Below are 72,089 nucleotides of genomic sequence, written 5' to 3' on the forward strand. Positions count from 1 at the left end.
GAAGGGATTAAAAGTAACATTAGCAAATTTGCTGATGACACAAAGCTGGGTGGCAGTGTGAAATGTCAGGAGGATGTTATGAGAATGGAGGGTGACTTGGACAGGTTGCGTGAGTGGGAAAATGTATGGCAGATGCAGTTTAATGTGGATAAATGTGAGGTTGTTCACTTTGGTGGCAAGAACAGGAAGGCAGATTACTATCTAAATGGAGTCAAGTTAGGAAAAGGGGAAGTACAACGAGATCTAGGTGTTCTTGTACATCAGTCAGTGAAAGCAAGCATGCAGGTACAGCAGGCAGTGAAGAAAGCTAATGGAATGCTGGCTTTTATAACAACAGGAATTGAGTATAGCAGTAAAGAGGTCCTTCTGCAGCTGTACAGGGCCCTGGTGAGACCCCACCTGGAGTATTGTGTGCAGTTTTTGTCTCCAAATTTGAGGAAGGACATTCTTGATATCGAGGGAGTGCAGGGTAGGTTCACAAGTTTATTTTCCGGAATGGCGAGACTGTCATATGTTGAAAGATTGGAGCGACTGGGCTTGTATACACTGGAATTTAGAAGGATGAGAGGGGATCTGATTGAAACATATAAGATTATTAAGGGATTGGACACACTGGAGGTAGGAAGCATGTTCCCGCTGATGGGTGAGTACAGAACTACAGGCCACAGTTTAAGAATAAGGGGTAGGCCATTTAGAACAGAGATGTGGAAAAACTTTTTCACCCAGAGTGTGGTAGATATGTGGAATGCTCTGCCCCAGAAGGCAGTGGAGGCCAAGTCTCTGGATACATTCAAGAGAGAGTTAGATAGAGCTCTTATTGATAGTGGGGTCAAGGGATATGGGGAGGAGGACGGAACGGGGCACTGATTGTGTAAGATCAGCCATGATCACAGTGAATGGCGGTGCTGGCTAGAAGGGCCGAATGGCCTACTTGTGCACCTACTGTCTATTGTTTATTGGTCTCACGTGTGATATTATCGTCAATTTTATCTGTCTGCGGGGATCAGTTAGCCAGAAAGGGGCTTTGGTGGAGATGAGATCCTGGGCATCCGACCTCCCTCAGCCTGGAGCTGAGACGCTACTGTGTCAGTGTGAGGAGCTCCGACCCACTGTTGCAGTGCACAGGGTGCGGGGGGCAGCAGAAACCTCAAATAAAACTCGAGTCCGGCACCAGGACAGGAAGTTACAGCGGTTTATTGATTTCATCATGACAAATGTAAATTAAACAATGTGTGAGCTGCTGACGTGCGGGAATAAATAAGCTGCTCCCGACTCACTCACAGTCACACACAATTAACTGACCGGCGACAACGAGTGACAGGTTGAATAATCAGTCCCGTTTCTCACCGTCACTCTGCATCGGGGAACCGATTATTATAAAATCACACTTCAGGGCCGTGTCCGAGATCGCTGCAGATCCAGGGTCACTGCCGAGGGATTTGTCAATTTAACATCATTATATCGGCCAGGCTGCCGAATGCACCGTCCTCAGCAAAGGGAGCAAAAGGATTCTCTCCCGGGATAATCCCACCCCGGGATACCGGCGTCCCAGACTGAGCCCCGGCCCCCGGGCTCTTCCTGTCTGGGTAATTCTCCGGGGTGTCGCGTGCAGGTCTCGAAGAGGCACTTCCGGCGGAAGCTGCCCCGCCGGACAACAGGCGGGAACATGTCACTGAGGGACCGCTCCGAGCGACACACAGCGGCGAGACCAGAGCCGGTTCCGTTCTGCGGGGATGCTCACAGGAACACTCTCAGTCCGGGTCTGGGTTCCTGCAGAGATCTCAGTTCCTTTTCCCCGGCCTCACTGAACCGATTCCCCCACAGCCTGAAACAGATGGAAGAATAAAGATGAAATAAACAGTGTTAGTAACAGGGGACCGGGGTTAATGTTTCCACAACACTCACAAATATCACCAGAAAACCCACGGATCCACTGATATTTTCTTACACTGAACAGTAACACAAACACTCACTGGATCCGCTCCAGAGTTGGGTGGGTCAGTATGAGGTGGCGGAGAGCGGGGACAGATCGGTCTGTCAGCGAGTTTGATCTCAGGTTCAGCCCCGTCAGTGATGGGTTTGTACTGAGAGCGGAGACGAGATCCTCGGCACCAGAATCTGTGAGACCGACATAGACCAGCCTGGAGATGAGAGAGAGTGAGGGAGAAGGACACAGGGAAACAAGAGACTGTACAAATCCCCAGTGTTTATCAGTAACACAATTACTGATCACATTAATATTCGGTGTCAGACACCCAGTGACTGTAAACACAATCTCCCACAGTCTGGTACTTACTCCAGTTTCTGTATTTTACACTCTGGGTTCCTCAGAGCCTCAGACACGAGTTTCACTCCTGAATCTCCCAGTTTATTCTCATTCAGGTTAAGCCCCGTCAGTGATGGGTTTGTACTGAGAGCGAAGGCGAGATCCTTGGCACCAGAATCTGTGAGACCGACATCCCCCAGCCTGAAGATGAGAGACAGAGTGAGGGTGAAGGACACAGAGAGACAGAAGACGGTACAAATCCCCAGTGTTTATTGTTACGTACCCGTGACATGTGACAGTGGTACCCTTTTCACGTGACTGGGGTTGAAGCTATACTGGACTTGAGGTAATGGTCTTGTGATGGTGGAGTGATGTCATTTTCCCGCCAGTAGAGGTCATGTGACAGGTTTTTTTTACAGGGTATAAAAGGAAGACCCACACTGTCAGGTGGGGCAGTTCGTGGCGGGATTTGCCAAGCTGACTTCATGTCCCTGCGTGATTTAATGTGATGACGCAGTTTAGTTGAAAAATGAAGTTTTATATAATGCCTAAAGTTTAAAAGGTCATTGCCAGCGGTTTCTTTGCTGGTGGAGAGTGAAGATAAGAATTTGGAAGTTGAAAATCGAGGAGAATCGGTTTTCGACGGTGGATTGGTTTCGACCTTATTTGATCCTCATTCGGAAGGATTTCGTTGACTGTTCTCGTGTTAATCTCCGCTGGGATAGCGGGAGATTGAGAATAGTGTGGAAGAAACGTCAGTGCCTTTAAGCCGTTGTATTTCATAAAATTCTTCGTGGGAAAGTTCGACGCCGGGAGATCGAAGGACAACGACGTGGAAGAGAATTTAAATCGCTTTAAAAAGTCTCTCCTTTTAAATGGACTGTGAGCTTTTGAACTTTCGGCATACCGCTTTAAAGAACTGTTTTTTTTTCAATACCGCTTTAAGAACTGTTATGCTGCCACGCTATTAAGAACTGTGAATCTGCCGCACAGCAGCTGAATTCCGGTTAAGCTAATGTTTGTTTACTTTTGGGGGGTTTGTTTTCAGTGTTTAATAAACGTGTTATTTGTTATAAAAACCCTTGCCTAACTCATATATATTTATTGTTGCCTGAATACGTAACATTATCAGTAACACAATTACTGATCACATTAATGTTCAGCGTCAGACACCCAGTAACTGTAAACACAATCTCCCACAGTCTGGTACTTACAACAGTTTCTGTATTTTACACTCTGGGTTCCTCAGAGCCGCAGACACCAGTTTCACTCCTGAATCTCCTAGTTTATTATCACTCAGGTCCAGCTCTGTCAGTGATGTGTTTGTACTGAGAGCGGAGTCGAGATCCTCGGCACCAGAATCTGTGAGACGTACATTGCCCAGCCTGGAGATGAGAGAGAGTGAGGGTGAAGGACACAAAGTGTCAGGAGATGGTACAAATCCCCAGTGTTTATCAGTAACACAATTACTGATCACATTAATGTTCAGTGTCAGACACCCAGTGACTGTAAACACAATCTCCCACAGTCCGGTACTTACCCCAGTTTCTGTATTTTACACTCCGGGTTCCTCAGAGCCGCAGACACCAGTTTCACTCCTGAATCTCCCAGGTCATTCCGCCCAAGTCTAAACACAAACAGACAGATTGATGAACAAAGTGATTCAAACCGTGAGTCTCGGGGAATTTCTCTCACTCGGATATTTCAGGAAACATTAAACTCTTCAGTAAATCATTGATCAGAGTTCCCTTCACTGTCAATGTCCCTCACTGCCCAGCTCCAGGGTATTCGCCGAATGTCAGTAATTTCGTCTGTCGGTGTGACCCAGTAAACTCCACATATTCTGTCCCATTCCCCGATGGAGAGCAAAGTGTTCCTGACCGAAATGCAGAAATGTCAATGGGACACAGTGAAATAGACCCACCCGAGCTAAAGGGATGGGGAAGAGACATACCACAGGAGGAAGCGGGATGGGGATGAGAGATCCCACAGGAGGAATGGGGAAGGGGAAGGGAAATCCACCAGGAAGAAAGGTGGTGGGAAGATAAATCACACAGGAGGAAGGAGCACGGGGAAGAGAGATCCGATAGGAAGAGGAGGGACGGGGAAGAGAGATCATACAGGAGGATGGGGGATAAGTAGGAGAAATACCTCAAGAGGAATGGAGATGGGAAAGAGAGATCCCACAGGAAGAGGGAACATGGGAACAGAGGACCCACAGGTGGAAGGGGGATGGGGAAGACAGATCCCATAGGAGTAAGTCGGATGGACGAGAGATCCCGAAGTAGAAAGGCGGATGGGGAAGAAAGATTCCAGAGGAGGAAGGGGAATGGGGAAGAGAAATACCAAGGGAGGAAGGGAGATAAGAAAGACAGATGCCGCAGGAAGAGGGGAATGGGAACAGAGCCGCAAATGAAGGAAGGGGGATGGTGAAGAGAGATCCCACAGGGAGAAAGGGGGTTTCTAAGATAAATACCAGATGAGGAAGGGTAAAGGGAAGAGCAATTTCATAGAAGGGAGATGGGGAAGAGAGATCACACAGGGGGAAGGGGGATCGGAAAGAGAGAGCCCAGCGGAGGGAGGGGCTTGGGGAAGAGAGATCCCACAAGAGGAAAGTGTATGGGGAAGGGAATCCCACAGGAGAAAGGGGGATGAGGAAGAGAAATCCAACAGCAGGTTTTTGATGGGGAGGAGAGAGCCCACAACAGGAAGGGGGATGGGGATGGGGCATCCCACAGGAGGAAGGGAGATGGGGAAGAGAGGTCCAACAGGAGGAAGGGGTATGGGGAAGAGTGATCCCACAGGAGAAAGAGGAATGGGGAAGAGAGATCCCACAGGAGGATTTTGGATGGACGAGTGATCTCAAAGAGGAATGTGGATGGGGATGAGTTATCCCACCGGAGGTAGGGGGACGGGGAGGAGTGATCCCACGGAAGTACGGGGATGGAGGAGAGAGGTCCCACAGGAGGAAGAGAAATGAGAAAGACAGATGCCACAGGAAGAGGGGAATGGGAACAGAGGCCCAAATGCAGGAAGGGGGATGGTGAAGAGAGAGCCCACGGGAGGAAATGGGAAGGGGAAGCTAGATCCCACATAAGATGGGGAAAAGGGAAAATAGACCCCATAGGAGGAAGGTGAATGGGGAAGGGGAAAATAATCGATCCCGCTGGAGAAGTGGGGATGGGGAAGAGAGTCCCCAGCGGAGGAAGAGATTTCTCACAGAACAAGGGGGATGGGGAAGAGTGTTCCAACAGCATGAAGTTGATGGGAAAGAGATATCCCACAGGAGGAAGGGGATTGGGAAGAGAGATCCCAAAGGAGGAAGCGAGATGGGGAAGAGAGATCCCACAAGTGAAAGGGGGAAGGGGAAAAGAGATCCCACCGGAGGTTGGGGGATGGGGAAAAGGGATCCGACAGGAGGTACTGGGAAGAGTAGGGGAGATCCCACAGGAAGTGGGAGATGGGAACAGAGGCCCCAGATGAGGAAGGTGGATGGGGAAGAGAGATGCCACAGGAGGAATGGGGATGGGAAGAGAGATCCCACAGGAGAAAGGAGGATGGGGAAGAGATCCCACAGGAGGAAGGCGGAAAGGGAAGATAGATCCCACAGGAGGAATGGGAATGGGGAATAGAGATCCCATAGGATGATGGGGCATGGGGAAGAGAGATGATACAGGAGGAAGTGGGTGGGGAAGCGAGATCATACATGAGGTTGGGGGATGAGTAGGAGAGATCCCATTGGAGGAAGAGGGATGGGGAAAATAGATGCCACGGGAGGAAGGGGGATGGGGAAGAGTGATCCCACCCAATGTAGCGGATTGGGAAGAGAGATTCCTCGGGAGGAAGGGGGATGGGGAAGAGTGATTCCACAGGAGGAAGGGGGATGAGGAAAAGAGGTCCCACAGGAAGTGGGGGGATGGAAACAGAGCCGCCACAGGAGTAAGGTGGATGGGGAACAGAGATCCCACAGTAGGAAATGGGATGGGGAAGAGAGATCCTACAGGAAGGGGTGGGGAAGAGAAATCCCACATGAGGAAGGGGGATGGGGAAGAGAGATCCCACAGGAGGAAGGGGTATGGGGAAGAGAGATCCCACCGGAGGAAGGGGGATGGGGAAGAGAGATCCCACAGGAGGAAGGGGGATGGGGAAGAGAGATACCACAGGAGGAAGGGGGATGGGGAAGAAAGATCCCACAGGAGGAAGGGGGATGGGGAAGAGAGATACCACAGGAGGAAGGGGGATGGGGAAGAGAGATCGCACAGTAGGAAATGGGATGGGGAAGAGAGATCCCACAGGGTGAAAGTGATTGGGGAAGAGAGATCTCACAGGAGTATGGGGGGTGGAGAAGAGAGATTCCACTGTAGAAATGGGGATGAGGAAGAGAGATTCATCAGGAAGAAAGGAGCTGGTGATGAGAGATCCCACAGGAGGAAGGTGTATAGGGAACAGAGAGCCCACAGGAGGAAGGGGTATGGAGAAGAGAGATCCCACAGCAGGAAGGAATGGGGAAGGGAGATCCCACAGAAGGAAGGGGGATGGGGATGAGAGATCCAACAGTTAGAAGGAAGGTGGAGTGGGAACAGAGAGGCCAGAGGATGAAAGGGGAATGGGAAAGCGAGATCCCACAGGTGGATTGCTACCCATGCCACGTGCTAGTGAGGCTAGAAATAGGTAGATAATGCAGCTAAATACGTGGCTGAGGGGATGGTGCATGAGGGAGGGGTTCATGTTTCTGGACAATTGGAATTTCTTCCAGGGGAGGTGGGACCAGTTCGAATTGGACAGTTTGCACCTGAACTGGAGGGAACTAATATCCTTGCCGGTAGGTTAGCAAGTTCTGCTCCGGGGGTTATAAACTAGATTGCAGGGGGAGGGGAACCAGAGTGTTAGAGCAGATAGTGTGGTGGAGGAGGATAAGGGTCATGCGAGGACTACATGTACAGACAGAAATCAAAGGTTTGTACGTGATAGAAATGTTCTCAGGTGTATCTATTTCAATGCAAGTTATATTGTATGGTAAGCCAGATGAGTTCATGTTGTGGATTGGCACATGATTATTTCAACATTATTGCTATTAGTAAGACTTGGTTGCAGGAGGGGCAGGACTGGCAGCTTCATGTTCCGGGGTTCTGTTGTTTTAGACGTGATGGGGGGGAGGGATTAAAGGGGGAGGAGGAGTGGCATTACCAGTCAGGGAGAATATCACAGCTGTGCGTAGATGCAGGGCTTGTCTACAGAGGCCATATTGGTGCTGAGGAACGGGAAAGGTGTGAGCACACTAATAGGGTTGTATTATAGACCGCCCGACAGGCAGAGAGAATTGGAGGAACAAATCTGTAGAGAGGTAGCTGACCAATGTAAGTAACAGAAATTTGTAATCGTAGGGGATTTTAACTTTCCACATATCGACGGGGACATCCACTCTGAGAAAGGGTTAGATGGAGTGGAGTTTGTCAAATGTGTTCAGGAAAGTTTTCTAAATCTATATATTGAGGTACCAACGAGAGAGGGTGCAGTACCTGATCTCCTATTAGGGAACCAGACAGGTCAGGTGACAGAAGTATGTGTAGGTGAACATTTTGTGTCCAGTGACCATAATGTCATTAGTTTCAAGTTAATTATGGATAAGGATAGGACTGGTCCACGAGTTTAGGTTCTAAATTGGAGAAGGGCCATTTTTGTGGAAATAAGAAAGGATCTAGAAAGAGTGGATAGGGATAAGTTGTTTTCTGACAAGGATGTGTTCAGTAAGTGGAGTTACTGAACTCTGCTTACATCCAGAGTTTGCATGTTCCTGCCAGGATTAAAGGCAAAGTTAACAGGGATAGGGAACCTTGGTTTTCAAGGGATATTGCGGTCTGGTTAAGTAGGTGTTTAGCAAGTATATGCAACAAGGAACAATTGAGATACTTGAAGTGTATAGAAAATATAAGGGAATACTAAAGAAGGAAATCAGGAAGGCAAAAAGACATGAGGTTGTGTTGGCAGATAATGTGAAGGTAAACCCGAAGGGTTTCTACAAGTATATTGAGAGTAAAAGGATTGTAAAGGACAAAATTGGTCCCCGAGAAGATAAGAGTGGTCGTCTATATGTGGAGCCTCACGAGATAGGGAAGATCTTAAACAGTCTTTTTTTTTTTGCGTCAGTGTCTACTCAGGAAACTGGCATAGCGGATATGGAATTAAGGGAAACAAACAGTAGTGTCATGGAACGCGGCCAGTGAGTGAGTCGGCCAGTGAAGGCTTTGACTCGAGAGATTCTGGCAGTTTTGGCAGTTGGACTGTGCAATCAAGACAACCAAGATTTGAATAGCTCAGACTCAGCAGAAAGCAGCTGATTGGGCAATCGAGGTCAGGTGACCAAGCAGTTTGAACAACTCAAACAAATAAATAGAGGGGTAGCTCAAGCGGAGCGGCCTGTGGAAAGCGGTCAGTGAGTGAGTGGAGATTTGAAGCTTTGACAGGCCTTTACTATGCCTCCTGAGACGGTGATGTGCCTCTCCTGTGAGATGTGGCAGTCTTGGGGGAACCCCTCTCCCGCAGAATCACATCTGCCAGGTGTATGCGGCTGGGCGATCTGGAAGACCGTTTGAGGAATCTGGAGCAGCAGCTGGATGACCTTCGACCCATAAGGGAGAATGAGGCAGTCATAGATGAGAGCTACAGGAAGGTAGTCACACCTAGGCTGCCGGAAGCAGGTCGTTGGGTGACAGTCCAAGGTGGGAAAGCGAAGGAGAGTAGACAGGTAGTGCAGAGCACCCCTGTAGCTATTCCCCTGAGTAATAAGTTTACCGTCCTGGATGCTGTTGGTGAGGACAACCGACCAGGTGTGAGCCACGGTGGCAGGGCCTCTGGCACTGAGTCTGACCCTGTGGTGCAGAAGGGTGGGACGGAGAAGAGGAGAGCTGTCATCATTGGAGACGCTATAGTCAGGGGAGCAGACAGCAGATTTTGTGGACGAGAGAAGGACACCCGCATGGTTTGTTGCCTCCCAGGTGCCAGGGTCCGGGATGTCTCTGACCGGGTGCATGACATCCTGGTACGAGAGGGAAAGCAACCAGAAGTCGTGAAACATGTTGGGAACAACGACATAGGCAGGAAGAGGGATGAGGTCCTGAAGTGTGAGTTTCGAGAACTAGGCAGAAGGCTGACGAACAGGACCTCAAGGGTGGCGTTCTCAGGATTGCAGCCAGTACTACGTGATAGTGATGGGAAGAATTGGAGGAGATGGCAGTTGAATGCGTGGCTGAGGAGTTGGTGCAGGGGGCAGGGTTTTAGATTTTTGGACCATTGGGATCTCTTCTGGGGAAGGTGGGTCCTGTACAGATTGGATGGGTTGCACCTGAACTCGAGGGGGAGCAATATCCTTGCTGGTAGGTTTGCTAGCATGGTTCGGAAGTGTTTAAAATAATTTGCAAGGGGAATGGGACCCGGAGCGATAGAGCAGTGAAAGAAGTGCATGGAGTAAAGCCAGATCTGACATATAGAGAGGCTTTGAGGAAAGAGCAGCAGAATAAAGGGTATAAAGGTAGTAAGGTAGAAGGGCTAAAATGTGTGTACTTCAATGCAAGAAGCATCAGGAACAAAGGTGATGAACTGAGAGCTGGATACATACATGGAATTATGATGTAGTGGCCATTACGGAGACTTGGCTGGCACCAGCACAGGAATGGATTCCCAATATTCCTGGATTTCAGTGCTTTAAAAGGGATAGAGAGGGGGGAAAGGGAGAGGAGGGGTGGCATTACTAGTCAGGGATACTATTACAGCTGCAGAAAAGGTGGGTAATGTAGCAGGATCCTCTTTTGAGTCAGTATGGGTGGAAGACAAGAACAGGAAGGGAGCAGTTACTCTACTGAGGGTATTCTATAGGCCCCCCTGGTAGCAGCAGAGATACCGAGGAGCAGATTGGGAGGCAGATTTTGGAAAGGTGAAAACATAACAGGGCTGTTATCATGGGTGACTTTAACTTAACTAATATTGATTGGCACTTGATTAATTGCAAGGGTTTAGATGGGGCAGAGTTTGTTGCCCCAGGATAGATTCCTGTCACAGTATGATGACAGGCTGACTAGGGGGAATGCCATACTAGATCTAGTATTAGGTAACGAAACGGGTCAGGTCACAGATCTGTCAGTGGGCGAGCATCTGTTGGACAGTGATCACCGCTCCCTGGCCTTTAGCATTATCATGGAAAAGGATAGAATCAGAGAGGACAGGAATTTTTTTAATTGGGGAAGGGCAAATTATGAGGCTATAAGAATAGAACTTGTCGGTGTGAATTGGAATGATGTTTTTGCAGGGAAATGTACTATGGATATGTGGTCGATGTTTAGGGATCTCTTGCAGGATGTTAGGGATAAATCTGTCCCGGTGAGGAAGATAAGGAATGGTAGGGTTAAGGAACCATGTGTGACAAGTGAGGTGGAAAATCTAGTCAGGTGGAAGACTGCAGCATACATGAGGTTTAGGAAGCAAGGATCAGACGGGTCTATTGAGGAAAATAGGGTAGCGAGAAAGGAGCTTAAGAAGGGGCTAAGAAGAGCAAGAAGGCGGCATGAGAGGGCCTTGGCGAGTAGGGTAAAGGAAAACTCCAAGGCATACTTCAATTATGTGAAGAACAAATGGATGACAGGAGTGAAGGTAAGACCGATTAGAGATAAAAGTGGGAATATGTGCCTGGAGGCCGTGGAAGTGAGCGAGGTCCTCAATGAATACTTCTCTTCGGTATTCACCAATGAGAGGGAAGTTGATGACGGTGAGGACAATATGAGTGAGGTTAATGTTCTGGAGCATGTTGATATTACGGGAGAGGAGGTGTTGGAGTTGTTAAAATACATTAGGACGGACAAGTCCATGGGGCCTGATAGAATATTCCCTAGGCTGTTCCACGAGGCAAGGGAAGAGATTGCTGAACCTCTGGCTAGGATCTTTATGTTCTCGTTGTCTACGGGAATGGTACCGGAGGATTGGAGGGAGGCGAATGTTGTCCCCTTGTTCAAAAAAGGTAGTAGGGATAGTCCAGGTAATTGTAGATCAGTGAGCCTTACATCTGTGGTAGAAAGCTGTTGGAAAAGGTTCTTAGAGATAGGATCTATGGGCATTTAGAGAATCATGGTCTGATCAGGGACAGTAGGCTTGGCTTTGTGAAGTGCAGATCGTGCCTAACAAGCCTGATAGAGTTCTTTGAGGAGGTGACCAGGCATATAGATGAGGGTGGTGCAGTGGATGTGATCTACACGGATTTTGGTAAGGCATTTGACAAGGTTCCACACGGTAGGCTTATTCAGAAAGTCAGAAGGCATGGGATCCAGGGAAGTTTGGCCAGGTGGATTCAGAATTGGCTTGCCTGCAGAAGGCAGATGGTCGTGGTGGATGGAGTACATTCAGATTGGAGGGTTGTGACTAGTGGTGTCCCACAATGATCTGTTCTGGGACCTCTAATTTTTGTGAATTTTATTATCGACCTGAACGTGGGGGTAGAAGGGTGGATTGGCAAGTTTGCAGGTGACACAAAGGATGGTGGTGTTGTAGATAGTGTAGAGGACTGTCGAAGATTGCCGAGAGACATTGATAGGATGCAGAAGTGGGCTGAGAAGTGGCAGATTGAGTTCAACCCGGAGAAGTGTGAGATGGTACACTTTGGGAGGACAAACTCCAAGGCAGAGTACAAAGTAAATGGCAGGATATTTTGTAGTGTGGTGGAGCAAAGGGATCTGGGGGTACATGTCCACAGATCCCTGAAAGTTGCCTCACTGGTAGATAGGGTAGTTAAGAAAGCTTATGGGGTGTTAGCTTTCATAAGTCGAGGGATAAAGTTTAAGAGACGTGATGTAATGATGCAGCTCTATAAAACTCTAGTTAGGCCACACTTGGAGCAGTGTGTCCAGTTCTGTTCGCCTCACTATAGGAAGGATGTGGAAGCATTGGAGAAGATTTACCAGGATGCTGCCTGATTTTGAGAGTATGGATTACGATCAGAGATTAAGGGAGCTAGGGCTTTACTCTTTGGAGAGAAGGAGGATGAGAGGAGACATGATAGAGGTGTACAAGATATTAAGAGGAATAGACAGAGTGGACAGCCAGCACCTCTTCTCCAGGGCACCACTGCTCAGTACAAGAGGACATGGCTTTAGGGGAGGGAAGTTCAAGCGGGATATTGGAGGAAGGTTTTTCACTCAGAGAGTGGTTGGTGCGTGGAATGCACTGCCTGAGTCAGTGGTGGAGGCAGATACACTTGTGCAGTTTAAGAGACTACTAGACAGGTATATGGAGGAATTTAAGGAGGGGTGTTATATGGGAGGCAGGATTTGAGGGTCGGCAGAACATTGTAGGCTGAAGGGCCTGCAATGTGCTGTACTATTCTATGTTCTATTGAACATTTAGAGATTAAAGAGGAGGAGGTGCTTGCTGCCTTACAGTGAATAAAGGTAAATAAATCCCCCAGGTCTAACATGATATTTTCTTGGACCTTGAGAGAGACTAGTGTAGAAATTGCAGCGGTCCTGACAGAAATATTTAAAATGTCCTTCACCGCAGGTGCGGTACCGGAGGATTGGTGGGTAGCTCATGTTGTTCCGTTGTTTGAAAAAGGCTCCATAAGTACACCAGGTAATTACAGTCCAGTGAGCCTGACATCGGTATTAGGTAAATTATTGGAAGGCATTCTGAGAGATCGGATATACAAGGATTTGGACAACCAAGGGCTGATTAAAGATAGTCAGCATGGCTTTTTTCATGGCAGATTGTGTTTAATGAATCCTGTAGTATTTTTCGAGGAGGTTACCAAGAATGCACATGAAGGAAAGGCTGTGGATGTTGTCTACATGAACTTTAGTAAGGCTTTTGACAAGGTCCCACATGGGAAGTAAGTTCAGAACGTTCAGACAGTAGGTATCCATGGAGAGGTTGTAGATTGGATTCAAAATTGGCTGTGTGGGAGAAGACAGAGAGTGGTAGTGGATGATTGCTTCTCAGACGGAGGCCTGTGACTAGTGGTATGTCTCAGGGATCTGTGCTGGGACCATTGTTGTTTGTTGTCTATATCAATGATCTAGATGATAGTGTTATGAATTGGATCAGCAAGTTTGCTGATGACACTAAGATTGGAGGCGTTGTGGACAGTGAGGAAGGCTTTCAAAGCTTGCAGAGGGATCTGGACCAACTGGAAAAATGGGTCAGAAAATGGCAGATGGAATTTAATGCAGACAAGTGTGAGGTGTTGCATTTTGGAAGGACAGATCAAGGTAGGACATACACAGTAAATGGTAGGGCACTGAGGAGTGCGGAGGAATAAAGGGATCTGGGAGTTCAGATGCATAATTCCCTGAAAGTTTCCCTGAAACCCTATTGGCCTGCATCACAGGCAGATAGGGTTGTAAAGAAGGCTTTTGGCATCCTGGCATTCATATATCAAAGTACTGAGTATAGGAGTTGGGATGTTATGGAGAGGTTGTATAAGGCATTGGTGAGGCCAGATTTGGAGTACTGTGTGCAGTTCTGGTCACTGAACTATAGGAAGGATATCAGTAAGACTGAAAGTGTGCAGAAAAGATTTGCTAGGATGTTGCCAGCTCTTCAGGAGTTGAGTTGCAAGGAAAGAATGAACAGGTTAGGAGTTTATTCCTTGGAGCGCAGAAGAATGAGGGGGAATTTGATAGGTTTACAAAATTACGAGGGGTATAGACAGGGTAAATGCGAATAGGCTCTTTCCACATAGATTAGGAGAGATAAATATGAGAAGACATGGCTTCAGCGTGAAAGGGGAAAGGTTCAGGGGGAGCATTAGGAGGAACTTCTTCACTCAGAGGGTGGTCAGAGTGTGGAAAGAGCTGCCATCTGATGTGGAAAATGTGGACTCATTCTTAAGTTTTAAGAGTAAATCTGATAGATGCATGGATGGGAGAGGTCTGGAGGGTTATGGACTGGGTGCAAGTCAATGGGACTAGCGGAATAAAGTTTTCGCACACAGCAGAAGGGCCGAATGGCTTGTTTTCTGTGCTGTAGTGTTCTATGATTTTACGATTCTATGAAGGAATATGGGAAGGACAGTTCCCACAGGCGGAAGGGGGATGGGGCAGAGAGATCCCACAGCACAAAAGGGGATGAGGAGGAGATTTCCCACAGGATGAAGGGGGATGGCAAAGAGAAATCCCATAGGCGGATGGGGGATGGGGAAAAGAGAACCCACAGGAGAAAGGGGAATGGGGAAGAGAGATCACACGGAAAGAAGGGGGATGGGCAAGAAAGATCCCACCGGAAGGGGGGTGGGAAAAAGACATGTCACTGGAGGATGAGGAAAGGGTAATAGAGAGCTCACAGGAGGAATGGGGATTGGGATGAGATCCCTAAGAATCGAAGGGGGATTGGGATGAAACGACCCACAGGAGGATTCTAAGGCTAAACAACAATCCTACAAGACGAGAGGATGCAGAAAATTTTTTGTACGTGTATGTTGGGTCTGAACAGAGACCCAGAGGAGATGCGCCCTGGCTCTCTGCATAACTGTTTGTGAGCAAAGTCACACACGGGAAGGACAGTGGGAGGACAATCTCACAATGGTATTTCTTTCCTTCTCACTGGGACAGTCTGCTGACGGTCTCTTGTCCCTCACCGGGAAGGGGGTGTGAATCTCTGACCCACCTGCTGCAGTCAGTGTCGGTCTGGGTGTCAGTAACAGTGAGAAGGAACATTGACAATGGACGGGTCAGAGGCAGCGAGATACACGGCCATTCCTGTGATTTACTACCATTAAACCAATGGTCGTTGTTCACTGATCTGATGAAGTCTCCAACATCCCTTCACAAGGAACCACAGAACCCTCCCGTCCTTGGGGAATTACTGACCGATCCCCTGGTCATTGGTCACAGTTCATCACAATCTGATTTATCACAGTTTAACCCAAATACCTTTACATTGAAGCAACACAATGAGACAGTTTCACAGTTCAGAGTGAGAGATAAATCAAGTTACCTCAACTCCTGGCACTTGTGCAGCCCGGGTCCCAGCCGCTGGATTCCTTCACACTGAATGTGGCACTTCTGTAGGTCGAGGTGTGTTATTGTATCACAGAGTCCGATTACATAAGACAGGATCGCGCAGTCAATCGGGGTCAGTGTCATTCCACGGAATGAAAGTGTTTCCACAGAACCCAGTGCGGCCTGAGCCAGTCCACGATTCTGAGACTCAAACAGGTAGTGCAATGTGTCCAGGAGGCTCCTTTTACCAGCTTCACTCTCAGTGTTTCTACTCTGGCGTTTAACCTCCTCCTTCACCCAGTCAATCACCCGGCAGGTTGTTTCATGAGGAAATGGACCCAGAAACTCCTCCAGGCCCCGAGCTGTCATTGGGGAGGAGAGACCAGCAACAAAACGGAGAAATACCTCAAATCGCCCATCTGTCGTGTTCTGGGCTTCAGTGAGGAATTTCAGGATATCCACAGGATGTGGATTCAGGAATTGTGCGACCGCAGCTACAAACTCTTGGATGGTGAGGTGTGGGAATGTGTACACCACACTCCTGGCAGAATCCTCTATCTCCAAAAGCTCCATCAGGAACCCGGACAGGAACTGGGAAGGCTGCAAATTGTAGTTGATCAAATCTCCATCTGTAAACACAAGCTTCTTCCCAGACACTCCTCTGAAGACCATCTGACCAACCCTGAGTAACACATCACGGGGTTTCTCAATATCACGGCCGTGGTTTTTCAGGATGTTGTAAATATAGTAGGAGTACAGTTGGGTGATGGTCTTGGGAACTCGCTGCGGGTCCTTGACTCTTTGTGTGAAGAAGGGGCCCAATGCCAGAGCGAGGATCCAGCAGTAGGAGGGGTTGTAGCTCATGGTGTAAAGGATCTCATTTTCCTTCACGTGTTTGAAAACAGCTGCTGCCACCGTCTGATCTTCAAAATGTCTGATGAAATATTCCTTCCGTTCCTCATCAACAAATCCCAGGATTTCAGCCCGGATACCGATCTCAGCCTTTTCCAATAAATGTAACTCAGTGGGGCGGGTCGTCACCAGCACTGAACACCCTGGGAGAAGCTTGCCCTGGACTAAACTGTACACAACGTCAGACACTTCACACCACCACTCGGGATCTGGGCACTGGTGCTTGGGTTCTGTATCTCTCCGACAGTCCGCAAAATCGATTTTGTGTTTGAATTCATCTAAACCATCGAATATAAACAGTAATCCCTCTGGGTTCTTCCAGACCTCTCTCAGAATATTCCCAAAGTAAGGATATTGATCCAGAATCAGTTCCTTCAGGTTTATTCTACAGTTAATGGTATTTAAATCCCGGAATTTGAAACTGAAGACAAACTGGAATTGTTGGTATATTTTCCCGGTGGCCCAGTCATAAACAATCTTTTGTACCATCGTTGTTTTCCCGATCCCCGGGACTCCGGCCACTGCTGCCGAAGTCCCAGATTTGGATTTACTCCGGGAAAAGCTGCTTTGGAGTAACTGATCAGTCCGGATTTTTTCCAACTCTCGGCGGAGATGTTTCTGTCTCCACTCCTCGTGGTCTCTGCCTCTTGCCAGCAGCTCATGTTCCACCAGTGTCCGATCTCGAACAGTAGAAATGACCGTGAGCTCAGCGTATCGATCAGCCAGCTGGAAAACCTTCACCTTCTCCCTCATCAGGATCGTTTTCACTCTCAGTGTTTCAGTTTGTGCCCGCAGAGTCTCCTTGTGTTTCTGTTGAACATCTTCCATGGAAACAGAGAACATAGTCAAAATGTTAAATGGCCCTACTGACAAAGAATTTTATAAGTGCATTTCAGCATTCAGTGTTTGAGATTACATGAATTAATTCAATGCTGCCATGGACATTAGGACAGAAAGTAAAATTCTGTTCACAGACACTGGAATTGACAGTGATGAAAGTCCCAGAAAATGTCCAATCCTCATGTTCTGGTACTAATGACTTGTGAATGTGAACATTCCCCTGATATCCTATTCCAACCCTGTCTGCACTCCCATTACAACAACATTTCACTGTATTCAAAGCATTGTTTGCAGCACTAGCAGAGGATGTTCAAGTTTGGAAATATGGAGAGCAGGAGGACACTGTGCATTTCGGCAAAGCTGCACACTGGGGAGTCACAGGTGTCCACTGCTCTTGCATCAAAACAGGAGCAGAATATGCGGGAAATACTCAAGTCGGGCAGCATCTGGGGGAGAAACACAATGGAATTGCGGATCGATAACCCATCGGAATAATAAGAAAGAAAATGGGTAGTTTTTAATCGCAGTGATGGAGGATTGGTGGTAAGATGGAATCTCTGTTAATGGAAGAAACCACAAGCGTCTGCCCCAGTGATGTACATCGTATTTGTGGGAGAGGGTGGTGAAGTCTTGGCAACTGCTACTCATCAGTCTTGCTGTGGTAGTGTGGGACGCTGTCTAATGAGGCCTCCGTCTGTCAGAGTTGACCGTGGATGTCCTGCCCCTGCAAGCCGGGACACTACGATATGGAGAGGAAGCTTTTGCCGATGTAGCATCTGATGAACACAAAGGAATGGCAGAGACTGATGCAGCTTGGCACCAGAGGTGTCACAGGATATGCCAGTCAGCTCATTCCCACTGCCACCCCTGGTTATAACAATCTTAAGCAACCAAGGGGCGGAGTATTATTGACAACAATAAATCGATCAATTTGTTTATTATTGTCACATGCACCACGGTAAAATGGAAAACTTTTCTGCATGCGATCCAAATAGATCATTACATCACATCGGTGCAATGAGGTCGTACAAGGAAAAACGGAGCAGAATAGTTCAGGGAAACAGTGTTTCAGTTGCCGAGAAAATGCAGTGCAGGCAGACAGTAAGGTAGAAGGCCAAAGGATCATTGGGAGGTCAGGGTTTTGTTTTGGAACTATGCTCACAATCTGTAGAATTCAACACCTAAAACTACAGCACTGTGCAGAAGTTTGAGGTGTATATTAAGACGGACAACATTTTGTCTTTTATTTTCTAGTTTGCACTTTATCCCGTTGTGATGTGGTTCAAAGTCATCGTCTGGATGAAAGGTGATTTATAAATAAGTTGTTGTTATTATTATTATTATTATTATTATTATTATTATTATTATTATTATTATTATTATTATTATTATTATTTATTTTTATTTTATTATTATTATTTTTTTTTTCTTAGCATAAACTGGTAAAACTTGAGGTACGGGCAGAGCCAAGCACACTCATGTCTGAATTGATAGAAAATGTCAGACTATTCTCGTGGTGTATAGTATTGTGGGTTTTCGAAGATTTACACAAGTATTGCCGTAGGGGCCTAATTGGCTAACACTGTTGTGTAAAGCCCTTGGGATGATACTGGTTATCGATGATACAATTGGGATAATGAATAACCTGTTTTTGTTCCATAGATCTTTCATTTTCCCCTTTTAATTCAGCATATTTCTGGTGTTTTTTTACTAATTCATTTCTGTATGTGTGTTTGGAATGGCTATACATATTTAAAAAGTTGTTCTTGCTTGTTTATCCTGTGAAATTATATCCGAACTGTTATCATGGATTATCCTATCTGAAATAATGATCGTTCACAGTATGATATGAAGGACTCTAATTCTTAACCAGGTGGCGTGAGGCCAACTGGTTAAAGCATAGGTCTAATGATCTGATGGTCACCAGTTCGAGCCTCAGCTGAGGCACTGTAGTGTCTTTGAGCAAGGCACTTAACCACACATTGCTCTGCCCTTGGACATCGGTGGCGTGGAGGGGGTGCAAATCCATGATCTCACGAGACAAACAGAGGCCTCAAAAACCACTAAAAGTGGCTTGTACATAGTAATTTATTGTGTTTTTCCTCAGTAGTAGTTTAAGCAAGACTTTTGTGAATGTTGTCCACCGCTTGATTGTGCTTGTGCAAGTCATGAGATTCAGTTAAATTACTGCAGGATTCTTGATGTAAATTCAGATTTTCTTCAGCCATGAAGTAAATTTTGTTGGAAGGTTTTCCTTTATCACACAATGATCTATTTTCTTTGCTAATTGATATCCTAAATATATGTTTCATATTCTGTTGCATTGTACCCTGATGCTCTGTTTGATATTCCACTGGCTTTACTGCACCTTTCTTTGTGTTTCATGTTCTGTAGTTTTCTAGTCTGAAGTTCATGCTTATATCTTTGGAAATATTTGAATTATTTCCTTTAGGTTTACTGATGCAAGAGCAAATAATTTCAATTTGTCAATGTATAGCTGTGTCAAGGTATAATTCGTATTTGTTTCTAATTTGATACCTGATTTTTGTCTATTTCAGTAAATTATGAGTGGATTTAAAGCTAGACAGAACTATATTAGGCTAACTGAGTCGCTCTGGAAAATCCCTCAATTTATTTTGATAATGGTGGTTGTTCCTTTGTGGTTGTTAATAGAACGATTATTTTACGCCAATGCTTCATCAGATGTTGTAGAAATTTCACAAGTATTGGATGAATTTTATATATATTTGGAACTTCTCTTAAACACGCAAGGGACAGAATCAAAACACAAAAATACAACTGCAGATGCTGTGAATCAAAGAATGCGTACACAACGCTGGAAGAACTCAGCAGGTCAGACAGCAGCCGTGCGAAAAGAGTAACTAACGTTTCGGGCCGAGATAAATGTTTTGACAGACAATATATCACTGAAAGATTTCTGCTCTCCACAGGTTTTGAAATAGAATTACATAATCTGTTATCTGTTGTTCACACCCAAACGGTATTCTTTCTGCTCTCCTGTGAGTATATTGTGGTTATCTAAGTGAGCTGTTATTGGTTACGAGATGCATGATGCAACTTTATATATATATATAATTGTCGTATTATTATTGAGAGCCAATAATAACATAGTAGGTGACCATTCAGTAGTCTTATAAATGCAGAATTAAAGCTGTCCTTGAGGCTGGTGGTACATATCTTCAGCCATTTATATCTTCTGCTCCATGGGAGTATGAAAGAAAGAATGCTTGAGGTGGTTTGGGGTTCAGCAGCGAGGCTTTGGGCGGGGTTAGCGTCTTGCCAACTTGATTAAGTTCCTCCAGGAGGTGAGAAAGATGATGGATGAGGTTACACATGGATGGTTCTATTTGGATATTGGTAGTGTTACGAATGTGCCACAACTCTGAGGGGCCGAAGGGTACAAAGTAGCCCCCTCCTTCTTGAGAATCGCAAGATCGCTATTAATTCGGGTCTGGGACCCAGGAAATGAGAGAGAGAGACACGCAGAATCCACAAGGGTTTAGAATGTGTCCTGGCCTCAGCAAGACGGAGCCATTGATAACGGCTATTGTCTCTTGGAGATGGAATTGTGTATTGAGTACTGTACTATTCATTTGAAGCCCTCAGGGGATGACCAGAGTGGGCTGGTTGAGGGATTTTCATCATCCCAACCTGATTGACATCTGAGACCCCATGAGTAAGGATAAAAGAGGGTCTGGGGAACAACCCCTTCAGACGCACCAGGAGAAACGCTAGAAATCCCGTGACAGCGTTTAATAGCGGCAGCCGGTGGGGCTCGCATGCGTCCTTTTCCCTTGCCTGGGAATTGGCGGGCTTGCCACGGAAGAACGGCTTTGGCTAAAGGAGAGGCCACACCAACGGAACTCTCGAAGGTTCGAAATCATTAAAAGGAAAAGCTGGCAAGTCTCTAAAAATCTCTCTCTTGTGACTTTTATATTTCCATCGGACAATACATAATCCCCTAGACAACGATAGAGCTATTTCTTATTGATTATTATTATACCCGTACTTTTAGATTTAGTATTGACGACGTACATTATCTGTATGTTTGCATTCATATTATTTTTGTGTATTTTTACTAATACTGTTAAAAATAGTACCATCAGACTTCAATAGACAATAGACAATAGGTGCAGAAGTAGACCATTCGACCCTTCAAGCCTGCACCGCCATTTTGAGATCATGGCTGATCAATTACTATCAATACCCGGTTTCTGCCTTGTCCCCATATCCCTTGATTCCCCTATCCATAAGATACCTATCTAGCTCCTTCTTGAAAGCATCCAGAGAATTGGCCTCCACTACCTTCCGAGGCAGTGCATTCCAGACCCCCACAACTCTCTGGGAGAAGAAGTTTTTCCTTAACTCTGTCCTAAATGACCTACCCCTTATTCTCAAACCATGCCCTCTGGTACTGGACTCTCCCAGCACCTGGAACATATTTCCTGCCTCTATCTTGTCCAATCCCTTAATAATCTTATATGTTTCAATCAGATCCCCTCTCAATCTCTTTAATTCCAGCGTGTACAAGCCCAGTTTCTCTAACCTCTCTGCGTAAGACAGTCCAGACATCCCAGGAATTAACCTCGTGAATCTACGCTGCACTTCCTCTACAGCCAGGATGTCCTTCCTTAACCCTGGAGACCAAAACTGTACACAATACTCCAGGTGTGGTCTCACCAGGGCTCTGCACAAATGCAAGAGGATTTCCTTGCTCTTGTACTCAATTCCCTTTGTAATTAAGGCCAACATTCCATTAGCCTTCTTCACTGCCTGCTGCACTTGCTCATTCACCTTCAGTGACTGATGAACAAGGACTCCGAGATCTCTTTGTATTTCTCCCTTACCCAACTCCACACCATTCAGATAATAATCTGCCTTCCTGTTCTGACTTCCAAAGTGGATAACCTCACACTTATTCACATTAAACGCCATCTGCCAAGTATCTGCCCACTCACCCAGCCTATCCAAGTCACCCTGAATTCTCCTAACATCCTCATCACATGTCACAGTGCCACCCCAGCTGAGTATCATCAGCAAATTTGCTGATATTATTTTCTATGCCTTCATCCAAATCGTTAACGTAAATGGTAAACAGCTGTGGTCCCAATACCGAGCCCTGTGGCACCCCACTAGACACCCATTCACCGCTACCCTTTGCTTTCTATCTGATCGTCCCAATAGTCCCAATCTTCTATGTGGGACTTTATCAAATGCCTTCTGAAAATCGAGTTACACTACATCCACTGGATCTCCCCCGTCCAACTTCCTGGTTACATCCTCGAAAAACTCCAACAGATTAGTCAAGCATGATTTACCCTTGGTAAATCCATGCTGGCTCGGCCCAATCCTATCACTGCTATCTAGATATGCCACTATTTCATCCTTAATAATAGACTCTAGCATCTTTCCCACCACCAATGTCAGGCTGACAGGACGATAGTTCTCTGTTCTCTTCCTCCCTCCTTTCTTAAAAAGTGGTATAACATTAGCCATTCTCCAATCCACAGGAACTGATCCTGAATCTAAGGAACATTGGAAAATGATTACCAATGCATCCGCTATTTCCAGGGCCACCTCCTTTAGTACCCTAGGGTGCAGACCATCTGGACCTGGGGATTTGTCAGCCTTCAGTCCCATCAGTCTTCTCATCACCGTTTCCTTCCGAATGTCAATCTGTTTAATTTCCTCTGTTACCCTATGTCCTTGACCCAGCAATACATCTGGGAGATTGCTTGTGTCTTCCTTAGTGAAAACAGATCTAAAGTACTCATTAAATTCTTCTGCCATTTCTCTGTTTCCCATAACAATTTCACCCAATTCATTCTTCAAGGGCCCAACATTGTTATTAACTATCTTCTTTCTCTTCACATACCTAAAAATCTTTTGCTATCTTCCTTTATATTCCTGGCTAGCTTCAACGGAACTCTCTATCTTTGATGGTAAGTGACCCAGTTACGGGGTTTGTAACAACTTGGGGATCTCGTCTCGGGATTTGATACCAAATTGGAGGGCCAGTGAATCGGGCTTGTAAATCCAAACTTGGATCTGGTTGCGCGGGTAGCCAGGCGGGAAACCAGCAAAGATGGACGTGGATGGATTTATAGAAAACCCGACTCTGGAGGCGCTAGAGGCGGCCACAAAGTCAGAATTGATAAATATTGTGAAAGGACTAAACCTCACAGAGTTGAAGTTGTCAATGATAAAGCGGGAGGTGCGGAGGGCCATAACTCAATAGTATATTGTGAAGAATGTGTTTTCGGCTGAGGTATTGGAAATATCCCTGAAAAAGTACCCGCTAGTGGGACGGCTCAGTTAGAGTTGGAGAAATTAAGGTTGGAACATGAAATTAAGTTAAAACAGCTGGAAGCAGCTGAAAAGGAAAAGGAAAGAGCCGAGAAAGAGAAAGAAAGAACCGAAAAGGAAAAAGAGCAGCAAAGAGCCGAAAAGCAACGGGAGCATGCGCTCCAGCTAAAGGAGTTAGAGGTGAAGAGGGAGCAGGAAAGAGCTGAGAAACAAAGAGAGCATGAAATTCAGTTAAAACAGCTGGAAGTAGCCAAGAAAGAAAAGGGCTGAGAAAGAGAAGGAAAGGGCCGAGAAAGAGAAGGAAAGGGCTGAAAAAGGGAAGGAGAGAGCCGAAAAAGAGAAGGAGGCGGAGAAACAGAGGCAACATGTCTTGGATATGGAGAAGTTAAGGCAAGAGCGAAGAGTTCAAGGGTCAGTCCCTATAGGATGTGCTGTGGTGATCAGTAATTCGACGAGAGAGCCCCAGGTAGACAGAGCACGAGAAGGGTCTGAGAAATGTATTTCAAAAGGAACCGTGTCTGTGAGAGAGGGAGACACACCAGTTCCAGTGCGGATCTGGAGAGACACGGGAGCTGAACTGTCATTGATTAGCAGTAAGGTACTGGATTTTGGTCGCAAGACGGGAATGGTAGCTTTGAGAGGAATAGGAAAGGGAACAGAAGCAGTGCCCTTGCATAGGATCATTATAAATTGTGATCTGGTATCTGGACCAGTTGAAATAGGGGTGCAATCAGAATTCCCGAGAACTGACGTGGACGTCCTTCTTTGTAACGATTTAGCCGTTGGTAAGGTTTGGTCAGCAATGAAGCTGACGAGCCTACCTGTGAGTGTTGAGGTCCTGCCCCTAGATTTCAAGATCTATCCCGCATGCGCGATCACTCGCAGCATGTTGAGAAAGGCAGCTGAGAAAGAGACCAGTTTAAATCCGGCCAGTATCAATTTGGCCGAGATGATTTTACCAACCCTGTACCAAGAGGGTTTAGAGGGTGGTAAAATGGAGAATCGGAAAGTGAAAGAGAGTAAGGGAGAAGATGTAGACCTGCCCTTAACTTGGAGAAAATTTATAGAGGCACGAAGTAAAGATGAGAAACAGATAAGGCTGATAAAAGGTCCAGGGTTGGACACGGATGATCTGTCTGGTTTGGCAGAACTGTTTGAAGAAGTTGAAAATTCCAAAGATGTTCCCAATAATGAAATGAGGGTAGTCCTAGATGAAAAGGATGCCATTACCTTGAAGAAGTCTGCTGGGTTGGCAGATGAGGTTGTTTCACCTCGCAGGGTTGAGTTTACTCCAGAAGGGAGTTGCCCAGAGAGTAGCTGGGAGGATCAGGGGAATTTAGAATTTGAAAAGGGTACAGGTATTGAAAGCCTGAAAGAGGAAAATTTCCCGATTGAGTGTGTTCAAGATGTGGATGCACGTGGTACTGAACCTAGTAATGGAGCTCAGAAAAAGCCTGAGGTATTTGATTCAGTTGAAAAGGAATGCAGTCCTTGTGGGTCCGATGGACTTGGTTCAGTGAAGAAAGGGTTAACCTTGGTAATAGTGGGAAGTGAGTATTCCCAGTTGTTTGTGCTCGAGGTTGTGTTAAAAGTTAGTGAGGAGATAAAAGGTGGTGAGGTGAATATTATTATTGAAGGAAAAGGGAAAAGTGTAGTTCCTAAGTTGAATGAAGAAATTTTAAAGTCTGGGTTGATGTCAGAAGCAGCAACCAGGCTACAGAGACAATGGCTTGGTAATGCGGTGCCTGCAAATCAATTACAGGTTGAGTTGGAATGTAAAGGTGCCCCACACGCTATTGTTATTCAAGAGTGTGGTGTGAAAAAGCAGAATTCGAAATGCTGTTTGAACAAAGAGGGATCGCTTGCAGATCTTAAATTGAGAACTAATAGCATGAAGGGTCCTGAAGAGAAAACTAGCAACTTGCTTAAACTTAAAGAATTGTGTGGAAATTCGGAAAATGGTCTAAGTTTGGGACACATCGTTGATAAAATAACTCCTATCAAAGAAGCTCACCACGTGGGAGTTAACTGGGAAAGGGGCGAGGCTTGATGGGATGCCAATTTAACTAACAGGATCCGGCTTTAAGGGATTTCGGCAAAGCATGTGAATAATAAAGACAACCCCCATGGAAGATTGACTGCTAAGTTTGAAAGTAACATAAAGATTAGTATTTGCATGAACTTTTGTAGTATACACATAAGCTAAGATCACAACTCTTTAGTTTTTGTTTGCTGATGGAAAGAAATAAAAATAGGTGGTTATTAAATTAGAGTCTGATGCTGCAAGACTTTAAGGTACAAGATGTTAAGATATTAAAGGAAGTGACAATGTAATCGTTAACTGTTTAGATGCTGAAATGAATGTATAACTGTATTACTCTGTAGTGAAATAAAAACCCTTTTGTATTGTGTTGGATTCTGAAATCCTGTAAGACTCTATTAATTCATTTTTACCGATGGTAAAAAGGCTTTGAAGGAAGGGGGTGTTACGAATGTGCCACAACTCTGAGGGGCCGAAGGGTACAAAGTAGCCCCCTCCTTCTTGAGAATCGCAAGATCGCTATTAATTCGGGTCTGGGACCCAGGAAATGAGAGAGAGAGACACGCAGAATCCACAAGGGTTTGGAATGTGTCCTGGCCTCAGCAAGACGGAACCATTGATAACGGCTATTGTCTCTTGGAGATGGAATTGTGTATTGAGTACTGTACTATTCATTTGAAGCCCTCAGGGGATGACCAGAGTGGGCTGGTTGAGGGATCTTCATCATCCCAACCTGATTGACATCTGATTACCCATGAGTAAGGCTAAAAGAGGGTCTGGGGAACAACCCCTTCAGATGCACCAGGAGAAACGCTAGAAATCCCGTGACAGCGTTTAATAGCGACAGCCGGTGGGGCTCGCATGCGTCCTTTTCCCTTGCCTGGGAATTGGCGGGCTCGCCACGGAAGAACGGCTTTGGCTAAAGGAGAGGCCACACCAACGTAACTCTCGAAGGTTCGAAATCATTAAAATGAAAAGCTGTCAAGTTTCTAAAAATCTCTCTCTTGACTCCAACCAAAGGCTGTAGCCTGAATGAACAGAGTGACTTTTATATTTCCATCGGACAATACATTATCCCCTAGACAACGATAGAGCTATTTCTTATTGATTATTATTATACCCGCACTTTTAGATTTAGTATTGACGACGTATATTATCTGTATGTTTGCATTGATATTATTTTTGTGTATTTTTACTAATAAATACTGTTAAAAATAGTACCATCAGACTTCATCCGAACTCTCCATCTTTGCTGGTATGTGACCCAGTGACGGAATTCGTAACAGTAGAATCTTTGACAAGATTCCAGACGGGAGGCTCATACAGAAAATTAACATGCTTGGGAACCGTGTGAATTGTCCTGGTTGGCGAAGACCCACAATGGGAGAAATTTCTTGGCTGGCGGGTGGTGAATCTGTGAAATTATTGTCTTAGAAGGCTGAGGAAGACACATCATTGGATATATTTAAAATATAGATCGATATGTCCCTGATTCGGAAGAGCGTCAATGTTTCCACAAGGCAGGATAATGAGGTTCAGAGGAATTGTGGAGGAAATTCACTGAGCCAAATGGCTCCCAAGTCTTATGATTTTAGGGAGCATCTGGAGATTTGTATTCATTTGTGATGATCTAGCCCTTGGAAGGATTGGAGAGGGTACAAAATAGGTTCATCAGGATGTTGCCTGGATTCGGTGACATGTGCTACAAGGAGGGGTTTGATAAACTTGCTTTGTTTACTCTGGTGGTATAATCTGACTGAGGTTTACAAGTTTGCGAGATAAGAGTTTGGTCGACAGCCTGTATTTTGTTTGTTATTCTTTTACTAGACTGGTGTCTAATGTCAGAGGGCATTTGGTTAAGGTGAGATGGGGTAAATTTACAGCAATTGTGGGTAGTTTTTTCACAGAGCTGTGGGTGCTGGAATTTACTGTCTGGGTCATGTCGGTGGCAACTATATTACAGATGCTCCTAGATATACAAGAAAGTACAGGAAATGCAAGGATATGGTCAATAATGTAAGAAAGGATACCAAAGTTTATTTTTTTCTCTTTCCCAGACATATAAAGAGTAAAGGAAAAACAGGGAGATGGTCGATATCGGACCGCTGGAAAATGATGTTGTAGTTGCAGTAACAGGTGAAAAGGAAATGCCAGACAAACTCTGTGGAAGTAACTAGCGGAATTACAAAAGGTAAAGTACATCAGCGAACTGAATTGCGTGTAGTGCTATTACAAAGGAAAAGGGGCTTGGAAACTGAAAGTCTGAAGGTAGAAAAGTCACCTGGACTGGGTCATACAGTGTATCAAGAGTCTGCTTAGGGTGTGTGGGGATTCCTAAAGCGTTAGGACCTGGAGTGAAGGCTTCAGCAGAACCAACAGCTGGATTAATAGAAAAATACATTGTAGAATATTCCGGCTGCACAGAGATTCTTTGAATTGTTACTTGAATCCAGATATCAGCGAATGGCTAATGGCGAATTTTGATTCCCAGGTTTTGCCAAGTCACAATCTAACATTTGAGATGTGGTTTGAACTGTGCATTTCATCACTCACCGATCAGTTGAGTGGGTAATTCAGATAAACCTTGGGCAATGTTCATGTATTCCTGTGGATCAGGACCTGTTTAAATATATAAAAAAACATCCATGGAAACAGAGCTAAAATAATCAATATAACTAAATTGTTTATTTCAATGTGTCTTTGTGTTCAGTGCGTGGTTTTACCGTACCGTGTTCCTGTATTTCCCTCAGTATTCTGTCCAATTTCGGTAACTCAGTCCTCCACATCGCAAAGGATTCCCACATCGCCCTCCGGGCCCGGGAGCCTTTGCCCATCACCAAACTGAGGAAGAGTCTGGAACTCTCTGTCCGGTTTCCCTTCTCTGTCAGTTCAGTGACTTTCTATAAAAGGAAAACAGTGACATTATTGTGGAGCAGACAGACAGACATGGAGAATGTGGAGGAAAATATCTGTTCATGGCCCCGGTAGCTTCAGAACAGATGCAGTCACTGGGCTGCTGCCTCGTTCTCCCAGGGTTCAGTCATTAACAGAGAAACAGTAATTGAAGGAACTTCTAAATCAATATTGTGCAAGAATAAGTAGATGTAATGTGATTAATTTCCTTGATTTGTCAATGTGCAGCATTACATCAACAAGATGTGACAACAAGAACGGAAGAGAGGAGTGAGCGAGAGAGCAAAATAAAATGGATTGTGGGCATCACTGAATCGTAGCTGAATGAAGTTTATAGTTGGATCAAAAGGATAAGCAGTTAGGTTAAAGGGATGGGTTGACTCTGTTGTCATTTAAAATGAAAAGTCCTGAGAACGAGGTGATATCGGATTGGACCATATAGATGTTAAGAAACTGTATAGGTAAATTGACCCTGATGGAAATTATATACAGGCCTGTTAACAGTAACCAGGATGTGAGCTACAAATTACAACAGGAGAGAGAAGAGACATGCGAAAAGGTGAATGTGAAAATAGTCATTGGGAATTTCAATACGCAGGTAGCTTTGGAAAATCAGATCGTTGCCGAATACTAAGTGAGGGAATGTATAGAATACCTATGGGATGGCTTTTGAGAGAAGCTTATGGTTGTGCTCACTATAGCAATGGCGCATGTGGAGGCTGTGTTGTGTACTGCACCAGATTTTATTGGGGAGCTTCAGGTGGCATGCTGTCCAAGTTGCATGCCATCTTGGACAATGTCTCGCATCCACTCCATAATGTACTGGTTAGGCACAGCAGTACATTCAGCCAGAGACTCATTCCACCGAGATGCAACACTGAGCGTCATAGGAAGTCATTCCTGCCTGTGGCCATCAAACTTTACAACTCCTCCCTCGGAGTGTCTGACACCCTGAGCCAATAGGCTGTTCCTGGACTTATTTTCACTTGGTATAATTTACTTATTATTTAATTATTTCTGGTTTTATTTACTATATTTCTGCTGTAGTCTTGGTTTGTGCAACTGTAACGAAACCAAATTTCCCTCAGCATCAATAAAGTAAGTCTGTCTGTCTGTAAATAAACCGTTAAGAGGTTAGTGATCAGAAAATAACAGAATTCACACTGCAGTTTGAGAGTGAAAAGCTAAAGTTAGATGTATCAGTGTTACAGCGGAATAAAGGAATTACAGAGGCAAGGGAGAGTTGCTGAGCAAATATAAATTCGGAAATGACATTAACAGGGACAATGGCAGAGCAGGATTGGCTGAAGTTTCTCGGAGCAATTCAGAAGGCGCAGGACAAATGATCACAAAGGTGAATAATTATTCTGAAGGGAGGATGATCAGCCGTTGCTGACGAGGTAGTCAATACAGCACAAAGGCAAAGGAGAGGGCACAGAATATTACAAAATATAGTAGAAAGTTCGAACACTGGGATGTTTTTACAAACCAACAGAAGGCAAATAAAAAGCCGTAAGTAGAGAAAATATAAACTATGAAGGTAGGCTAGCGAATAACATAAAATAGCTTAGCAAAAGATTCGCCTGATATATGAAGAGTGAAAGAGAGGAAAGTGGATATTGGGCTGCTCTAAAATGACAATGGAGAGGTACTGTCAGAGAACAAGGACAGGCGGAAGGTATTAGTAAGTATTTTGCGTCAGTCTTCACTGTATAAAAAACACTAGAACGTGCCAGTTATTTGAGAATGTCAGGTGGCAGAAGTGAGTGTATTTGCAATTATTGAGGAGAAGGCGCTCAGGAAGCTGACAGTTCTGAAGATAGATGAGTCCAGATCAACTGCACCTGATTGCTTCTGAAAGAGGAGGCTGAAGAGATTGTGCAGACATTAGTAATGATCGCTCAAGAATCACTAGCTGTCGGAATGGTTCTGGAGGACCGACCATCTTAAATTATAGGCCAGTTAGTGTGATCAGCGTTTGGGAAGATGTCAGCAGTCGATTATTGAGGATAAGGTTTCGGGGTATTTGGTTGCACTTGCTGAAAAAAGGCCAAAATCCATGGAAGGAATTCTCCTCTGACAGACCTGTTGGAAGTTTTTGAGAACAGCATGCTGGGTCGACAACGGAGATTCAGAGCAAGTTGTTTACTTGGACCTCCCGAGGACGTTTGACTAGGTACCACACATGACGCCATTTAACAAGACAAGGGCCAACAGTAGGACAAGAAAGATACTAGCATGGATGGAGGATCCATGATTATCTCCAGACATATTTTGTCTGACTGTCAGAAAGCACAATAACAAAACAAATAGGGCTTTTTCTCGTTGGATGTTGGTGACCAGTGGTGTTCTGCAGTGGCTGGTTTTGGACAATTTCTTTTTCTGTTATGCCAATGATTTGACGGCTTTATGGACAAGATTGCGCACATTACGAAGATATGGTGAAGGACAGGAAACGTTGAGTAATCAGGGATTTCGCAGGTGGACATAGACTGATGGGAAATGGACAAATCAGTGGCAATTGGAAGGTAGTAAAGAGTCTCAGGAGACTTAGTGCAGGATTCCTTCCAGGTTGAGTCGGTGTTAGTAAAGGCAAAAGCAAATGTTAGCGTTCATCTTGAGAGGATTAGAATACAAGAACAAGCACTGGCCAGACCGCACTTGCATATTGTGAACGGTTTTAGTCCCCTGATCAGTGAAAATACGTGATGACATTGTGGAAAGTACAGAGAGGAATCAAAACTGACAGAACCAGTGATATTAAACCTGATTTTGATGAGAATGATTCCTGGATGCGCCTGGGCCGGCTGGAGTGTGGAAGGATGAGGGGGAATCTAATTGTAACCTGTGGAATATTTAAAGGCGTTGAGCGGATGTGGAGATGATGTTTCCAAGTGGGGGAGTTTAGAACCAGACGGAACAGCCTCGGAATAGAGGGATGTCTATTTGGAACAGAGATGAAGAGATTCTTTAGCCGAGGAGTAGTGAATCTGTAGAATTCATTGGCACTGACAGCTGCGGAGACCAGGTTATTGGGTATATTTAAAACAGAGATTGGTACCTTCTTGACTAGTGAGGTAAACAAATTTCACTGGGAGAAGGCAGGAGAATGGAGTTGAGAGGGATTGTAAATCACCCATGATGTAATGGCGGAGTAGAATCGACGGGCCTAATGGCCTATTTGTGTTCCGATGCCTTATGGTCTTACGATGTGTAAAGACAACAGAACATTAAGGAATGTCAGCGCGGCCGTCTTATAATGGAGATGGTTACTGCCTGGCACTCGTGCTGTAAAATGGTGATCGCTTCCTGAAAGCAGGCATGGGCTTCCTCATTTACTGAGGAATTATGAATTAAACATTCAACCGTCTTCAAGCAACATATTTCTCTCTCTCTATCTCTGGCTATCCATCCCATAGGAGGATGATGGTTCCTTTCAATCAGTTAGTGGGGTGGTACCCCACTCCTCAGAAAGGAACCGTGTGCGTGAGTGGATGTTAGGTGAGTAGGGCATTGCACCGGTCCAGATCCACCCTCTCAACATCCCCTCCTGGATCCAGCAGCCAGGTTGGGTCCAAGACGGCTGGGGGAAGTTCTGTTGCAGTGAATGGCCAGACCAAGCTTCGATGCGAGGGATGCCCTTTCCGTGCTTGTTTGCTAGATGACCGTTGACCCTAACAGAGGGGTCATCCGCCCTTTGACAGGTCTTGTTTTTCGTTCTGCAGGGTGTCTAGCCACCCTCCTCACCAGGTCAGCCTGGTGGTTGAGCTGGTTTAGTCGCCGACCATCCAACCATGCGACAGGTACTACTGGGTTACATGGTACCGGTATCACTCAGACGAGTGACCTGACCAGAACATACAGCGATGGTGGAATTAAGGTAATCGAGGATGCAACTGAACATGGATGGGCTTAGGACATTGCTCTGAGAAACAAGAGGAATGATGTCCCGGGTTTGAATGATTGATCTCTCAGAACAGTTACCAGTAGGGAATTGGAAAGGTTTTCCATAACACGAATAATGGACAATAATTATGGAACAAATCAGCATAATTCCCTGATGGTCCACTGCACTGTAAAATAATCCCTCAGTTTCACTGCTACCAGTTCTGAGGAGTTACAGTTGTGAAAGAGATTTAAAGGTTTACCAGTAAAGCAGGCGTCTCCAGATGATGAATTTTAGATGATATTTACAGATGACTCCTCTTGTCTTTGGATAATGCCTGTCTGATTCATTACATACAGTGCCAATGAATCCCAACCAGAACAGGGTCACTCACGGGTGTAACACACTTGATTTTCTAATACCACTCATGGCTGAGTAGGTCAGATCTAGTATAGGACAATCACTGTTTGTGAACTCCAAGGAGAGTGACCTGAAATGGTATGTCCCTGTTTCTCATAAGTTAGATATTCAGCAAGTTATCAGATTTCTTTTTTCATTTTTTCCCTTCCCTTTCAGGTGAACCTATTGATCTGTTCTTAGGACAACCTGTTGATTTCTGAGATCATGAGATATCAGCTAGTCAGCAGATTTATGTTTTGTGCTTTCTTCTTCCCTTTTAGGTCAAACTACTGACTTTTGTGGTCATGAGATATCAGCTTTGTGCGTGATCTTTCACGCCTAAACTATCTTATAGATTTTCTAAGAAGTTGTCAGGAAATTTGCTGTAGGCCAAGGTTGTGGATATTGTCTACATGGACTTCAGCACGGTATTTGACAAGTTCCGCCATAGCAGGTCGGTCAAGAAGTTTCAGTTGCTCAGCATCAGAGATGAGGTAGTAAACTGGATCAGACACTGGCTTTTTAGAGGAATTCAGAGCGTGACTATAGACTGTTGCATTTCTGATTGGCGCCTGTAACTCGTGTAGTGTCACGGGTATCGGTACTGTGTCTGTTGTTGTTTGTCATCTATATCAATGATCTGAAGGAAATTATGGTTAACAGAATCAGCAGCTTTGCGGATGACACCAACATTGGGAAGGTGCAGTGGACAAAGAGGAATACTACAAGAGCTTGCAGTGAGATCTAGACCAACTGGAGAATGGGCTTAGAAAGGGGCCGATGCAACATAATACATACAAATTGCACTTTGGAAGGACCAAGCAGGGTAGATCTTACACAGCGACCGGTAGGGCACTGTAAGGTGTGGTAGAACAGAGTGATCTGGGAATATAGGACCATGTCATTGAAAGTGATGGCAAATGTGCTCAAGTTGTGGATCTGAAAGAAAGTTTCTTAGCGCATTAACCTTCATAAATTAAAATATCGTGTACAGTAGATGGGATATGATGTTGCATAAGACGTTGGTGAGGCCTAATTTGGATATTATGTGCAGTTCTGCTCACCTACCTACAGGGCAGCTGGAAATAAGTTTGAAAGAGTACACACACACAAAAAAAACAAGGATGTTGTCAGGACTAGAAGACCTAACTTATCAGAAAAGAGTGATCGGGATAGGACTTTATTCATTGGAACGTGGAAGATTGAGGGGAGATTTGAGAGTTTACACAATTACATGGGGTATAGATAGGATAAATGCAGCAACATTTTGTACTGAGGTAAACAGGTATTACAACAAGAGGTTATCAGTAAAGGGTGAAAGGTGAAAAGTTCAGGGGGTACAAAGGTGAAACTTGTTGACTCAGAGGGTGCTAAGAGAGTGAAACTAGCTAGCAGCGCAAGCAGTACAAGCGATTCAGAGAAGTCTGGATAGATCCATGAATGATGAGGGTATAAAGCGCCATGGCCTGGTGAAGGTCAATGGGAATACAGAGTTAAGTAGTCCAGCATGGAACTAGATGGGCCAACAGGCCTGATTCTGTGTTGTACTTTTCTATGACTATGACAAGTCAGCCACACATTGTTTGGGAACTCACGGAGCCAAGACCGCACGTGATTAGCAAGTTACCCTCTGTCAAGTACGGCAGTGAAGCCGTTGTCTCAGTTTACAATCTGACAGATTAATACTCATCCTGGATTAATAAGATGAGGTGAATCTGCCCGACGGTTCAGACAGGAATTGAAATCAGTTTCAGTCTGAATGCCTGTTCGAAGTCCCGATATATATAACCATATAACAATTACAGCTCGGAAACAGGCCATCTCGGCCCTTCTCGTCCGTGCCGAACGCTTACACCCACCTAGTCCCACTGGCCCGCACTCAGCCCATAACCCTCCATTCCTTTCCTGTCCATATACCTACCCAATTTTACTTTAAATGACAATACCGAACCTGCCTCTACCACTTCTACTGGAAGCTCATTCCACACAGCTACCACTCTCTGAGTAAAGAAATTCCCCCTCGTGTTACCCTTAAACATTTGCCCCCTAATTCTCAAATTATGTCCTCTTGTATCAAACTCCCCTACTCTCAATGGAAAAAGCCGATCCACGTCAACTCGATCTATCCCCCTCATAATTTTAAATACCTCTATCACGTCCCCCCCCCCAACCTTCTACGCTCCAAAGAATAAAAACCTAACTTGTTCAGCCTTTCCCTGTAAGTTAGGTGCTGAAACTCAGGTAACATTCTAGTAAATCTTCTCTGTACTCTCTCTATTTTGTTGATACCTTTCCTGACATTCGGTGACCAGAGCTGTACACAATACTCCAAATTCGGCCTTACCAATGCCTTGTACAATTTTAACATTACATCCCAACTCCTATACTCAATGTTCTGATTTATAAAGGCCAGCAAGCCAAAAGCTTTCTTCACCACCCTATCCACATGAGATTCCACCTTCTGGGAACTATGCACCATTATTCCTAGATTACTCTGTTCTACTGCATTCTTCAATTCTGCCCTACCATTTACAACGTATGTCCTATTTGGATTATTCCTACCAAAATGTAGCACCTCACACTTACCAGCATTAAACTCCATCTGCCATCTTTCAGCCCACTCTTCTAACTGGCCTAAATCTCTCTGCAAGCTTTGAAAACGTACTTCATTATCCACAACGCCTGCTGCCTTAGTATCATCTGCATACTTACTAATCCAATTTACCACCCCATCATCCAGATCATTTATGTATATTACAAACAACATTGGGCCCAAAACAGATCCCTAAGGCACACCACTAGTCACCGGTCTCCAACCTGACGAACAGTTATTCACCACTACTCTCTGACATCTCCCATCTAGCCACTGTTGAATCCATTTTACCACTTCAATATTAATACCCAACGATTGAACCTTCCTAACTAACCTTCCATGCGGAACCTTGTAAAAGGCCTTACTGAAGTCCATATAGACAACATCCACTGCTTTCCCCTCGTAAACTTTCCTCATAACCTTTTCAGAAAATTCAATAAGATTTGTCAAACATGACATTCCACATACAAATCCATGCTGACTATTCCTAATCAGACCGTGTCTATCCAGATAATTATATATATATATACCATCTCTAAGAATACTTTCCATTAATTTACCTACCACTGACGTCAAACTGACAGGCCTATAATTGCTAGGTTTACTCTCAGAACCCTTTTTAAACAATGGAACCACATGAGCAATGCGCCAATCCTCCGGCACCATCCCCGTTTCTAATGACATTTGAAATATTTCTGTCAGAGCCCCTGCTATTTCTACAGTAAATTCCTTCAAGGTCCTAGGGAATATCCTGTCAGGATCCGGAGATTTATCCACTTTTATATTCCTTAAAAGTGCCAGTACTTCCTCCTCTTTTATTGTCATAGTTTCCATTACTTGCCGCTACTGCTCTCATATCATATTCAGACAAGATTTGAAATTAGTTTCAGACTGAATGCCTGTTCGAAGTCCAGAATAAGAGCCACTGCTATCACAACTTCTATCACACTGATAAATACAGCAGGTGGGAGATAAAAAGCTGAGGCCGACCCTGTAGTTCCCAGTGCTCCCCACCTTAACAGCTGAAACCAGATCTGCGAGAGACAGGTCAGAAATAAAAGTCTCCATTGCCAGGTAGAACGCCAAGAACGTGAAGATTAATTTTGGTCACTATTCCCAGCAGTTCTGTGACAATACACAAACTACACTCACCTCATTTTCTTCTCTACTGAAATGTCCCTCCTTTGTCAACATCCCACCGAGTCTTTCAACCTTTTCTTCAATTGCTTGTTTGAGTCTGTTTCTATAGAACTTTGTCAGTTGGTACAGTCGATATTCCTCCCCCTCTGCTAAGAGGTCAGGGATTGTCAACTCTGGCTCTGTGAATATAAAAAGGAAAATGTAGGCTTGAACTCAAATTATTTTTCGTTTCCACCGCTCTCACCAAACTCAACAAAAAAAACATGACTTGAACCTACCTACAGACACTAAAACCGATATATTCCCAATCTCCAACTGGCCTTAAAACCTACCAAACAATGTTATAGGCATTACGTTAATAGAAGGACCAGATTTGATGCACACCAGTCCATCCCTCAACCGACCCACTCACCTATTTCAATTTTGGATCGGCAATAAATGCTGGGCCTGTCGGTAATATTCGCTTCCCAGAGATACACTCTCCATCCTGGCAAATACATTTCCCTTAATTCACATCCTGGAAATATTCTCTTATCTGGACAACTGCCTTTCCTCCAATGTACATCCCGTAAATCCTCAGAGCAGGTAGTACACTTCCTGTAGTGGGGTAATGGGTACACCACTACACCACATGTACCACACCCACACATTCCCCCTCTCTCTGACCAACCTTCCAACAAGGAATCGCATTTACCCTTCTCCCTGCCACATTCTGCAAACACATCACCCTCATATTTCACTCACCGGCTCCGTGCTGGGGACTTGACAATTCCGTGTTCAATGAGCTTCCGGGCTGACAGGCAGTCGCCTCACTTGTGCTGGTTCCAGGGTCCTGATTGGTGTCTCTGGGCTGCATTTGCTCCACTTCCGCTGCGGCCGTACTGCATTCTGGGACATCGCTCTCAATCTGACCCTGCTTCGGTACCTTGCTTCCTGTGTCCCGATCAGCTTTCCCCGATGATCCGCCTTGTAAACACCTCTTCAGTACTTTCCCTACTCGTTTCAATGTCTTACCTGAAATAAGTGATGAATTGCAGTTTATAAGAGTATGATTTAGATCTGAGCAAAACTGATTCAGACTGCAATGGAGCCGTGACTCTGGCTGACCAGATTTGGAGTGGGACTGTGCTGGTTACTGTGAACCGTACATCCTGCTTGGTGACCATACCGATAAGCCGGTGACTGAAGACATTCACTCCCAGTAAAATAACAGGATAGACACAGTAATGCCAATCACTTAATTCACAGCAGTTCAATGATGACCACGGGATCTTAATGCAACGGTGTCCGGTGATACTGGGAAATTAAATAAAGATATGACGTCAAACGTACCGACCTGTAATTTCTCGGATTTCTTTTAGATCCTTTTTTAAACAATGGAACAACGTGAGCTATCCTTCAATCCTCCAGCACCTCACCCGTAGTTACCGACATTTTAAATTTATCTGCCAGGGCCCCTGCAATATCAACACTAGTCTCGTTCAAGATCCGATGGAACACCCTATCAGGTCGTGGGGATTTATCTTCTCTGATTTCCCTCAAGATAGCAAGCACCTCCTCCTCTTCAATCTGTATAGGTTCCATGACCTAACTACATGTTTGCCTTATTTCCGTTCACTCAATGCCAGTTTCCTTAGTAAATAGAGATGCAAAAACCATGTTTAAGATCTCCCCTATTTCTTTTGGTTCCATGCATAGCCGACCACTCCGATCTATAAGAGGACCTGTTTTATTCCTTACTATGCTTATGTTCTTTATATACCTGTAGAAGCTCTTTGGATTATCCTTCACCTTGACTGCCAACGCAACATCTTGTCTTCTTTTAGCCCTGCTGATATCTTTCTTAAGTATTTTTGTGCACTTTTTATACTCCTCAAGCACCTTATTTTCTCCTTGTTGCCTATACCTGTCATACATCTCTCTCTTCTTCTTTTTCACAGTTCCAATACCCCTCGAGAACCAAGGTTCCTTATTCGTATTCACTTTGCCATTAATCCTGACAGGAACATACAAACTCTGCACGCTCAAAGCCCTCCCACTTAGCAGTCACATCCTTGCAGGGAACAACTTGTCCCAATCCACGCGTATTAGATCCTTTCTCATTTCTTCAAATTTGGCCTTTTTCCAGTTTAGAACCTCAACCCGAGGACCTGATCGATCTTTATTCATCATCAAGTTGAAACTAATGGTATTATGATCACTGGAACCAAAGTGTTCCCCTACACACACTTCCGTCACCTGCCCAAACTCATTTCCTAATGGGAGATCAAATATTGCGTCCTCCCTGGTTGGTACATCTATATATTGATTTAGAAAACTTTCCCGAACACATTTTACAAACTCTAACCCATCTAGACCTTTAACAGCATGGGAGTTCCAATCAATGTGTGGAAAATTAAAATCCCCTACAATCACAACTTTTTGTCTCCCTGCAGTTGTCTGTTATCTCTCCGCAGATTTGCTCCTCCTATTCTCGCTGAATGTTGGGTGGTCTATAATACAACCCCATTAATGTGGTCATTCCTTTCCTGTTTCTCACCTCCACCCATATGGCTTCGGTAGACAAGCCCTCTAATCTGTCCTGCCTGAACACTGGTGTAACATTTTCCCTGTCTAGCAATGCTACCTCGCCACCCTTCATTCCTCTGCCCCTACCACGTTTGAAATATTGGAACTCTGGAACATTAAGCTGCCAGTCTTGCCCCTCCTGTAGCCAAGTTTCACTAATGGCTATAATGTAATTCCACGTGTCAATCCAGGCCCTCAGCTCGTCGGCGTTCGCCACAATACTCCTTGCATTGAAATAGACACACCTCATAAGATCATTACCACCATCAAAGACACTTACTGACTTTGCAGAAACTTTTAACATTATTTATTTTCAACCCCGCTCCACTATCTGCTCTGGAGCTCTGGTTCTATAGAACGGACTTGATTAAGCTGGAATGAATTTAGTGGAGAATGACCAGTATGCCACTGGACTAGGATGTTGGGTTTTCTGTTATGTGGTTCGTCTGGGACTGTTTGCCCTGGATAATTGGAGCTTGAACATCTTACACACGTACATAAAAATAATCAGGGGCGTAGATAAGGTAGATGGTCATAGTCTTTTTCCCGGGGTAGAGGAGTCTAAGACTTGAGGGAAGAAATTTAAAATGGACCGAAGGGGCATTCGTTCACGTGGCGGGTGATGGGTATAAATTACATGCAGCCAGAGGAGGCAGTAAACACAAATAAATTTAAAGAGAGAGGATGTGGGCAGGGAAAAGGATAGAAGAAGTCTATAAGGGAAATTTGGGAAAAGCTGTGGGAAAATGGAGCAAGCACAAAAGACATTTGGATCAGCATTAATTAGCTGGACCGAAGGACCTGTGTCCCAGCTGTAATCTCTGTTTTATTACCCCCGGAATCAGAGTTGAGCACCATCACAATGTCTGCTGGGGACTGAGACATTTGGTCATTGGCCAATCCGGGTTTTCCATCAGAGATCCTGGGAATTTTAAATCCAGGTATCAGATCACCTTATTAGGGAAATATTGAGAACTCACATTCACCATTTGTACACAGCCCAGCCATGGATTCGGGTATTAAAACACTGAAGCAAACCGCATATTTATCCAGAATGAGATGTCATCTGATCCTCAGCCATTCACAACTCCGGCAATGTTCTCGGCTCGGCTACAGAAAACAGATTTCGGAAACTCCGCTCATCTCCTTTCCGCAGCAGCCCAGAAAACCAGGAGGGAGTTGATAGCTGCCCTTCCAAAACCAGAAATGCTCGTTTATCACACAATCTCTGAATTCATACCTCTGTCCATTCTGATTGTGACAGTATTGTTGATTGTCGTCGTCTTGTTCACACTTTGGTCCCGGTGAAGAAATGCTCCACCTGCCGGTGATACCCTGAATTACAAACAAGCAGAATGTGAGTCAGACAGAGTACGATTACAGTACTTTGCAAATAACAGTATCGCCATCCCCTGTATCAGAGCATCCGTTGGCTTAGGGACAAAACATTCCCTGTTAATATCAACAGTCAATCTCCTTAAAATAGACTCTATAAACAATAAACTCTTTTGGACATTCCTTAAAATAGTGATCTGGTGGGGGTGGAAACAAGAATATAACAGGGTTATGTTGTATAGGTGATTGTTAACTACTACTCTCTGGACAGCTCCCCAATTGGGCTGCATAAATAGAAGCACAGGCACAGAGAGAATAGAGGTAGGTACTTTGAAAAAGGCTGGTTCCTCCCACAACTATCACAAAGATAAAGGCTCTCAAGACAGGGCAGAAAGGAGACAGAAAACAATTTTGACGATGAGAAACTTGACACATCCAGACAGCTTACATTTGCTCTGCTCAGAACAGATACGATAATAAAGTAAGCTGGTTAAGATGATTTAAATCTAGAAAATAGATTGGGGAAATATTAAATGGTAGAATTGTAAAGACTTGGGGAGATTGGATGAGGTTGATTTGTAAGAGACCTGAAAATTTAAAAACAAACGAGTTTAGAGTCTGTAATATAATTCCAGATACTCCAGTGAAGGCAGATTCAGTAGTAATTTCCTGTGATGGGCCCATTTCCCTCCTGGCCTCTTCATTCAATCTACGCTTCCCAACTGCTTCTGGGATTATACAATTGTGCCTGCCTCATCCATTTCCTCTGGCAATTCCCTCCACATAATCACCAGCCTCTACATGAAACCATTGCTTCTCGAGTTGGTTTTTCAATCTATTTACTCCTCCTCTGCCCATTTAGATCCCCTATAAGCTACGATAATCTTCACCGTGAACAGCATCTACTAATTTTGTGTCATCTGTGAACTTACTGGTCAAGCCATGTACATTCACATACAAATGTTTGTAGGATAGTAACTGTTCTGGAACCTGGTGTTGCGTGTCCTGAGGCTCCTGTACCTTCTAGCTGATGGCAGCAGCGAGGGAAGTGCATTGCTGGGCGGTGAGGATCTTTGATGATGGATGCTGTTGTTCTACGGCAACTTTTCATGTAGATAAACTCAATATTTGGGAGACCTTTACCCGTGACATACTGGACCAAATCCAATACCTTTTGAAGTATTTTCTGCTCAAAAGCATTGGTGTTCCCCGACCAGTCCGTAATGCAGCCAATCAGCAGACTTTACACCACACATCTGCAGAGCTTTGCCAACGTTTTTGATGACATTCCGAATCTCTACATACTCCTGAGGAAGTAGAGGCACTGTCGTACTGTCTTCGCAATTATATTTATATGAAAGGTCCAGGACAGGACCTCTGAGAGTGAGACCCAAGAATTTAACGTTACTGACCCCCTCCAACTCTGATTCTCCAATGATTACTGGCTCAAGGACCTCGGGCTTCCCTCTCCTGAATTCTACAATCAGTTTCTTGGTCTTATTGATATTGAGGTTGTTGTTGTTACTCCACTCAGCCAGGTTTTCAGTCTCCCTCCTGTATGATTATTCACCACCCCTTTTGATAGAGCGCACAACAGAGGCGTCATCAGCAAACTTATATATGTTGGTGGAGCTGTACTTAGCCACACAGTCACAGGTGTAAAGCGAGTAGAACAGGGGGCTAAGTACACATCCCTGTGGTGTTCCTGTGCTGATGGAGATTGTGGAGTAGATGTTTTTGACAATCTGTACTGAGTGGGGTCGACAAGTGAGGAAATCCAGGATCCAATTGCACAAGGATGTATTGAGGTCAGGTCTTGGAGTTTGCTGAATAGTTTTGAGGGGATGGTGGTTTTAAAGGTACTCTGATAATTTTTATCAGAGTACTTTTGATACCTCTGATACTCTAATAATCTGATAATTTTTACTTTGAACTTCCTCAGCGTCCCGTATGAGGCAAATGACATCGAGCTGCAGCTCCATTTCCTTAACGCATTCTCTTTTCACGACGTCACTTGTCTCTTTCACTGAGGGACAGTGATCAGACAATTAAAACAAAACAAAACATGCAGCACTCCTTCCTGGGCTGTTACTGAACAGTGGCTCACCAAAGATAACCAAAAAAGCAAACAACAAAGCTCTACACCATGTACTGTGAGTTTCATTATGAGCAAGAGTAACGCGGCAACATTCTATAATAATGAAATTGAAGTTGTATTGGCTCCTTTTACCCTGCCTCACGCTGCATTTAGTTCAACCTGTGCTGGTGATGTTCCCCAAGTTCACTGCCCCAGGGGCGAGGGTCCTCTCCCAATCCCGACCCCGCAGACGATCCCAACACAGAATGGAAAGGAAACTGCCGCCCATCCAGGAACAGTGAGCATGCGCAAAGTGATTGTTGCACCATCAGTGCAGGGGGTGGCGGGGCTGAAATGAAACCTGCAGATACTGCAGATCTGCGGTAAAATGAGAGGGGGACACAGGATCCTGTGACTGGTGGAGGGTCTCCCGTGGCAATAAACCGGATCCTTATTTTAATTGTGTGGAAATATCAGATAGACTGGAAATTCGGGAGGGAGGTTTAATTGAAGTGCACACATTTTTGAGTAACTCAGAAAAATAGAAGAGACTAAATTCTCACACAAATGGGTAATATACCCAGAAACACAGGCTGCATTTCGGCAGGTTGGAAGAGTGGAATGGAGTCAGGAGAAACATATTCCCCACCTGCAACGAAAGGACGTGATAGATGTAGATCTCACTGCCTTGCCCAAACGTGCGAAAGATGGGTGTATTCCCAGCATCATCGCCTCATCCTCACCCCTCCCGAGGAGCAGAATAACAGGGGCTGAGCGTTAGCTCATCCCATGCGGTTTGGTATGAAGGTCCCACAACCCGGACTGACCCCGGCAGGTTCCGTCCAGGAAGCGGGGCGAAGGCCGCCAGTTCGATTGAGATAACGGGTCTCACTGCCCAGCATCAGACCTCCTCACTCGGGACTGGTCTCAATACTCACCGATGGGAATGATATGGCTTCACCCCGCAGTCAGTGATCCATCCCCCGGCTCCCCGCCCAGGGGACTTCTCCCGATCCTGAAACCTATTCAACAAAGAATGGAAAGGAAAACACCGCCCTTCCGGGAATGCAAGCATGCGCAATGTGATCAATGCGTCATCAGAGGGGAGGGCTCTCCAGGGTGATCTGCTTTGGGATGGAGTGGCTGCATCCAGTGCAGAGTCGTGTTGTTTAGGATTTTCATAAACAGCAGCTTTATTGATGTTAGCTGGAATTGCCAGCAGGGAAAACACAGATTGCATCAGGTAACAGAACACCTCTCGTACACAGCCTTGTCTCCTGGGAAACTAAACACTTTCACAATGTCGACCTTAGGTATCCCTTCCTCTAAAAGCGACTGAATCATTCAGATCGCTGATCACTGAGAGCAATTATGGTTTGTTGGTCATTAAAGTTCGCCCTGGGTGGTTTGGATGGAGTTGATGTGGAGTTCGGGGTGTCACAGTGAAAGAACCGGACAGCCAAACGCTCTGACCTAGTGACCTGCGGCCATGGATGGTGCCGCAGTGAACCTCCTGCAGAGCGCAGGCGCAGTGCCGACTCCAGCTGACGCCGGCGGGACTCCTGTACGAGCGGCGGTGAGGAAGGGGCTGATCTCGGCTTTGAGTAAATAGAGGGTGAGTTGCAGTGGGAAATGTCCGGTTTCGAGCTCTTCCCAACAGCCAGAGGCTCCAGGCTCTCCAGTCTTTCAGTTCCGGTTTTGCGCCTCAGCCGGGATTGTGGGATCAGTTAGATGCGGGTCCCCTTGCTGGGAGGGTGGACCTGCGTGAAGAGGTGCTGTCTATATGTGCGAATGTGGGCTGAATGCTGGGAAGGATTTGGAGCGATTGGCACAGTAGAGGGAGGGCGGGATATTGAGCGTTATCGGACGCAGTTATTGGACGTGGAGGACGGACATGGGGCAAATTAAGTGGTAAACTAGGGAGGATCTGATCCATTGGATCTGACAGGATACGTCAGGAAGCAACAATCTTCTCTTCATATTAATTAATTACTGTCTACTCTTGCTGTTAACATTGTGTTTGTTACAGAGTCCCAGAACCTACAAAGTCTCAGTCTACAAATCTCTGGTGAGACCGCACTTAGAGTATTGTGTTCAATTCTGGTCACCTCATTATAGAAAGGATGTGGAAGCTATGGAGAGGGTGCAGAGGAGATTTACCAGGATGTTGCCTGGATTGGAGAACATGTCATATGAAGCAACGTTAGCAGAGCTGGACTTTTCTCTTTGGAGCGTAGAAGAATGAGAGGGGACTTGATAGAGGTCTACAAGATTATGAGAGGCATAGATAGGACCGATGGTCAGTACTTGTTTCCCAGGGTACCAATAGCAAATACCAGAGGGCATAGATACAAAATTAAGGGAGGGAAGTTTAGCGGGGACATCAGGCGTAAGTTCTTTACACAGAGGGTTGTGAGTGCCTGGAATGACTTGCCAGGGATGGTGGTGGAGGTTAAAACATTCGGGGTAATTAAGATCCTCTTGGACAGGCACATGGATGAAAGAAAAATGGAGAGTTATGGGGTAGTGTGGGGGTTAGTACTTTTTTTTAATGATTATATGGGTCGGCACAACATAGAGGGCTGAAGTGCCTGTACTGTGCCGTACTGTTCTATGGTTCTACCCTAGACAGCCATCACCGTCATGGGCTGCGAGTACAGATTGGGAATGGAGAGAGGGTGTCAGTGACCTCTGCATAAGAGAAGGACATGGGTTCGTACAGCCTCCTGTGAGATATAAATGTTCTCACAGTGGGATCAGAACTGGTGGCATATCTGGAGTTAAGAAAATGGGATATTGCACAACACAATCATCACATGTCCTACCAGCTAACAGGAATAAAATGTTTTTAATATAAAATTGAAAGTAAAGTGCTGGAAACGGTACATCAGATTGGATCTGAGGAAAGAGAAACTGTGGAATACCCAGTGTCAGAACTGGACTGTCCAAGATGCTGCCCGATCTGCTGAATGCTCTCAGCGTTTTCTCTTTTTACTTGAAATGTTGCGCAACTATTGACTGATTACAAGATGTTTGTGACGGCCTGAACGAAGCTGCGCAACTTTAATGCCCACATTCATTAGTTTTGCCTTCATTTCAACACAGGGGTAATACAGTCGATGCATTCAGTGCTGACAACATCCTCCGCATCCCACTAGCAATCTGTTTCCTAACAAAGATTAACACAGTGGACATTTGGTAACATTGAAACTAAAATCAGAATGGCTGTCATTAACCTACCACGTGCTGTATTGAATAAATCCTCTGGTAATCCAGGTAACAAACACCGATTTCAGAAATGACTCAGTAATGCAAAATACTTCACAATGAAGACAGCGACAGAAGAGCGATTGTTGGTATAATCATTGTTGTGATACAGGCTGGACAGATATTGAACAAGACATTTGATATATACCATTGAGTTGGTGGGATACAGGCTGGACAGTGGTTGAACAAGATGGTTGATATATATCACTGAGGTGGTGGGGTACAGGCTGAACAGAGGTTGAACAAGATGGTTGATATATATCATTGAGTTGGTGGGATACGGGCTGGACAGGTTGAACAAGATGGTTGATATACATCATTGAGCTGGTGGGAAACAGGCTGGACAGAGTTTGAACAAGATGGTTGATATATATGATTGAGGTGGTGGGATACCGGCTGGACAGAGGTTGAACAAGGTGGTTGATATGTATCATTGAGGTGATAGGATACAGACTGGACAGAGGCTGAATGAGGTGATGGGGATGAGGAGATTGAACGAGGTGAGAGAAGGGATCAAGGATAATCACTGATGGTCCTCCAACAATACACAGATACTGAATTAAAAATGCATATTACTGTACAAAGATTCTAGAATGACAGAGATAGAATAGCAGGACCTTCCTCCCTACCAAATGCGCCTCAGTCCATCTCCATTTAATCACACTCAGGATTTCGGTTTGTCCTACAGAAGTGGGTGATCTCACATTTTCCACATTGGGCTCCAGCTGACCTGTTGTTTCCACTCTTTTATTTTACCTGCGTAACCCCGAAACCTTTCGGCAAGAGACACAGAACATAGAACAGTACAACAGGAACAGCCCTTCGGAAAACAATGTTGTGCTCAAACTATTTAATTAATCAAATCGCCAACTGAACTAATCCCTTCTGCCTACACAATTTCCCCTCACATTCATGTGTCTATCTAAACATCTTTTAAAAGTCCCCAATATATCTGCCGCTACCATCACACACGGCAGCACATTCGAGCAACCCACCACTCTGTGTGAAAAAAAAAACACTTGCCCCTCACATCTCCTTTCAAACTACCCCTCTCACTTTAAATGCATGCATATTGATTTAGACATTTCTTCCCCGGGTAAAGAGTTATTCTCTAACTACTGTATTTATGCATCTCGTAACCTTATGAGCCTCCATCGTCTCACCCCAGTTTGTGCAGCTCTAGATAAAACAACCGAAGTTTGTCCAGCCTCACGTTACAGCTCATGCCTTCTAATCCAGGCAATATCCTGGTGAACCTCTTCGCGTCCTGTCCAGGGCCATTGACACCCTTCCTCGAATGAGACAACCACAACTGTATGAAATACTTCAGTTGTGGCCAAACTCACGGTTCATGAACCTGCAACATAATTTCCTGAATTGTAAATGCTATATCTTGACTAATAAAGGCAAGCATGTCATTTGCCTTCTTAACCACCCTGTCAATATGTGTAGCCACTTTGAGGGAGCGATGAACTTGGGACTCCTTGATCCCTCTGCTCATCGACACAGTTAAGGGTGTTGCATTTAGGTGTACTATCTCTTTATAATTGAGCTACAAAGGTGCCAAGATAATCATCACGAATCAAATCTCACTGAGTTTTCTCACGAACTGTGGAATTTATGTCAAGTGCGCATGTATGGGAAGGTACAGGTACAGAGAACCACTGATTTGTGGCAGGATCACAGGCAAATACATTCAGATAACACACGGAACATAAATTATACAATTCTGTATCATTATCAATATAGAAATTCAAGTTTTATGTCATAACCATCATACAAATATATATATATATATATATATATATATATATATATATAGTGTCAATAGTCATAAATACTGTTTTTGCTGACTTGGAAATGTTGATTTGGTCCCTCAGCCAAGTTGCTGACACAGTTTGGGAACAACTGGGCTCCAAGCACCGGTCCCTACAACACTCACTGGGACATCCTGCACGCCCAAGAAGGATGTGGTTATTCTTTTCTTTAAACACACAGACAACATGAACAGGAGCAGGACATTCAGCCCGTCCAGTCTATCCTGTCATTCAATCAGACCCAACATTGTTCCATCCTTGCCCCCCAACACCACTCTATACCACTTTACCCAGACCATTTGGCCCCACTTGCAGCTCAACAGTCTGCCAGTGATTGACCCGCAAAGTGGTGAATCCCTCTGCTCGACGCCACTGTGGGCTCAGACATTTCCACAGACGAGCCCCTCATGTCCCTTCCCCACTGTGAATGGGCTCCTTCCCCCATCCTGCTCCTGGATCCACCACTGAAATAAACATCCTCTCGGACTCCACCCTGTCCACCCCCTCACACACCTTCTTTATCCTCTCAGCAAAATCCCTCACACTCGCCCTTCTGCCGAGATCCCTCCCCATTGGGCCGGCATCAAGCCGATGAACCGAGTGGTCTCCTCCTACCTCTCAGCAGTACATCAGACTCCGGCTGCAGGAGTCGCTTCACAAACCCCCCAACTTCCCTCGGAGGGAAGTGGAAATAAATCAAAAAGCAGGACATTTACTTGAGGCTTGTTCCGCATTGACGGGGAGTTCGATGCGAGAGCGGGAGATGAAGGCCGCTGAGGTAACGCCCTCTCAGCTGCTCTGCCTCCTCTGTTGGGCGTAACCAGTGATAAACATGGCTTCACACCTATGTGAAGAGTGTAACTCCTCTGTTGATTGTAGGGTGGGGTGGGGTTGGTGGGTCAGGTAATTGTCACCTTAGCCGGTAATGTTCGACCGTCTCAACGCCAGTGTGACGTAAGGAATTGCACACGTGACTTCAGATCCTGGTGAGGGGGAACCCACACGTGATATCAGGCATGTGGGGGCGCAGAGTGACGTCAGATCCCGGTGTGGGAATCCCACACGTGACATCAGGCATGTGCCGGGGTTATTAAACGAACATAAATTGGACAATGATTGTATCATAAACAGAATACATGATAAATATAGATGTTTTCATTCAGTCAATATCAGACTTGTAAGTGTTGCATTTTGTCCCTAAAGCAGACAGGGAGCAACCATGCTCCAAGCGTCTGTCCCCACAACACCCACTGGGACAGCCTGCAGGCCCAAGGTGGGTCTGTTCACTCCGTTGTTTAAACCCAGACACCTCAAACAAAAGACAGCCACCGGGTCCTTATATTCGGTGTCTACATTCCCCCCAGCGCTAATGCTAAGGAGGCGCTTATGAAATGGTCGAGGCTATTAGCGATCTGCAGAACGCACACCCTGATGGTCTGTTTATTGTCGCCCGTGATTTCAACCACGCGAACCTTAAGTCAGTGCACCCCAAATTCCATCAGTATGTGGACTTTGCAACAAGCGGGGAGAACGTGTTGGACCGGGTTTACACAAACATCCCCGACGCGTACCGGGCAGAGACCCACCCCCTCCTCGGATACTCAGACCACATCTCTGTTATGCTAATCCCAGCATACAGACCGCTCGTCAGGCGCTCCAGACCAGTTCAGAAGCAGGTGAAAACCTGGCCAGCAGGAGCCATCTCTGCTCTTCAAGACTGCTTTGAGCACACTGACTGGCACATGTTCAGGGAGGCTGCAACCGATGGCGACTCTATCAACTTAGAGGAGTACACAGCATCAGTGACCAGCTACATCAGCAAGTGCATTGATGATGTCACTGCCCAAGACCATCACTATACGTGCCAACCAGAAGCCATGGATGACCGCGGAGGTGAGTGCGCTGCTGAGGTCCCGCGACTCCGCCTTCAGATCAGGCGACAATGCAGCCCTAACAACAGCAAGGGCCAAACTGTCCCAAGCCATCAGAGGGGCAAAGCGTGCACACGCCCAGCGAATCCAAAGCCACTTCCATGACAGCGGCGGCATGCGGCGCATGTGGAAGGGCATCCAGGACATCACCAATTACAAGACAACATCACCTGACTGTGCAGGCGATGCCTCCCTCCCAGCTGCGCTGAATAACTTCTACGCCCAGTTTGAGGAGGAAAATGACGAGGCGGCGAGTAAGTCCACCCCTCCTACAAACGACCAGGTGCTGTGTCCCACCGTGGCAGATGTGAGAAGATCCCTTTGCAGGGTCAACCCACGGAAGGCTGCTGGACCAGACGACATCCCTGGTAGAGTGCTCAGAGGATGTGCAGACCAGCTAGCAGATGTTCTCACTGACATCTTCAACATCTCCCTGAGCAGCGCCACCGTTCCAACGTGCTTCAAGGCCGCCAACATCGTCCCCATGCCGAAGAAGTCTTCAGTTTCCTGCCTAAATGACTACCGTCCCGTTGCACTCATATCCATCATCATGAAGTGTTTCGAGAGGCTCGTCATGAGGCATATCAAGACCCTGCTGCCCCCTCACTGGGCCTGCTGTTGCCACCACCATCCACCTGGCCCTAACCCACCTGGACAAAAAAGACACATACGTTCGAATGCTGTTCATAGACTTAAGTTCAGCACTCAACACAATCATCCCTCAGAAACTGATTGGAAAGCTGAGCCTACTGGGCCTGAACACCTCCCTCTGCAACTGGATCCTAGACTTCCTGAATGGGAGGCCTCAGTCAGTCCGGATCGGGAACAGCATCTCCAAAACCATCACACTGAGCACAGGGGCTCCCCAGGGCTGCGTGCTCAGTCCACTGCTGTTCACTCTGCTGACCCACGACTGTGCTGCAACAGATAGCTCGAACAACATCATCAAGTTCGCCGATAACACGATCGTGGTAGGTTTCATCAGCAAGAACGACGAGTCAGCATACAGAGAGTAGGTGCAGCGGCTAACGGACTGGTGCAGAGCCAACAACCTGTCTCTGAATGTGAACAAAACAAAAGAGATGGTTGTTGACTTCAGGAGGGCACGGAGCGACCACTCCCCACTGAACATCGACGGCTCCTCGGTAGAGATCGTTATGAGCACCAACTTTTTTGGTGTTCACCTGACGGAGAATCTCACCTGGTCCCTCAACACCAGCTCCATAGCAAAGAATGCCCAACAGCGTCGCTACTTTCTGCGAAGGCAGAGGAAAGTCCATCTCCCACCCCCAATCCTCATCACATTCTACAGGGGTTGCATTGAGAGCATCCTGAGCAGCTGCATCACTGCCAGGTTCGGATAATTGCACCATCTGGGATCGCAAGATCATGCAGCGGATAGTGAGGTCAGCTGAGAAGATCATCGGGGTCTCTCTTCCTGCCATCACGGACATTTACACTACACGCTGTATCCGCAAAGGAAACAGCATTATGAAGGACCCCATGCACCCGTCATACAATCTCATCTCCCTCCTGCCGTCTGGGAAAAGGTTCCGAAGCATTCGGGCTCTCACGACCAGACTATGCAACAGTTTCTTCTCCCAAGCTATTAGACTCCTCAATACACAGGGCCTGGACTGACACCTTGCCCTATTTAGCCTGTTTATTATTTATTGTGATGCCTGCACTGTTTTTGTGCACTTCACACAGCCCTGTGTAGGTCTGTAGTCTAGTGCAGCTTTCACTGCGTTGTTTTTACGTATTTCAGTTTAGTTTTTGTACTGTGTCATGTAACACCATGGTCCTGAAAAACGTTGTCTCATTTTTACTATGTACTGTACCAGCAGTTATGGTCGAAATAACAATAAAAGTGACTTGACTTGAAGCCTTATTCGTCCTCCTTACTTCAGAGGAGATAAACCCCCGTTTTCCCACTTCAATCCGTCAACCTTACAGCTCCGCCAACTCCTTGTTGAGGAAGAGTGACATTAAAGAAACGGGCTTGTTGGATCTTTTCCGGGAGTCGGGTTAGGAAACACGTGGCGGGATCTACGGAGGGAACTCCTAAATGACGAAGCCCACATCCCCATTGGTTGATATGCTAAATGGTTATTTGCTGTCACCAATGAGGGATAAGTGAAATTCACGTCACCGCGACAGATACCGGGCACGCACAGCATGCTCAAATCGTCTCAACGTCAGCCCGGGAGCGCGAGGGTGACGAAGCTCCGCGAGAGGATGCACGTGGGCAGTGGGCGGGGCGGTGAGCTCGTTCGCGCGGTAGATGGGGAGACTGTAGAGTCAGTAAGCGCGTCCCTCGGTCCCGTACCGTGCTGGCCATTTCACCGAGTGAGTCATGGTCGATCCGCAACCCGCTGGGGTACAGCATTAACACACAAATCTCGATGTATGTAGTTAATCAATGTAGATTTTCTTTTCAGTTCCACAATAACATTAATATCCGGCTGTTATATTGGCTTATACTAATTAAACTGTTAGAACTTTTCTAAACTACACACCGAATGCATAAGTGGACCACTCAGCCCTCCGAAATTGCTGCTGATCTGATTTAAATTTTTTTTACGCATTTCCCGATGTTCATTTCGAAAACAATTCAACCCCACTCTTTATAAAGAAACTAGGCTTTGAATGGAATCAAAGGCTTTAATTTCACTGGCCCGTGAGTACAAAGAGTTGCTGACTCCCGCGATTAACACCGGCAAGAAAAACAGGAGGGTGAGAGAGGGAGTGACGGGGTTGGGGGCGGATCTGTTGCTGCTTTTCACTACATGATGCCCTGTCCACAGCCAAACCTCCCACCGTCCCTCTGAGCATTGTATCTAACTGAATATCATCTCTTTCATCATCTGATCCAACACGCTGCTTCCCATCCCGAAATGACTGAGTTTAAACCGATTCCGGCAGCTCCAGCAGTCCTGGCTGCAAAAACATCCGTTCATCTCAAGTACAGGTATAACCCATGCCTTTGGTACAGGGTCAAACAGGAACATTGCGAAACCTGTTTCTGCTTGATCACAGATTCACAGGTCTGACAATTTATTGGTAGAAAGATACTTGATGACGCCAGGCTACGTAAATGTACATTATTGGTTGGCATTTGCTAGTCAGGACTGAATGAAATGTGGTGCTGGGACATTTGGCTTCAAGAGGGTTTGCTCTTAGCAGAGGCTTGCACGACGATATACTCCAGGGCAAGTATATCATTGCAGCTTGCAATAGACAGAGGGGTCAATGACATGTTGCTGTCGTTCATGGTAATTCCACATTTCTGCAATCACTACAGCAGGAAGCAGTTGCGGCGTCTTATAAAGGGAGGAAATTCTCACCGCGTTTTGAAATTATTATGACATAACACAGACAAGCAAGGAAACATCAGAAGTGATGTTTGAATTGAGCAAACAATATGAGGAATGTGCGTGGCTTCACAGAGCTGATGCTGACAGCAATTAGCAGATCTGGAGTGATTGCAACTGGCATAACTGGCACTTCCACATTTATACAGTTCCGCTCCAACTATTTTCTACCTTCCTTGGTACAGAACTGTAATGTCTAAAAGACCACTGTTTGAGTAAATGAGACTCACCAAACTTCCTCCTGACTGAATCAATGGAATCAATGAAGGTTTCTCTCCAATTGATGCTCTCAGTCCTCGGACTGGTTCAATTGTTGCTGTTCCCTCATCTTCAGTTGTGGTTTACTTACAGTCGTTGGCTTTTCTTCCAATAAACCTCTCACCGCAGGTCTAACTTTAACCAGAGAGAATAGAGTATGTTACTAATACAAATGAGAACAAAGCATTAAACTGAAATTTAAATATTGAACGCATATATCATGATCCGAGTGAAGAAATCTGTAACTGTCACTCACACTTTTCAAAGCCTGACATGGGATGCAAAAGAACACACACGAAATGCTGGAGGAACTCATCAGGCTAGGCAGCATCTGTATGTCGACGCTGCTCTCTTCCATAGACGCTGTCTGGCCTGCTGAGTTCTTCCAGCATTTTGTGTGTGTTGCTTGGATTTCCAGCGTCTGACGATTTTCTCTTGTTTGTGATGGGATACAATGAAGTCATCGCTCAGTCATAGTATAAGATACAAGTCATAATACATCGGAGTAGAATTGGATGACTCGGTCATTCTAGTCTGTTGCTCAATCATTCATGGAAGATTTTATTTTCAACACATTCTCGCTTCCCTGCTATAACACTCAAACTATTTAGCAACCCAAAATGTGAATATACCCAACGATAGCCTCCACCACACTCTGTGACATCAAACTTCACATTCCCCCAACCTTTGGCTGAAGAAATTTCTCTCAGCTCAGTTTTTAAGTGAAGCTTCTTTATTTCTGAGGCAGCACTCTCAGATCCCAGACTCTCCGTCTAATCAAGACACCCTGTCCATTCTCACTGCATCCAGACTTGTTGCTATTCAGTTGGTGTAAATAATCACTCCCGCCCTATCTACCCACACCCCCCCCCCCGAACACTATCCCTGTGAACTGCACTGAACACAGGCCCAGGGCCATCACTGCTCCACACGCATAAAGCTTATGATTCCTCAGCTTATTTTGTGAACCTTGTTAGCAACAACTGTACTGATACATTTCCGTGAAAAACAGGACATTTGGTACAAGGATAATGTACTGGGAAAAATCTGGTTTCTTTACTCTTCTATTAACTCTCACAAAACGAGCGCAGGTGCACTGTTCCATTCACAGAGGATATAAATGTTCCAGGGTGAATGTAATAAAGAGAAACTGGAATCACAAGAAATGCTCAGCAGGTAAGGAATTGCTGTGGAGAGAGGAAAAAAGATAGCGATTCAGTTTCCTAACCTTTCGTCAGAATGGATTCATCCAGTTTTTAGTGGAAAATCTTGGGGTGCTCTCCATGGAGCGGTAGGGACTGAGGGAAGATCTATAGAGGTTTATAAGATTATGAAAGACATTGACAGAGTAGACAGGGAGCATCTTTTCGCTGGTTAGAAATGTCTAATATCAGAGGCCATGCAATGAAGGTGTGAGCGAGTAAATGCAATGGAAATGTGAGGGTAAGTTGTTTTACTCAGAGAGGTGTGGATGCCTGGAATGCGCTGTCCGTTATGGTGGGGGAAGCAAATACATCGGAGGCTTTTAAGAGACGTTTAGATAGATGTGTGTGAGGAAGATTGAGAGGATATGGACATTGTGCCGGTAGGAGATTTTTGGGGTGGGTGTTGATATACTTTTCTGCTGGTTTGGCACACCATTGTGGCCGAAGGGCCTGTTCCTGTGATGTTCTGTTCCATGTTCTGTTCTATCTTCAGCATCTTGAGTTTCCCTTTGACTCCCACTGGCAGATAGACAGGTGACAGTGAAGAGGAATTTCCAAATGTGAATTGATTTCTGAAACCCCGGGCTATTTCTACTGGTGCAAACACTAAACAGCGTATTTAATCACAACCTCTCCCTGTGAGGGATGGAATGGGAACTCATTCTCTGCTTCGCTTTCAAGGGAAATTCAGAACCAAACATCTGAGCACAGAACAGGAATACTCGCTCAACATCTCATAAAACCGGACAGCTTGATCCCCGGTTCATTTTATCTGGGTCAAAACATGTGTGGTATCCCAGGATCCAACCTCAGAGGGTCACAGCCCGCACCGAGAGCCTCGCACATCTTTTCCAGATCACACACTGAGAGATTCACGCTACCAATATCCAGCCCCCGGAGACGTCTGCTTCATTGAGGAAGGAGGAACATCCAGCCGCATCTGTAAAAGAAACGACGTAGACCGAAGCCCAAACACAGACAGTCCCATATTCCCGGAGCCTCCATCCCAAGATTGTATCTCAAGCACCAGCTCTCCCAGGGCTCTTTGCTGCCGGTAATATGCGGCAGTGTCTCAGCTAATCCCAGTTCAAAACCTTACACTCCCACACCAACCCATGACAGAACTGGGGCCTGATGATCCTTTGTCTGGATGGAGATCAGCCGGGAAACATGGACACTGGGTCACGAAGAGGGTGCTGATACATTTCAACTTGTCTCCTCAGTTACATTGAGCACATCTGTTCATTATTTTATTGGCGACAGTCATCAAGCCCAGGTCAATTAACAGCCACTTTCCCCGTCGTGTAACAAGAACAATATTTTTTAAATATAACATTGAAAATATAGCACTGGAAACTGAGTACAGGATATTTCTTTGTTCTTTTGATGCACAAAACACTGACTGATTGCACGATGTTTGACACACTGAACAGAATCGCATAAATGCAATCCCTACAATCATTAGTTGTTCCTTCATTCCAGCACAGACATCATCCGTCCCGCACAGTAAATGATCAAAGCATCCTTGTATCAACACTGGCTGCTGACGCCCCTGTCTCTCCGCTGAGAGTCAGTAAACAGAGAGAGATAAACATGTTCAACTCTCCTTGCAGCTCCAGAGAGCTGTTGCCCTGGCGACGGAGGAAGTGGCTTGCAAAGATAACTGAAAAAGGAAATAATACTCAACTTGACATGTTCTGAATTTTATTATGGCAAAGATGAAATGATCATTCAGCCATTTTGTAACGGTGAAACTAAAATTCCACTGGTTGTATTTACCCCGTCGAGGTGCATTCAGCCAATCTCACGGTGGTTCCAGCTCTACAGAATTTCCAGCATTGCAGACGCTGGTCCAAAATAAAAACACGTTGTTGGATACAACCAGTCAGCAACAAATGTCGATTATGTGTTCAAGTTTTAATGTAGATTCATAGAGCCTTTAGAGCACAGATAGAGGACTCTTAGCCCGTCCATTCCGTGCTATGTTCGGTCCGGTACCATCAGCCTGCACCCAGACCATAGCCCTCTAGACCACCCTCACCTATGTACCTACACAGACATCTCTTACATACTACAATTGAACCTTCATCTCTAATACGGCTGGGAGCTCCTTCAGCATTCGCACCGCCCTCAGAGTGAAGCAGTTACCCCTCAGATTCCCTTAAGTATTTCACTTTTTAAGGATGCGTACAGTTCCTCTACTCTTCCACCACTGGGAAGGTCAGAACACAACTTGATGCATCTCAAACTCTGCTACGTGCATCTGGTGAAGAGTAAACCTGCAGCCTCGAGGTCAGTGAGGAAATGGTCGTGGGAGGCTTATGAGGCACTCCAGGATCGTTTTGAGGTGACAGACTGGCAGGCCCTCTGTGTGCCACATGGAGAGGACATTGATGGACTCACAGAGTGCATCACTGGTTACATCAACTTCTGTGTGGACTGCAATGTTCCGGCAAGAACTGTCCTTTGTTATTCAAATAACAAGCCATGGGTAATAAAGGACATTAAGGACATCCTGAACGCTAAAAAGAGGGTGTTTCGAGATGGAAATAGGGAGGAGCTGAGGACAATACAGAGGGACCTGAAAGCCAAGATCAAGGAGTCTAAAGACAAGTATAGGAGGAAGCCTGAGTGGAAACTCCAGCAGAACAACATGAGAGAGGTCTGGAGTGGGATGAGGACCATCACTGGGTTCCGGCAAACTAGCAACAGAGGAGCAGAAGGCAGTGTGGACAGGGCCAACGAACGTAACCTGCTCTTCAACAGATTTGACACAGTGGCCCCTGCCCATCCCCTCATGATTCTTCTGTTGTCGGCTCCCAACCACCACATACTCTACTGTCCACTCCTACCCTTCCTCACAGCCCCCTACCGTGCTTTCGTGACTACACACCTCCTACATTTGAAACCACCACGGTGGGCTTCACAGCTGAACAGGTGAGAATACAGCTGAAACGTCTCCACACAAGCAAGGCTGCAGGCTCGGATGGTGTCAACCCCAGGCTGCTCAAAGCCTGTGCCCCCCCCACATCTATGTAGAGTACTTCACCATGTATTCAACCTTAGCTTGAGTCTCCAGAGGGTTCCTGTGCTGTGAAAGAAGTCCTGCCTCGTCCCTGTACCGAGGACGCCGCGCCCCAGTGGCTCTAATGACTACAGACCGGTGGCATTGACCTCCCACATCATGACCCTGGAGGGACTTGATCTAGAACAGCTCCGGCCTATGGTTGGGCCACACTTAGACCACCTCCAGTTCGCCTATCAGCCCCGACTAGGTGTTGAGGATGCCATTGTCTACCTGTTGCACCGTGTCTTCACCCACCTGGACAAGCCGGCGAGCACTGTGAGGGTCATGTTTTTTGACTTCTCCAGTGCGTTCAACACCATCCGCCCAGCTCTGCTATGTGAGAAGCTGAAAGTGATGCAGGTGGATGCTTCCCTGGTGTCATGGATTACTGATTAACTGACTGGCAGACCACAGTACGTGCGCTTGCAACACTGTGTGTCAGACAGAGTGGTCAGGAGCACTGGGGCTCCACAGGGGTCTGTCCTGTATCCCGTTCTCTTCACCATCTACACCTTGGACTTCAACTACTGCACAGAGTCTTGCCATCTTCAGAAGTTTTCTGATGACTCTGCCATAGTTGGATGCATCAGCAAGGGAGATGAGGCTGAGCTGAATCACCTGCAGCTTAATGTGAAAAAGACTAAGGAGATGGTGGTGGACCTGAGGAGGTCTAAGGCACCGGTAACCCCTGTTTCCATCCAAAGGGTCAGTGTGGACATGGTGGAGGATTACAAATACCTGGGGATACGAATTGAAAATAAATTGGACTGGTCAAACAACGCTGAGGCTGTCTACAAGAAGGGTCAGATCTGTCTCTATTTCTTGACGAGACTGAGGTCCTTTAACATCTGCCGGACGATGCTGAGGATGTTCTACGAGTCTGTGGTGGCCAGTGCTATTACGTTTGCTGTTGTGTGCTGGAGCAGCGGGCTGAGGGTAGCAGACACCAACAGAATCAACAAACTCATTCGTAAGACCAGTGATGTTGTAGGGGTGTAACTGGACTCTCTGACAGTGGTGTCTGAAAAGAGGATGCTCTCCAAGTTGTTTGCCATCTTGGACAATGACTCCTATCCACTGCATAATGTACCGGATAGGCACAGGAGTACATTCAGCCAGAGACTCATTCCACCTAGATGCAACACTGAACGTCATAGGAAGTCATTCCTGCCTGTGGCCATCAAACTTTACAGCTCCTCCCTCGGAGTGTCAGACACCCTGAGCCAATAGGCTGGTCCTGGACATATTTCCACTTGGCATGATTAACTTGTTATTATATAATTATTTATGGTTTTATATTGCTATATTTCTACACTATTCTTGGTTGGTGCGGCTGTAACGAAACCCAATTTCCCTCGGGATCAATAAAGTCTGTCTGTCTGTCTTTTTGCCCTAAATTCACCCTCAGATGGGCAAGCGCTTAACTGCATTCACACTATTTATACTACAATACATTTGTATAAATCCAGCAGGTGTTTTCCAACATGGGATCTCTTTAAGACACTATCTAACTCTGCTTCTCCCTTAATGGATCTGTATTCCCATGTCAATTTGTTTTGTCCCACATTGCAGACCCCCTACTAGTCAATGAGTAAGTTATATACTCGTTTGCCCTGCCAAAATGCAACACCCCACACTTATCTGTATTAAATTCCATCTTTTAGTTTTCAATCCAATTTCCCAGTTCCACACAACCTCGTTTCCCAAGAGACTTGAATCTTTCCAAGGCAGTGTGCTAACAAGCTACAAATGAAACAAAAACTCAACAGATAATCTGTCGAAAGATATTTTTTTTTCCGGTCTAACACCCTGTGTCGGATGGTTTTGAACAATTTCTAATTTGATTTCAAATTCCCAGCATCTTGAGTGTTTCTTTAATTTCAGCTGCTCACAGACAGACGACAGTGAGAAGGAATTTCCAAACACGGTAAGGATACTGAACCCGACGTGATAACCAATGATGCAAACACTGAACAGCTCATTCCTGGTACTCACTACCTCTGTGTATTGAGATTACCTCTCAGATCCCTTCGATCGGACTCCCCAACCCTGGGAAACGAAGCCTGGTGTATGTAGCTGGGCATCAAGGGCTTCACAGACTATGTGAGGGAAAAGGTAGCCTTGACTGTATCAGTAACGCTTCCCTCCCTGGCGCTCTAAGCACTGCTTCGAGGCACAACACAAGCCAGTCACGAAAACTACCCCCCCCCCCCCCCCCCCCACCCCGAGAGCTGAGCAGTCAATGTCTGTAACAGAAGACGTAATAAGGCCTCTGCAAGGGTGCTGGGCCAGAAAACATCCAGGCTGAGCTCGCATACAGTGTATGCACATCAGCGCATTGATCTCTTCACGGCCATTGCCAACACTTCACTCTTCCAGGCTGCCGTTCTCACCTGCTTCAAATCAGCCACCATCCTCCCTGTACCAACGAACTCTACACATTCAGAACAAAACGACCTGACGCTGGTCAGTGTGGCATGCATTGACGGCTGATAACGGCACATATCAAAAACTCCAATCCTTACTCACTGGGCACTCACCAATAAACTTACGTACCGAATCACTCCAGGACAGATCCCATAGCATCGGTCATTCCCCTTGGCCTGACACACTCTGAAAACAGGGACACCTGTGTCAGAATGCTGTATCTGAATTTCAGTTCGGCATGTAACACTATAGTCCCACAGACATTGGTGAACCAATTCCTTCTCAGCCATCTAATTACACCGCTGCTCAACTGGATGTTGGGCTTCCTAGCTAACAGACCGCCGACAGTCAGGTTGCACAACCGCTGTTCCTTCCCATTATCCAGAACTTGGCTGTGTGCTGAGCCCATTGTTGTATACTCCACTCACACAGTCTGCATGGCCGAACACCCAACAACCACACTGAGATTAAAATCGCCGATGACACAGTGTGGTGGGGCTCATCAGGAACAATAATGATATGTCATACAGAGAAAACAGCTTAAGACCTGGAGCCAGTCAAATAACCTCTTTCCCAATGTCAACAAGACAAAGGGGATGGTTATCGATTTCTTTCTCCCGCTTGATTTTATATGCCTACAACGTCACCCAAATTTGTATGTGCTCCGTGGAATAAAGATCCAACTTGACCAACCTTTCCCTATAACTCGGCCCTCTAGCACAGGCAGAATCCTCATCAATCTCTTCATCACCCTCTCCAGCTTGATAATAGTTTTCCTACAATATGGTAACCACAACTGTACGGAATACTCGGTGTAGCCTCACAGGCTATTTATATAACTGCAATACGATGTCTGCAAACCAAAACTCAATGTCTGACTGAATAAGGCCAGCATGGATAAAGCCTTCTTTTCCACCCTCTATACCTGCACGTCCGCTTTCAGCGAACGTTACCCTAGTAACCCCAGCTTGCTCTGTTCCACAACGCTTGGTGCGCCGCCATTCAGCATACCAGGCCCACCACGGTTTCACTGTACAAAATGCACCATCTTTCACTTGTCCAAGCTGAGAACCATTTCCTGTATCTCAGTCTATCTCCATCACTGACCAACATCTCTTTGAAATACATGATAACATGTTGCAATATCAACAAGACCCCCTGAAGACTCCTTAGTATCACAACTTGCTAGCCGTGCTATGTGTATTCATAAACAAATCATAGTCATGAATGACATATTTCAATACCAACACGCCCATCACAGTCGTCACAAGCCTCCATTCGCTAAATCCAACTTCAGTTATCGTCCTGTGTTTGCTGACATCGAGTCGGGTCAACATTGTTATCTCTTTCTAAAACGTCAACATGATTGGCAAGCTCGGCTCCGCTGGGCGGTGTAATCGGTGATTTCCCCACAACCAAAGTCCAAACGCTCCGATCATCTTTTTCGCTGCAAACTGAAGAGATTCAAACCCAGCTGAACAACCTGGAGTAGAGCTTGTATACTGCCTGTTCTATAATCTCAGGGACTCCATTCCAGTATTGCAGCTCCCCTGCGACGCTTCGCTGCCGGCGATTTGCCGTGGGTTTCCTGCCACTTCTGATTCACATATTAAGGTGCAACTGGAACCAAACAAGTATTATAACCTACATAAAGACTGCTCAGTGACGCTTTGGGACCGACGATTTGTCGTGGTGATCCTGGCATTTCCGATTCACAAACTGAACCTAATGATCGTCTATCCATCTTACTTCAAAATTCCTGCAAAAGAACATTGTCCCCTCCCTCTCCCTCTCTCTCTCTCTCTCTCTCTCTCTCTCTCTCTCTCTCTCTCTCTCTCTCTCTCTCTCTCTCTCTCTCTCTCTCTCTCTCTCTCTCTCTCTCTCTCTTTTACTGCACAGATATTATCTGACTGCAAAATGTTGGGGGCGCCCAATACTGTTCAACAGATCTGTGTAATGCCAGCCCCACCCCTCCTAATTTGTTAGCTCTCAGTCCATTCCTACTCGTGTGTAATACATTCCATACAGTCAATGCTCACAGCATCCTTTCCTCCCACTATCTCTCTGTTGCAGCTGCTCCCGAGGCCACTTTCTCTACGCTAAGAAGCGGTGACCACAGAGCGATAAATGTGTGCAACATTTCTTGCAGCTACCGAGGGCTGTTACCCTGAAAACGGAGGAAGTGGTTCACCGAAAATCATCGAGAAAGGAAATAACAAACTCAACATAATATGCTCTGCGTTTCATTGTGACAAAAATCAGCACAGAAGCCATTTTGTAACGCTGAAACTAAAATTTAAATGGCTTAATGGCTGCCTTTACCCTGCCTCGTGCTGTATTCAATTAAACATCAATTAAGCGAACAAAGAGACACAGTTCCTGGAAAACAGAGTAAAGTAAAAGTGCAGTACAATACTTGAGAATGAGACAAAGGGTAGAAAAAAGATTGTTGACATATATCATTGACGTGGTGAGGTACAGGCTGGAAGGAAATTGAACAAGAAGTTGTAACATATTGATCTGTGTGGATGGTATGTAAGACAAAATTTTCACTGTACGTTAGTACATGGCAATAATAAACCATTCCTCACTTAAATTGTGTGGAAACATTAGACAGTCTGAGTTTCAGCTCCGGAACTTCGGGAGGGTGATTTCATCGAAGTGTACAAATTTTTGAGGAACAGGCAAGAGGAAAAGGCTTAATTCTCGCATTAATAGGGTTATGTACCCGGAAACATTCGCTGCTCTTCGGCGGGTCGAAACAGTGGAATGGAGTCAAGAAACAAAAAAAAAACAGCCCACACAGAAAGAGGGGACGTCACAAATCTGGATCTCATTACCTAGTCTGAACTGATGAAAGATAAAACTACTCAAACACATGGAGCAGCGTCCCGCAAACGCGATTACTCCGTTTAACCTCCGGCTGCAAGAACACAACAGGCCGAATTTCCCCAGGTACAGCGCAACTGATGATTGCAGTCCCGGCATCACCAGATTACCCGTTCCTCGGGCTAAAGCAACAAGTGCTGAGCGGCGGCTCATCTTAGGCGGTTGGCTGTGAAGGTCCTACAACCCGGACCGACCCGCCAGTTCGATTGAATTAACGGGACTCAAACATGCCCGCTCGGAAGGACCTCGAATACTCACCGGTGGGAACTTGATGTATTTGCCTCGCAGACAGCGATCCTACCCCCGCCTCCCCGCGACGATGCGCTTCAACTCAGAACGGAAAGCAAACCAAGACTGAGCATGCGCAATTTGAGCCCCCGCGTCTTCAGAGCCGGGGCGGGACTTTTGGAGGCGGAGCAAAGAGCATAGACCATAGACCATGGAGCACAGAGATGTTCAAAAAAATTAATAATAATAATAATAATAATAATAATAATAATAATAATAATAATAATAATAATAATAATAATAATAATAACAACAACAATAATAATAATAATAATAATAATAATAATAATAATAATAATAATAATAATAATAATAATTCTACTCCCTATTTTATTTTGGTGGAAATATTAGAGAACCTTGTTTGCAGATTTGAATCCTCTGGAAGGAGGCTTAACTGAAGTGTACACATTTTCGAGACACACAGATCAATGGAAAGGCTTAATTCTCCCATAAATACGGTGGTACATCAGGAAACATTAAATGCACCGCAGCTCGTAACAGTGAAATGAGTCAAGAAAAAAAATACCCACCCAGAACGAGAGGGCGTGACGGATCTGGATCTTATTGCCTTGACAGAACGGAAGAAAGATTAAAATGCACAACCATGAGAAACAATCCCGCAGATGTTGCAGATCTGCGCTAAAATGGGAAAATGGAGCGGGATGTAGTGACGGGCTGAAGGTCTCCCTCCTAAACTGGTGACTCTTCTCTTCGCCCCTCACACGCTGCATGACCCACCTGCCGCATTTTCCACATTATTTCATAATTACACCTCCGTTTCGTCCCCCTTTCTCCACTCTTGGGTCAACGATTTACGGGTTCGGCCCCCATACCAGACCGCCATACAGTTTACACCCAGACCTGAAATGTGCAGATTCTTTTCAAATCAGTTCAATGTTTACAAACACTAACTTCTATACGCATTCCCCCTGCCTCACTGGAGACTAAGAATGTAACATCACCAAGGGAGAAACTTCAGGAGGTGGCCATTCAGCCCATCGAACGATCAACGAGATGGCGGCTGCGTTCCCATCTCAGCCACATGTTTCTGCCCGATCCTCATTTCCTCGATCCCACACATCTGCCGACCTCAGTTTTACGCGATGACCATCATGAATCTTTACTGCCTTCTTCGGTGGGGATTCACAAACATTCACCACCCTCGGAGTTAGAGACATTTCCCCCCATTTCAGTCCCGAACAATCCACACCATTTTTCATTGGTTCAACCGCTGCTGATGTTGTGCATTTCAATGCGTTCACTTATTCGTCCTCGGTTCTCTAAATTAAAGGCTTATCGTGCTTTATATCTATTTGCATGATGACCCGGCCTCTCCAGGGATCAGTCTGGTGATTCTTCATTGCATTCCCTGTCACAAAAACACTCAAACCACTGTGTTACTCCACAATGAAATGAAAGCTTACAAAATTCTTGAGGAACTCGGCAGGTCAGGTAGCATCTTCAGAAAAGAGTCGGCAGACGACATTTCGACTGAGCCTCTTCTTCAGGACTGAGACGGAAGAGGGGAGATGCCTAAATTAAAAGGTAGTGGGAGCGCAAAGAGGCCTTCTGGAAGGGGATAAGGGAAGCCAAGTGGGTGGGAAGCTGCTGGAGAAGAAAGAATCTTATAGGAGAGGAGAATGGACAATAAGAGAAAGTGACGGAGGAGGGGCCCAGAGAAAGTATTAAGATGTGTGAAGAAATAAAAGGACAGAATGTGGAATAGGGAAAGGGGGAGAGGCGAAAATTTTGATCACCGGAAGGAGAAATCGTTATTTCTCCTGTTGGGGTTACCTACTGTATCCGGGGTTCCCGGTGTGGCCTCTTGCATGGAAGTGAACCACGACGTAAACTGGAGATCACTTCTCATTCCCATTCCGACATGTCAGTCCATGGCCTCCTCTATTGTCGTGATAAGGGTACACTCAGATTCGAGGAGAAACAACTTGTATTCCTTTTGCGTAGCCTTCAAGCTGTCACTATGAACATTGATGTCTCGAATTTCTGGTAATTGCCACCCCCCTTCACCATTCCCCATTATCTGCCCATAACTTCCCTCTGGTGCTCCTCCCCCCTCGTTTTTATCCATCGTTTCTGCCCTCTCATAACAGATTCCCCCTTCTTCAGACCTTTATTTCGTTCACCAATCAGCATTCCGGATCTTTGCTTCACCAATCGCCTACGACCTTGTACTACTTCCTCCACTCCCACACCTTTCTTTTTCTTTGACTTCTCTCCTTCCATTACACTCCTGAAGAATGGCCTCGCCCTGACCTGCTGAGTTTCTCCAACACACTGTGTGTTGCTTTCAGAAAAGTTGCTAATGAAACATTCAGTTAAACTAACGCTTTTTGTCTATACAGCGGCCATATTCTTCCGTTTTCCTCACATCAACCTGCCGATGTAAATGGCTCTTAAAGGCCACTAACGTATATGCATCTTCCATCAGCCAGTCTGCACATTCCAGCTACCCACCACTCTCTGTGTAAAAGAACTTTTCTCCCACATCTTGCATCTCTTCTAAAATAACCCCCATCTCACCTTAAATGCATGGCCTTTTGTATAAGTAATTTTAACTCGAGGAAAATATATTTTCTCTGTACTCTATCTATGCCTCTCGCAATCCTATAATCCTTCTGGAAGTCTCACACCAGCCTGCAGGGCTCCAGAAAAACACAACCCAAGTTTGTCCAACCTCTCGTTATAACTCATGCCCCAGTATCCGGGCAATGCCCTGGTAAACCTCATCTGCATCCTCTCCTAAGCCTTGACATCCTTCCTAAAATGAGGCGACCAGAACTGTATGAAATAATCCGGTTGTGGCCTAATTCGTGTTTTATAAAGCTGCAACATATTTTCCTGTCTCTTTAACTCAATGCCTTGACGAAAAAAGGCAAGCATTCCCGTTGCCGTCTTAACCACCCTATTAATCTATGTAAACACGAGGAAATCTGCAGATGCTGGAAATTCAAACAACAACACACACAAAATGCTGGTAGAACACAACAGGCAAGGCAGCATCTATAGGGAGAAGCGCTGTCGACGTAGATGCTGCCTAGCCTGCTGTGTTCTATCAGCATTTTGTGTGTGTTGTTATTAATCTGTGTGGTCCCTTTCAGGGAACTGTGAACATGGATCCAAGATCCCTCTGTTTATTAACACTGTTCAGGGTCTGGCATTTAACAGCGTACTGTCTCTTTACAGTTGACCTACCAAGCTGCCAAGGTGATCATAACTAATCAAATCTCATTAAGATCTCTCAGGTCCTGTTGAATTTATTGCCAAGTGCACAAGTACGGGAAGGTACAGGTACAGAGAAACACTGACTTGTGGCAGCATCACAGGCAAGTACATTCAGATAACACACGGAACACAAATTATACAATTCTCTGTGCGTAACAATATAGAAATACAGGTTTTATGCTATTAACACTATATAAATATGATATTTATGTCATTAACAATGCGTAAGTACACATTTTATGTCAGGATCAACATAAAAATACACATTTTGTGTGAATAACAGCCTTGGAAATGTTGTATTTGGTCCTTCAGACAAATTGTTGACACAGTTTAGGAACAACTAGTCTCCAAGCACTTTAAGACCCACTGGGACGTCCTGCCGGCCGAAAAAGGGTCTGTTCATACCTTCCCTTTAATCACACAGACAACAGGAAAAGAAGAAGACCACTCCGCTCCTATAGCCCATCCAATAAGACCCCAGGCCGAAACATCCTTCCCCTCAACACCCCTGCTATCCACACTTTGCCCGGACCGTAGGCCCCACTTGCAGGTCAATAGTCTGCCGGCGTTTGCCCCATAATATGGTGAACCCCTTTGCTCGCCACCACCGTGGGCTCAAACATTTCCACAGATGAGACCCTCCTGTCCCCACCGGGACAAACATCCTGACCGCCCCCTCTCTCACCATCATCCTTTCAATAAAATTCCCCCTCCCTCCTTCTTCGGCCAGGATCCCTCCCTCCCTCTCGCCACCCCGGAGTGCCGGAATCTCCGATGGGCCGAGCGGTCTCCTCCTACCTCTCAGGGATAAATCAGACTACGGCCGCAGGTGACGCCAAATAATTATCACTTTGCCCGGATCATGGGCCCCACCTGCAGGTCGACAGACTGCCGGTGTTTGCCCCCAATGTGGTGAATCACTCTGCTCGACACCACTGTGGGCTCAGACATTTCCACAGATGAGCCCCTCCTCTGCCCACCGGTACAAACATCCTGTCCGCCCTCTCTCACACCACCTTCATCCTTTCAATAAAATTCCCCTCTCCCTCCTTCTTCTGCCGACGGACGGAGCAGTCTCCTCCTACCTCTCAGCCATACATTAGACTCTGGCCGCAGGAGACGTTTCTCAAATACAAACAACTTACCTCGGAGGGAAATCGAAATGAATTTAAAAAACGGATATCTACTTTAAGTTTTTTTTTTCCACTTTGGCGGTGAGTTTGGAGCGGGAACTGGCTGCAGTTCAGCGGGGTTAACGCCTTCTCAGCAGGTCTGCCTCCGCTACTGGGTGTAATCAGTGACTGACATCGCTTCACACCAATGGGAATAGCGTAGCTCATGCATCCTCTGTTCGCTGTGGGGAGAGAGGTTGTGGTTGGGAGGGGCACGTGAATAGTAGCTCAGCCGTTAAACCAAACAAGCGGGAGCACTGCAACGCGCGTTTGCTGTAAGGTACTGCTCACGTGACGAAAGATCCCGGTGAGGAGAATCTATGAGCGATGTCAGGCACGTAGGGGCGCCGGTCTGATGTCACCCGTGGGACAGCGTTCCTTATTGGACTTTTCTTACGTTTTCAGTGGGACAGCAACATTAATCACGGGTGTCATCACTGAATCCAGTGTTAGGTTATGTAAAGACCCATTTAATGTGCCCTGCAGTGCCGTGTTGCTGGTGCAGTGGGCAACATGTTGTTTGTCTCGAGTTCAGTCACAAAACCCCAAAGCTTGTGGGAAATCTTTCTCAAGATGATGTGGTTTGAGGTGGCTTCCGTCACTTAACGGTCTCGTATTCTGATAACTAACTGTTTTACTAATGCAAACCCGAATTGTCAGCGGGCTAGACACACAGTGTATTAGGCAATAGAAGACCTCTCGTCCCTGCAATATTTGTCTCCTGGGAAACTAAATTTTCTGACAATGTAGACCACAGGCACCCTTTCCTCTAAAAGACAGAGAATCAATCAGAAAGCTGATGGCTGAGAGGAATTATGTTTGATAGTTATCATAGTTCATAGTTCGCCCAGAGTTGGATGGATGATGTCGATTTGGCTATTGGGCGTCTCCCAGTGAAAGGACCGACAGCTGAACCATCCGCATTGTCAGTTTCCAGCCGCTGGTGGCGCTGTAGTAACCTCCGACGACGCCCAGGGTCGCTGCGGGAACCTCCGTCCGCTGTTGGCGCTGTAGTAACCTCCGGCGACGCGCAGGGGCGCTGCTTAAACCTCTGGCCGCTGTTCGCGCTGTAGTAACCTCCGGCGTCGCGCAGGGGCGCTGCTTAAACCTCTGGCCGCTGCAGGAACAGTGCCGATCCCAGGGTTTGCCGGTGGCTCTCCTGTTCGGGCCGCAAGTCTGATCTGGTCTGTGTAAATCGGGGGCCAGTTGCCCCCGTTGGAGCTTTGAGTCTGACCTCGGTCTGTGGGATCAGTTAGTTGTGGCTCTCAAAGCTGGGAGGAGGTTTGGGGTGAAGGTGATCTGTCTGTGTGTGCGGGGAGAGGTTATGGGTGGACGTGAGGGTGTGGAGTAAGTGATGGGAAAGATGTGGAGCAGTAGGCGCGGTGGTGGCGATGTTATTGGGAGAAAGTGGGATGATTGGACATTCCCATGACCCGGGAAGGGTGGACACGGGACAAATTAAGTTGTAAACAAGGGAGGATCTGGCCCATTGGATCAGACAGCTCACGAATCCCTTCAGGAAGCAGAAATGCTCTATTCATAATAATTATTGTCTAATTTTGCTGTTAACACTGTGTCTGTTACAAAGCCCCAGAATCTGGGATATCTGTGTGTCATGGGCTGCGAGTGCAGATTGGCAAGCGGAAGGTGTAACTGTGACCTCTGCATCAGAGAACGACAGGAGCTTGTACATCCTCCTGTGAGATATAAATGTCCTTACAGTGGATTCAGATCTGATGGCATATTTGGAGTTTGCAAAGGGAAAGGGAAAAAGAAAGGGGCTGAGGAGAGAGAGATTTTACTGGTCAGCAGTGAAGGAGTACACGGGCTGTCTAATGTATCGATTGCGTTATTCTTTGAAGATTTCACAGATTGTGACTGAGGAAGGAGGCTTGTTGAGGAGGAGAGTGAGCTGGGAGGATAACCGGAGGTGAGCAGGTCAGGCACAGTATCAGGAGAGTGACAGAGATGTCATTTCCTGTGTCACGGGTACAGACAATCGTCTCAAGTGAGGAGTTTGTGTGGAGATGCTGCTTCCCTGGAGGTGGAGGAAAGAGGACACACCAACAGGTGGAACCAGCTGCGGGAAGACATGGTTTGTCACGCCTGGCGATGAGCTGAATGTACCATAACCTTCAGACTGAATCAGAAAACCATTCGGAGGGTATCTGAAATGTCAGAAGCAGGGGAGATGTGATCACATGTGCAAAGGGCAGGGGTTGTGTCTCCATCAGACCCTCAGTGAGATGGTTCAAGTTACAAAGTGCAGGGATGAAAGCACAGTGTTTGGGGCCGGATTAAATCACTGATTTTGACACAGTGAGAGGGTTGTTTTCACTGTAAGAAAGCAATGTTTGTGGAAGAAGGCACAGGAACTTCATCAATTTCAGGCTGTTTAGCAGAGGTGGCCAATTTGTATTTCACCCTGAAACAATTATTCACAGTGGTGACAAAGGGGTGAAGTCTGGTTTATTTCAGGTTGGAGAGGGGTGTGGAGTTTGAAATCAATTCCTTGTGGTGCCACCATCGTTAATTTAGCATGTCCGGAGGGGTGGATCACACAGCCCGTTAACAGGCCTTTAGCCGGCCATACTTGTTCTGACCATCCACTCACTATCTACACTCGTCCCATTTATCAGCACTTATAGACAATAGACAATAAGTGCAGAAGTAGACCATTCGGCCCTTCGAGCCTGCACCGCCATTTTGAGATCATGGCTGATCAAATCCTTATCAATACCAGGTTCCTGCCTTGTCCCCATATCCCTTGATTCCCCTATCCATAAGATACCTATCTAGCTCCTTCTTGAAAGCATCCAGAGAATTGGCCTCCACTACCTTCCGAGGCAGTGCATTCCACACCTCCACAACTCTCTGGGAGAAGAAGTTTCCCCTTAACTCTGTCCTAAATGACCTACCCCTTATTCTCAATCCATGCCCTCTGGAACTGGACTCTCCCAGCATCTGGAACATATTTCCTGCCTCTATCTTGTCCAATCCCTTAATAATCTTATATGTTTCAATCAGATCCCCTCTCAATCTCCTTAATTCCAGCGTGTACAAGCCCAGTCTCTCTAACCTCTCTGCGTAAGACAGTCCAGACATCCCAGGAATTAACCTCGTGAATCTACGCTGCACTTCCTCTACAGCCAGGATGTCCTTCCTTAACCCTGGAGACCAAAACTTGGTTCATAGCCGACTGTATCTCGGCAGTTTCAATGCTCATCCTCTTCGTAAATGTTGTGACGGGACCTGCCTCCACCACCACCTCGGGCAGTGTGTTTCAGATTTCTGAGTGAAACACCTCTTCCTCATATCCCTCTAAACCTCTTCATCCAGTGTCTAAATCTATGCCCTCTGACTTGTAACTCCACTGTCCCAGGATCCCGGCCTATATGGGCATCAGTGAGGTCTTTGATAAGGTTTAGCATGGAAAGTTTCTGTGGAAAGTCAGATCATGGAGTCCAGGGAGAGCTCGCTAGCTGGATGCAAAATTGGCTTGATGGTAGGAACCAGAGAGTGATGGTGGGATCTGTTTATTGGACTCGACGCCCGTGTCTAGTGGTGTTCTCCAGGGCTACACTCATTGCTGCTTTTCATCTATATCAATAATTTCGTTGAGAATGTACAGGGCATCTTTGCAGCAAGTAAGTTCTAAGAATTACTTGTATTCAGATAGTAAGTCTAGACACTCCTTGTTTCCATCTTGCAGTTGCTCTCCCCTTACCCCCTACAGCTGTGTCCACCTTCCCGCACCATCCCCCTTCACCACCCGCCATCAGTCTTCACACAGTCTTTAGGTTAAGGGTGAGTGGGGATATATTTTAGGGGAACCTGAAGGTGTCATAAGGAGGGCGTTGGGAGTGGACCCAAAAGCACGACACAGAAGCTGAATTACCAGGAACAGAACTAGTCATGAGAAGGAAGCAAGGAAACTGCGGAAGAAAGGACAACGGACATGAAACAGGCCCCGGACGAGAAAAGGATTCCAGGCCTGGGCTAGGACTTGACGAGGATACCAGAACCAGGACATGGAACTGGGAGCTAGGAGACTGGGTTTGGACTCCGGGCCAGAGTCTGGACAAAGACCCAGAACCTGGGTCTTGACTCGGGTTCGGACTCCAGATCAGGGCGAGGAGATGTGACTGGACTGGACGTGAGACTCCTGGACAAGACAAGCGAACGCCAGCACAGGACCAGGGAACCCCAATACCGGGCTGGGCAAGGTACTCCTGGCCTGGGCGAGGCACATGGACAGGACGAGAACATAAAGCCGTGGCTTGGACAAGACAAGGTGCTAGGACGTGGCTAGAACTGGAAGAGACCCCGAAGCCTTGACCTGGTCGAGGGAGAGACAGGAACATGGAACACCGAGCCGGGACCCCTCCTTGGATACAAGACGTAGGGCCGGGACACATAACACAGAACGCTGCACATGACCAGGCAGTTCCCAACGCTAGGTGGCGGCAGAACAGTCGGACCTACCTAGAGGAGGCGTGGACACGGACAGACAGTTCCAAACAGGGCGAGACTCCAGACACAGGCAAGGCGATGCAAGGCTCCAGACAGAGGCGAGGCGAGGCAAGGCAAGGCTCTAGGCAGAGGCGAGGCGAAGGAAGGCCAGGCTTCAGGCAGAGGCGAGGCTATGTTCCAGGAGGAAGGCGAAGGGAAGGGATACAGACAGGGGATCAGGACAGGACAATCCAGCAGCCAGAGGCTGAATCCTGAAGCTATTTATGAGGCTAGCCCGAATAAGATTCAGCTGCCTCAACAGAAACTGTGGAAACCCGGAAAACCTGGAATAAAGAAATTGGACCGGACCGAGAACCGGAATATGGATTTCACGGACCGGACCATGACAGAGGGGTGAGCTTCTT

The 72,089-nt window shown here is 46.0% G+C and overlaps 1 protein-coding gene across 2 annotated transcripts; it reads right to left on the reverse strand.

Annotated features, from left to right (window-relative positions):
- Window positions 1-1,178: 1,178 nt before the first annotated feature.
- Window positions 1,179-52,952, reverse strand: LOC140723566 (NACHT, LRR and PYD domains-containing protein 3-like). 2 transcript variants are annotated; one of them, XM_073038139.1, is made up of 12 exons: window positions 52,894-52,952; window positions 40,103-40,197; window positions 37,039-37,308; window positions 36,307-36,473; window positions 28,092-28,263; window positions 27,917-27,982; window positions 15,239-16,976; window positions 3,807-3,893; window positions 3,481-3,651; window positions 2,297-2,467; window positions 1,974-2,141; window positions 1,179-1,825 (listed from the first exon to the last, which is right to left on the reverse strand). In XM_073038139.1, the coding sequence occupies exons 2-12, from the start codon at window positions 40,110-40,112 to the stop codon at window positions 1,738-1,740; spliced, it is 3,108 nt and encodes a 1,035-aa protein (XP_072894240.1). In that variant the 5' UTR covers window positions 40,113-40,197; window positions 52,894-52,952; the 3' UTR covers window positions 1,179-1,737. The 2 variants fall into 2 exon arrangements, with proteins under 2 accessions (XP_072894240.1, XP_072894239.1); XM_073038138.1 differs by having other exon boundaries at window positions 39,843-40,197.
- Between the last annotated feature and the right edge of the window lie 19,137 nt (window positions 52,953-72,089).

The sequence above is a fragment of the Hemitrygon akajei genome, unplaced genomic scaffold (genome assembly GCF_048418815.1).
Source record: "Hemitrygon akajei unplaced genomic scaffold, sHemAka1.3 Scf000119, whole genome shotgun sequence".
NCBI lineage: Eukaryota > Metazoa > Chordata > Chondrichthyes > Myliobatiformes > Dasyatidae > Hemitrygon > Hemitrygon akajei.

What these genes read in the sequence shown, in the direction of transcription:
- LOC140723566 (XM_073038138.1), bottom strand. Translation starts at nt 39,870, where the DNA reads ATGGCTGGGCTGTGTACAAATGGTGAAT. An exon ending in CACAAGTGCCAGGAGTTGAG is followed by an intron (nt 3,894 to 15,238) that starts GTAACTTGATTT and finishes GTTTGTGTTTAG; the next exon opens with ACTTGGGCGGAATGACCTGG. An exon ending in TGTAAAATACAGAAACTGTT is followed by an intron (nt 2,468 to 3,480) that starts GTAAGTACCAGA and finishes TCTCATCTTCAG; the next exon opens with GCTGGGGGATGTCGGTCTCA.